The following is a 71,205-nucleotide window of genomic DNA, read 5'->3' as shown; positions in this document are numbered from 1 at the left end:
CTGGCTTAGAGGGACTTGGCACGTCTTTTCTTAGAAAACCAGTTCTTGGACCAGCCCAGTGACATAGTGTTTAAGTGCGCGAGCTCCACTTTGGCGGCCTGGGGTTCTTGGTCTGGGATCCTGAGCATGGACCTACACACCAGCTCATCAAGCCACACTATAGTGGCTTCCCACATATAAAATAGAGGGTGATTGGCACAGATGTTAGCTCAGGGACAATCTTCGTCAAGAAAAAAAGAGGAAGATTGGCAACAGATGTTAGAGCAGGCCAATCTTCCTCACCGAAAAAAAAAAAAAGAATGAACTCTTTCAAGCAACTTACCACTTGAGGAGACATTTCCCTTTGAGAGGAGGAGAGCCAGTCCAAGGGGTCATGACCAGTGACCTACTTGCTATGTTGGGAAAGCCTGGAGTGAGCACACCCCCTCAGGACAGGGAACCCCATAGCCACACTGGCAACCTCATCGCTTCTCCAGTGCTCTCAGTGAACGTTTGATGAGTGACTGTGTGAGTGCAAGACCCACCTCCCTCCTGCTCAGATGAGATCAGCTGGGATGCAGAGCACAAGCCCACCGTCTCTGAGGTCTTCACCGCTGGTCCCAGGCAGCTGTCTGCACCAGGGGACCCACTCTTCCCCGAGGCGAGGAGTGGCCCGGGGTTGCTGTTCATGCCAACTCAGCAGGTGTTTGTCTGGCACTGCGGTGCCTGGGTGGGAAGCGGTTACAACCCGGGGACACTTTCGTCCAAGAATTCCTCGTCTAGGTCACAAGCAAACTCTGTCGTTCACGAAACCATTAGAGCAAAATATGTGACAAGAATAAAACCAAAAGTATCTTCCTGTGGTTTTCATAATTGCATGCATAATTAATAAATTGATATTCATAAAGAGATATACAGTAAATATGCATCCATACGTATTCAGGTTTGATAAGTTTGTAGTTATAAATGTATTCATTTGTTATTAAAAAATTTAAAAATGCAATAAATCGCCTATGTGATCCAACTAGCCCATAATTTTAATGTTTTGGATATTCGTTCCATTTCTGCCTTTTTTCTATATGTTTACATTTTTAATAAAATTTTTATGGTTTGTATGATATCATATCCCGTTCCTTTGACTTAGTCTTATAAAAATTTATATGTTTGGCTTTCTGTCAATTATTTTTGACTTTAAAAAAAGTCTTTGATGTTCCCAATCTTGTGCCATTGGGATTACGTTTAGTTTACTCTGTCTTTTCCAGGATTCTGCAGGATATACGTAGCCTGCCTTCAGTCTTGACATGATTACTTTAAGCTTAGAAATTCGTTAACTCATATTTTTGTTATTAAAGTCAAAAATCAAAATCATTTTAGGGCCAGCCCAGGGGCATAGTGGTTAAGTTCATGCGCTCTGCTTTGGTAGCCCAGGGTTCGTGTGCACGGATCCTGGGTGCGGACTTAGCACCGCTCATCAAGCCATACTGAGGCGGCGACCCACGGGCAGAATGGAGGAAAATTGGCACAGATGTTAGCTCAAGGATAATTTTCCTCACCGAAAAAGTGTTAAAATCACTTTAATCCTTTGACAAAAGAAAAGTTTTTTCATTTTTTTATCATCTCCCAACATCCTAGTTTTTCTTGGTAACACTTGGTTGAGACATCAATTAACCTCCTTTAAATAATGAGTTTCTCCATTTCACTCTGGTTTGTAACCACCTCTCCAACACCTTTATGCATTTACTTAACGCTGACTTTCCCTCTGCCACATCTTGGCCTGTCTGCCCCATTCTGATTTTCTTTAGCTCGCAGTCTTCTTTTTTTATTTTTTAAATAGGCCCTGAGCTAACATCTGTTGCCAGTCTTCTTTTTTTCTTCTTCTTCTTCTCCCAAAGCCCCCCCAGTACATAGTTGTATATTCTACTTGTGGGTCCTTCTGGTCATGCTATGTGGGATGCTGCCTCAGCATGGCCTGATAAGCAGTGCCATGTTCGCGCCCAGGATCCAAACTGGTGAAACCCTGGGTCGCCAAAGCAGAGCATGCACACTTACCCACTTGGCCACAGGGCCAGCCCCCAGGTCCCAGTCTTCCTACGCATCCTCAAGTTGTAGAGTTTTATTTTTCAAAGAAGGCAACTGAGTGGCCAGCTGTCCGTGCATTGTGGAGCTGGGAGGCAGACTGCCTCAATGGGAAGCTTACATCTACAGTGACAAAAGGCTCAGCTCCAACAGGGAATGGACTAGCTGTGTGCAGAGGTAAGGGAGGCCACCCAGGCAATGGATGGAGAAGTTAAAGGGTGGCATTGATGCTGTAGGTGTGTCCTATCTCTTGCTCTGTGACAAGGAGCGTCAGTGTCATCCTAGGCTGGAAGCCCTCATGGTCACAGCATGGCTGCCAGTGCCCAGCGAGATTGCACACTTCCTCCTTGGTCATGCCCTCTGGAGAGAAAGTGGCTTGGTGTCACAATCAGAACATTTCCCCCAGGAGCCTCTGCAAACCTTTCCTGAGGTCTCACTGTCTGAACTGGGTCAATTCTCCTTCCTCCAGGGGTCAGGTACGGCAGAGGATGGGGTCAGTCCCAGACCAGTCAGGCCTCCTGAGAACTGGCTATAACAGCCAGCCCCTCTGAGGCTCATGGCCATACAGGGGAGGCATGAGGAGTCACCTGAAAAAGTCTGGGGAGGGGGAACAGGGAACACACGCACTCCCACGACCACAGTTTTCCGCTGTCTGGCAGTCAATGCTGGAAGCTGGGTGCACTGTCCTCAGTCTCTGCAGAGTCGGGGGAGGCACACCTCTGTTCCCTTTATGCAACAGTAACTTTTTGTTGCATCTCTGCAATTAAAAAGTAATAAAACTGCCAGCACTATTTCTGCCTGGAGTATTCCAAGCCTTTAAAATGTCCTTTTCAAGGTAGGAAGACTATCTCCCATTTTATTTCTGACTATGATTCTCTTTTGATTGCCCTCCTGTTTTCTACTAGGACATCCGTAATTCTCAGTCTAGATTCAGCTGTCCTCTGCCTTCCCTACCCACTTAGAGCATCATCTACAAAGAAAACAACTAGCTTCGTTTGTCCTGCATCTTACAAAAAGGAGTGCTCCTTGTTGAAGTCAGCCAACACCAAACGTTGCACAGATGGACGCAGACACCCATCCCTGGGGAAGAAGCGGTACTAATATTTGCCATGTGTCTTCTGGTCTTTTTTCTGTGTGATATACATCAATTCGTGTGTAAACAGTCATCAGATATTTCTTGGCAACCTGTTATGTGGACCTTAAACTGTCGCCCACTGAGACGTGCGGAGCCCACAGCTTAAAAGTCACTCTGATGGGTTATGTTCTCCTCTCTACTCGTATCAGTGTGATAGACGTTTGTTCCAGTTTGTTTTCAGTTTTAGGGTTGCCTTTTATCTTTTTGAAAACATAACTGGGGGCTGACCTGGTGGTGTCATCATTACCTTCATGTGCTCCACTTCAACAGCCCGGAGTTTGCAGGTTCGGATCCCAGGCTCATCAAGCCATGCTGTGATGGCGTCCCATGTGCAATGGAGAAAGATGGGCACAGGTGTTAGCTCGGTGACAATCTTCCTCAAGCAAAAAGAGTAAGACTGGCAACAGATGTTAACTCAGGGCCAATCTTCCTCTCACACACACACAAAAAAAGTAACTGTATTTTTGACCATGTAGAACATTTTCTTGCAAAAATCAGCACCCACTCCATACAGAGTTGTCACTCCCTCACCCCCACCATCTCTACTCACCTTAAGTGACTGGTCCCATCCTCGGCCCTAGTGTGGGCTTTCTGTGACTCATTTGCCAAAGGAAGGAAAGATGTCCGCACTCTCATGTCTCCTTCTGTTTGACACAACAGGTGCCTGACTGCGTACACCACATTCACAGCCCTGCTTGGTTCATGTCCCTACACATCCCCAGATGCCCCAGATGCCACCAGGGAGGTCCTCCGACGCCCCTTGCCCATGACGAAAAGCCCCTGTGCATGGCTGTGATAGTTTATAATCTCCCTCTCCAGGACAGGCAGCTCACTGTGTTAGTTTCCCAAGACGAGGCCCCACACACAGGGAGCTTAAAACCACAGAAATGCATCCCCTCGAGGCTCTGGGGCCCAGAATCCTGAAATGAAGGTGTCGGCAGGGCTGTGCTCCCTCCCATGGCTCTAGAGAAAGACCTTCCTTGGCTCTTCCAGCTCCTGGGGGCTCCAGGGGTTCCTTGGCTTGTGGCCTCATCACCACTCCAATCTCTGCCTCCATCTTCACGCAGCTTCTTCCCGTGTCCATGTTCTCCTGCGTCTGTCTGTCTAGTTCCCCTCTGCCTCACTCGGAAGGATGCCTGGCAATGGATTTAGGGCCTCTCAGTTAATCTAGGGTGATCTGACCCCAAGATCCTTAATTACGTCTACCGTCTCTTCTTCCAGTGAAGTCCCACTCACAGGTTCTGGGGTAGGGACGTGGACAACATTTTGGAGGCCACTGTTCAACCCACTCCAGTTGGTGATGGTCAGTTTCTTGAAAGCAATGCCAGGTGCGCGTGTTGCTTCCTATTTGTGGAGATAAATACTGAGCGTCATTTCTAGGCGTGTGTTCAGAGCTGCGGGTACCTGCCCGCGTGGTTTTGCTACCCGTTCTCCAACTGTCCTCTACGAGGCTGTATTTCTCTTAATACGAATGACGCTGAACATCTATCTATGTGTTTAAAACCAATTTATATGTGTTTTCCAGTGAAATGCCTTCTCTTACTTTTGCCCATTTTTCCGTTGAGTATTTTGGTCTTGTGATTGTTTGAAGCGTAGATTAAGGTTTTTAGCCCTTAAGCTAAGGTAAAGGCTGTTCATATTTTCCCGGGTTGCCATTGCTTTGGGGTTTTATTGGGGGCGGGTAGCAAACGTTTGCACACTACGTTGAATGTCTGCACTTTCCTTTCTTTAGGTGCGTCTTTATGCGAGTACCAGTTGGAAGATTTTCACCACTCAGGCTAGAAAGGAATCTGCCCATGTGTTCTAGTGCACGTGAGGTCTCATTTTTATTTTTTCTCAGTTTTAGGTTTTTTTCATTGGATCTCTGACCCACTGGGAGTTTGCTCTGTTGTTTGGAGATATGAGACATGAGTTCAATTGTGGCTTTTGCCAAATGGCTATTCAGTTCCCTTGAGGTCGTGTGTTTTGGCCTGGACGCTACGCGAGGCCACCTCCTTCGTGGACGATGGTCCATGTCCCCTGCATCTGCTTCTCTCTTTTCCGCCCCTCTGTCCACTGCCCAGCTTTGCACTGGGACCGTTTAGAGACTTTGTCACACAGAGTTTTCGTATCTGGTAAGGCCTGGTGCTCCCCTTCCTCCTTTTTTTTTTAGGGATTTCCGAGATGTTCTTCCAGGATCGTCTGCCCATATAAGCTTGAGGATCAACTGCATGGTGACAGCAAACACCTGCCGGCCTGTGTGTGGATTTGGGATAAATTCGTGTACTAAGCGGGGAGAATTGAGTCTTCCTATCCAAGATCAGGGGACGCCTTTGCATGGGTTCAAGTCAACCTCAGCGGCTTTGAAAAGTGTTTGAAAGGTTCCCTTCGCAGATTTTGCAATTGCTCATCGAGTTTATTCACAAGCATTTTATGTTCTTGGCTGCATTTTAACTGAGATTTTTCTCTTTCCTATGTCTTCCAAGTGGTTGCTGTGGGTGCATAGGAAGGCAATTGATTTTTGCCTGCTAGTTTTATATCTTCTTAAATGTTCCTAAAGGCAATTTTTAATTATTTAACTAACTTACTTAGATCTCAAGGTCATGTTGAGAAATGGAGTAAGCGTTGAATTTTCTCCTTTCCACTCCAAATACATGGTCCTGGTGGATAAAGATTATTTGAATATTTTAAAATTCACAGCTACCCATGAAAGCAAGCCAGGGGAATCCCTGTGACCCAGAAATGGGGTGGAGGGCATGGTGACAAGCAGGGCTGGGGTCCCTGACCACAGTGGACCCAGAGCAAAGCAGGCCTTTGGGGTCAGGCCCACAGCTGCCCAGGGATGGACATGGTGGGTGTAGACTCCATGCCTTGAGAGGAAGCTGGAGTCTGACTCTGAGCTGCCCACCAGGAAAGGCTGGAAACTACCTGCCCTCCCAGCCACACAGAGCTGCGGTTGGAAATGAGTTTCCTGCCCAGAACTAGCCCGGCCACACATTCGAAATCAAAGCAGACCCACAGCATACCCATACGCTGGCCCAGGCTGACCTGGGCTATCAGTGCAGGGGGTGGGCCTGACCGGGCACCTATGGGGGGAATTATCTCAAAGCAAGTGGGGACAAGTGACCAGTGGCCCCGTGCAAGAGGGCACAAGGACCCGAGGGGACTCCTGCTCAGGACGAGTTCTTAACACAGGTTTTGGAAAACAGTTAACGTAACTCCCATAAAACATAAATGGGAGACTTTAATAAGGAGGATACAGAGATAAAGCAATTTTTTAGAAATATTAAGCTAAGTAAGTATATACTACAATCTGAAGTAAATAAAGTAAAAATCTAATTTGTGAGAAAACAGAAGATTATAAAACAAAAATAGGCAGATTAGAAAAATAGAAATATTGGACATGAAAAACAGTAGTGATGAAACATTTTCAAATCGTCACCCTAAACTTCAGGCCCCAGGCTGGGAAGTGTGGCAGATGTTGGGGGCCTGATGGGAGTGGTGTGTGGGGGGCTGAGCTGGCGGGGGCAAGGTGTGGGGGCTGTGGATGCTGGCTCCCACACTGAGGTCAGCCCAGCAGCCAGTGTGGGGTGGGCTGTGGGGTCAGATCACTACTCTGTCCCCAGAAAGGGGGTGTGGTCTTGAGACTCTGCCCGCTGAGTGGAAAGAGGGGGTACCAGGGGATATACTGGGCCCTCTGGCTCTAGAAATGTGGTCCCCATCTTTGCACGGAGCTACCGCCCAGGTTGGGTCCCCTGGTGGGTCAGGCTGCTCATACTCCCTCTGATGGCCCTGTTCCTTCCTCTGCCCGGCCCCGCCCTGGCCTGCAGAGGTCATGTGGGGTCAGGACACCTCCTCTGCATGCTCATGAGCCCATGGTGTCCCCACGGAATGACGGGGCCACAGGGACAATGGTGAGCCGTGGGTCCTCACAGCTGCTCAACGTGCCCCGAGCCCCCTGATGCTCACAGGTGGGGGCCCACCTCCCCTCCCCCCTCAAACTGCAGCCTGGAATCTTCTGAGCTCCAGAGCAGGAGTGGAGTTTGTGAGAATTTTCTTGGGAAGACACAGTGGGCCCAGGGCCCGGGGAAGGTGTGAAGGGCGCTCTGCGCTCTGGGTGGTCTTCTCCAGGCCTGTGCAGGACCCCCGGCCTCCCTCTGGAGGCGCCTGTCATCCCTTCCCAGCAGCGGAGTGTCTGAGCTGCAGCCCCTCCCTCGTCACCCTGTGACACCAAACGGGGCTTCAGGGGCCAGGAAGGCGGCCTTGCCACACGAGTCTGAGTCATAACAAGGGCACAGATTTCAGATCTGGAATGAAAGGAGGGAGGATGGGATGAGACAGGCGGCCGACACTCTCCTCAAAGCACACTGGGGGGCACCCAGCCCATTCCAGGGTGGTGAGTCTCTCCACCAACTCTTGGATCAGATGCCCTCCTGGGAGAAGCAAAACCACTATAGGATTACCAAGGAGACTGCCGTTCCATTTCCAGTCACATTCTTTTGAAATTGTGTACCGTATACATCCCGTTTCAAATGTCAACACTTGTCTTTTTCCATCTGATAGGCAAATGGAGGTCTTAAGAAAACAGCCTGAAGCCAAATCCAAGAGAAAAACTCAACTATCGTTTCACAGAATTTAGTGTACCCTGATCCTCAAAAATCAAGCTGGTTCACGTGTAGTTTAAGCAAAATACCTACAATTACAGCCCTAAATGCATGTTTAGTTCACAATTCATAGAGGAGTAGTAATACCCCAGTAAAGTGTCTCCTACTTAGTAAACCATCACTGGGAGACGGAGCTCCTTGCTCCTCACGTCCAAGTATTTCAATGTATCTTGTCACTTGTCTTGCTGCTGGAAGCTTCCATCCCATCCGAATGCCCAGAGGAGGGATCATTGCCCGCTCTTTAGGAGTCTTCAACATTTTTCAATATAAGGACCAATGGCACAAAGTTCAACTCATCCCTACTCCTCTCCGGGCTTTGGTCCCGAGGTGTCTAGCCCAGCTCAAGTGCCGAGCATTGACCATGCTGAGTAGTCACCATCCTTGAAATCGTGTCCTCCCGTGGGCGCCCTCCGCTCCCCTCCTGCCCTCCACCATGAACCTCCTCATCCGAGAGCCTGGCCTGGTATCCCCACCCTCCCACATCCCGTTGCCCCCTGACCAGCCACAACTGGCCCTCACTCTAAACCCTTGAGAGAAACAGACCAGGAATTTCCTGTCGGCCTCTGGGAGTCAGGTCTGGACAACCAGCCTCCACTACCTCTAAATCTGCCCCTCTGATCCGCCCTTGTCTAGGGTGCGACAGCACATCTCCTCCTCCTTTCTCTTCCCAGGACTTCGTGTCACCCAGTTGCTGACTCTGCTGCTCCAGCCCCCTTGTTAAGGGCTGGTGACATGTCCTCTTCACTCTTCATGCCTCATTTTGCCCCCTCTTTGTAGGAGAAATCATCCCACTGTGGTTTTACTTACAACACACTTTGATAACTTTCTCAGAGTGACTCCAGGCCAGACAGGCTTCTCTCCTAATCTGAAAACCAGTGTGACAGCTCCTACGAAACAGCACCCAGTTCCAACAGGTCCAAAGTTAGTGTTGTCCCCACTGAAACTGGTGCCAGCCACTCCACACACATGGGGGTCCCCAGCCCTGTCTCAGCGATGGCTCCAGTACACTGGTCATTCTCCGCCAGGGTCATCTTCCCCCCACCTTTCCTTCTATCCTGCAAACCACGCACATCCTCCACATGCCTCTCCTCTGTCACCTCCTCTCTGTCCTCACCACCACCGCTGTCACTCAGTTTGTCATCCTGTCTCATCTGGATCTCCTTGTCCCCAGTTCACGACATCCAAGCTCTCTTCAATACTGCTGCCAGGGGGTCTTTCGACAGTGGAAAACACCAGCACTCTGATTTGACAAGCTTTAAACCTCCTCATCCTCTACAGGCTGAAGCTCAAAATCCACACAAAATGTGACACCGTCAGGGGGACTTCTCTCTTTCCCGTCTGGTCTTGTTCTCTTCCTTCAAGGCGACCTTAAGGGGACATCAGTGTTCTCGCCACCCTCCTCCGTGTGTCTGACTCCAACGCATCCTTCAGGATCCCTCTCCATCACCATCACGCCTTGTTCTCTTGAGAAGCAGGAGACGCGCGCACAGACGCCAAACTCCAAAGCCTCTGCCGCTTCCACGTCAGACGACTAACGCGCCAACTCCCCCGAAAGTCATTCAGACACCTACTTCTGAAAATTGACCGTGTATCTTATTAACGGTTTTTTAAGAACAAAACCAAGGAAAGAAAATACTATGCTGAAAGAAGAGAAGCATTGTTCTCTCCCATTGCGCAAGTATAGAATATTTAGGAAGGACCGTGCAGGAGAGTCAGTGCCATCAGCACATGGAAAATAAGCATCTTTCAGAGGTGGCAGCTCAGCCGGGGGCCTCCTCTCCTCCGCAGGTCCTAAAGATGGACCACGGATGGTGGAATTGCTTGGCAATTGGTTATAGAACCTATTCGGGACATGATATTAAAGTTGGGATTCTACCTCTGGCTTCAGTATTATTCGCAAATTTAAAATAACAAAGTGTTAAAAAATATATTATAACAAGTAACTCTCAACTCTAAATGCATCAAGGCAGCTGGAACTGACTGCATTTAAGGTATTAAAATTGAAGTTGATGGTGACCCCACATTATTCATTACATCAAATGGAGATTCCTTTAAATTTATATTAAATTCAATTTAAATGCCATCAAAACCATGGTTGACAAAGTACTGACAGATGAATATTTTAGTATGATTCAATAGCAGTAAACTTTATTTTCTTACCTTGAGGCAAGGTGATGGGGTTTTATATGCAGTAGGTTGAACCGGGTTTGTAGTAACATGGCTTACGATTTCCATAAAGTAAAATTTTATCTTTAAAAAGTGATTTTAAAGGATTTAAGTCTTGAACTCCGAAAACATTTCTTCAGGGTTCTTTTTGCTTCTCTCATTACTTTATACTCTGAAATCCAATAGCTTCCTTATACCACTCTTCAAAATATCTTCTGGTTTAGAATTGACAATTAGTCATCTTAAAAGTTTTATGTTTGATGTTGATATTCAGTGATATTTCATCTTGATTTCCGACTTACAGCTCTTGATCATAGGGGAAAAGTGCCTTACACACAAATTCACTTGTAGTTGGTGTTGTGCGCATATGTGGCAAATGCATGAAATGATTAATTGATTAAGTAATTAGTTAACTAGTCTCTGTAACTGTTTCTAAAAAGGAACAGGCAGCCTCTGTCTGTCCACTAGACTCGCCCCTGGCTTGAGAGTTTACAGGCCTCATCACAAAAGAACACAAGTAGTCTCCTTAAAGAGATTATCAGTGATGTGTGTATTGATTATGTATCAGTATAGAGAAATAGATCATTGTCTATGCACTGCGCCCTCCACCTCCGGCTCTAGATGTGTCCTTGGAAGCGCTTAGAGTTCAAGGAAGGATTTCTCTCAATGCCTTGCTCCTAGAATGGAGAACCCTGGCTTTCCAGTCTGTTGTCTTCACTGGAGCTCTACAGACCTTCGTGTGGTGGGATCACATTCTGCAAAAGATTTCCAAATACATTGTTATTTTCTTTAGCTCAGTGAGTTTTTAATTCCTGTTCATTCTTCTCTAGCTAATGGCTCATTCCTTCCTAATGGAACCAGCCACAGCTGCAGGGGAGGGACAGGTGAAGCTGAAAGTCAAGATGCCATTACTCAGTTGTAACTTTCAAAGTAGTCTTTTTTTAAAAAGGAGTCCACTGGCTTTGGGAGCCGGAACTTCAACTGCAAGAGCCAAGTCCTTGAGAAAGAAAAGGATTTCTTAAGCTCCAATGGCTTCCCTTGAAATGCCAAGGACCAGAGCCTGATGGCACAGGACGGAGAGGCACACCAGAGAGCTGGACACTGCCAAGTGTCTTTTCCACCCATGGAGGGAAGGAAGGTCTGGAGTTGGGGGCCCGGCACAACCCTGCCGCAGACTCCCAAGATCTCCCTGCACTTGCAGACAGTAAGGACAGGTTGGGAGTTGCTTGGACCCAGAAGGAGCTGGGAGCCCAGGCCAGCTCACCAGGAGCTGGGATGGGCTATCCCAGCCAGGAATCAAGTGTGCTCAGACCTCAGACAAACAGAGGAGCAACCTGACCCAGGAGGGGCTGAGTCTTGGGCTGAGGGCAGGAGATAAGGTGTGGAGCCACACGCACCAGCCACAGATGCTTCCAGGGCAGAAGGAAGGAGAGTGAGGAAGAGGCAGACGCTCCACGCGTCTCTCATGTCCCCAGAGAATCTGGGTCAACCTGGAAATGCTTGAATACAGCCCAAGCCGAGGAGAAGTTACCCTCTTATCCTCCCACTGACATATGGCTGCCGGCAACAAAAGCAGCTTCTTAGGAAGTTGCTGCTTATACAGAGGAATGAAACTCTGTGTGTGCACGACAAAACAGTGACTGCCAATTTTAAACTAAAAAGCTACGATGTACAAAGGAGATGGCCCCTTGCTCTCCCCGTATCACCCCCATTGTGAAGTCAGACAGTTCGGACAGGCTTCTTCGCTGCTGAAATGTCAGGCCAGGTGCACTCAGAGAGAGAGAAGGAACAGACAGCTCATCTCCAAATAGGCCTTACGATGCCCCGAAGCCCATCCCTATACGACACATCGTGTGCGTGCGAGCCATGTGCCCGGGTGCCCTGGTGTCTTCGAGGAAAAGATCTTCTCCTCTATGAGCCTCATCAAAAGCTTCAGATAGAGATACATTCGAGACCATGGGGAAGAAGAGGAGAACTAAGTTCATTTGTTTGCTCAAAAGTGTTTACCAGGCATCTGCCACGTGCAAAGGAATGGCTTCAGGTGAGAAACGCATCCTCAGACCACGTTTCAGTTCATCAGCACTGGATGTCGGAATGTCTCTGCTTGTTCTCCTGATATGCTTTGGATGTTGACACAGGATTCCCAACTCGCTAGTGTGGGTCCCGGTCCCTTTGATCTTTCCTGTCTTCCCCTGTCCTCTGAGACCACTGAGGACCTATTCCAGCTCCCTGTGACAGGATTTCACGCATGAAGACAAGAACTGGTCAAGCTCCCATTGGGGAGTGCCACCCCACGCATGTCCCCAGGACCAGGTATCTGTCCCCTTCCGGCTCTGGCCCGCTCCCTGTAGCCCTGCAGCCTTGGACCTGTCCACATGAGGTTGCAAACCCACTGCCGCCCTTCCAACAGGCACCTCCTCCCACAGCTGCCCGCAGGAAGCAAGGATGAGGCAGAGAACAAGGAGAGTGGGTTTTGTTTTGTTTTGATTATAGTCAGGGAAGAAAAGTTTTCTCAGAATCCCTCTCCTCCCGCCACCGCACACCCACAGAGGTTTTCCATGTTGCCTCACTGAGTTGAGCTGGGTCCTGTGGTCCAGCGCAGACTGCCAGAAGTTCTGGGGAAGTAAATATGTAGCTTTTGCAGACTCTACAGAAGAAGGAAGTGAGAGAGAGAGGGAAGGGGTTTAAGGATGAGGAGGCGGCCGGTGACGTAGGCCACAACCCTCTCGCAAGGTGTTCTGGGCCTGGTAAATGTTCAGGACCAGGTCATGGTCACAGGTGCATGTCTCAGGGTCAGGCCAATGACCCACAGGCCCTGCACTGCATCTCCCCTGCATCCAGGTACAGCCCCTCTGGTAATGACAGGTGGGCTGCTTCACAGAGTGTAGTAGCTTACATTTCACTCCTTGTTCTCCAGAGTACTTAGCATTGCCTTCTGCAAATTATCAAGATCATTTTTACCATTAACATCACCCATTCTTTCATCTCCAGGATGGAAGGGATGATGCTGGTTGTCTCTGAGCGGGTTTCCGTCCTCAAGATTCATGCTCCCTTAGTCACTGTTTCAAGGTCAATCTAAAGGGCTACTCAGTCAAAAGAGCAGCCATTTGTCCAGCATAGTTTTCAGCGGTGATCATTTCAAGTGCTTAATTTTGATTGCCAAATTATTGTTATGAATGTTTAGAAAATTTTTTTCCAAAAATATTTTTTAGTTAATCAAAAATGGATCATTTAAAAAAAATTTTGTAGTACACAGAGAGATTAGTGTGGAAAGATGTTTAATTTCTGCATGAAATCAGTCACTTCAGCCTGAAAAGCAAAGATCTGTGACCTTGACAAATAGAGAATTAGGAAAGTAATCCCAGAATGGGCGTTATCTGTTTCTTGGCTCTCAATACCCAACATAGATTCAGATATGAAAATAACTTCATCACATAATCACACGCCTAAAGTATTGCCTTTTGCTAACCCTTCACGTGATTAATTTAGAAAAAAATGACTCTGTGATTACATACATTTATGTATTATTTTTCAATTCAAAAAAACAAACAAAGATTTTAAAAGGAATATTTATTTTTTCTCTTTATCAGAAACCCAATGGACACATTTATAAAGTTAACTGCAACCTTCACCCTACACTTTTGACTCATCTGTTCTCCAAAGGCTACAGAGCAGTGATGGAACTTTAATAACCCTAGTAGAATACCCTTGCCTGCATATTTAAAAATAGAAGCCATTATATTTTCTAACTTTTGCCAAATTGGAAATAAGTGAGCAGAGTGAAGGATGACAGTGATGGGTCAGTGACGACTTGGCTCCTAGAATATTATCAAGCCCAACAAGTGTCAAGAAATTATCACACAGCCGTCACTCTGAGTCATCCACAGGGCAGAGGAGCGCCCTGCGGGTCCCTGTCTCTGGTTAGGTGCAGGGTGGTCGAACCTCACTCAGGCAGGCAGGCACCTACGTCAGGGCCCTCGATGTACTCAGGTGTCTTTGGGAACAGCCAGCGGATCCCAGCTCCTAAAGATAGATACTTGAAACAAACAAAAACCCAGCTGTATTTCAGCCAGTTGCCCGCCACATCTCCTCAGCCCAGGTCTGGAGAAAACATCCTTTGGGTGACCCAGCACCTATGAAGAATTGCTTTATACAATCATATCCTTACACAGTGACGGGACTCCTCGGTCCCAGGCAGAATCTTAGGGAGCATGGTGAGATGGAAGCCTGCATGCTCCACAGCTGGGAGCTTAGCTCAGTCTAAAATCCCCAGGAAACAAAATTCCATGAATTATTTTGATATTGAAAAACTCCTAAGTTGGATGACCACGTGCTCACAATGGTCTGTGTTATTCAGAAAAAAAGATAAAACATTCTTTAATTACATTATTAATCATTTCTCCCCACACATTCAGATCCATTGGCCACTTAGATTGCTTGCTGTCACAGTAGCAGCAGAACCCCGACTTCGCCATTGGGAACATGACGATGAGTAATTCTGTGCGACTCGGCACCTGTGGCTTTGGAATTATGGGCAGTGGAGATTGGGGACACGTGCAGGAGGAGGCATGTGAGATGGTCCGGCCGTTGGTTGGTTTTGCCTCCCTGGACCCTGAATTGCTGTCCCACCCACATACTTCGGCTCTATCGGTCCTGCAGTTCCAGGGGGCTGCACCTGCTCCAGGGGTGGATGTCTGTAGACAATGAAACCCCAGAGTCCCATCATTCTGGGACAGGTCCTTCCCCTGTGGATGGGCCCCTCTTACGCCCTGGTGGCCTCTGGGTCCACAGCAGTACCAGTGACACGACACTCTGGTGCACTTAAGCCATTCTTTTACTGATTTAGACAAACAGAACCTCCTGCTCAGCCACTCTGAAATTGCAGCCAGAGAATTTGGGCTTCAGGATAATGCCCCATTGCAAAGTGAGCATAATGCACAGAGCACTATTTTTTTTTTTTTTTTTTGAGAAAAAGCGTTCTTCATATTCTAAAAGAGAGTGGCAGAAGAGAATTATACGACATCTTGTAGACGCGGGCACATGAACGACCCATCCATTACACGTGTCTGTGACATGCTGGTTATGGCTTCTCTCTCTGACCTTGGATCCAGTTTAGGAATGAAACGATGACAGAACAATCACGGGGCAGAACTGCGCAGAGCACCACGGAGAGCTCCCACCCTCGTCCTCAGCCTGGTGGCAGGAAACAGCTGGCCGGAATTTCTGAGTGCCTCTAATGAGGAGGATTCTTCCTTGTTGGGATTTGGTGATTAAATGGAATAAGACTAATATTCCTGGGTGGTTTCTGAAAGAGGGTTGCCCTGGAAGTTAATCAGGTCCACGCCTCCATCCCACGCCCCCGGGGGGAAGTCGCTCTTGAAAATTAAGCTCTGGATCACATGCCCTCTCGGTGTCCCTTTTTCTTTCCACATATTTGGAGAATGTTTCCTAGATCCAACCCAGAGGTCAGGGCCATTACATTTTTTGGGATTTCTCTCCTCAGGACACAGGGCCAAGGATTTGTAAAACAGTCTCTGTCGTGGCATCCGTGGGACGCCACGTGGCTCGTGGAATCACAGAGTGAGCCCACAGGGTGTTTGAGGCAGAAACAGGAAGGCTGGAAGCTTCCAGATGCAAGGACTCGCAAAAGGGCCTCATGAGGACTTTTCCGGACCCCCTAGACGCGGTTTGAGCACAGGCCACATTCTCCAGGTGACAAGAAGACACGGCAGCCGCTGGTTGTCATTGGCAGCTCACAGGTGGAGTTTGCACCCATGACCAGCTCACTGAGACCAGGAACCAATCTGCACACTCCCAGGTTTCCACCTGATGAGCTTCTGTTTCACTCACCTTTTAGGGAAATCTACTGTCTTTATTGATAGGCAGGTGCCATCTCTCTCTACTTCCTGTTTATGAAGGCAGACGTGGAGACTTGGGGTGGTGGAGGGGCTGCCCCAGTGGCAGGAAATGGCAGGGAGCAAACTCAGCTCGGGGTCCACTGACAGCGGAGCCAGGCATACCAGCTTCACTGCCCGAGACCCTGCAGAGGTGAAGGGTCCCTCTAAGAATCAAACTAAAATCCAGATCATCTTTCAGAGAAACATGAATCATCTATTCCTTACAGACTCCATCAGTGGCTTTCGAACTGTTTGACCACAATCCTCAGAAAGAAATATAATTTTATATCTACAGACACACACACACAAATTGAAATACAAGTTCACACAACCTCCATATCTACCCATTGATACTTTCTCTTTCATCACATGTTGTTAAAGGAAAACTGCTGATTGATCTTATGACCCACTATGCTTGGGTCACAACCCACAACTGGAAAGTAAACCAACATTACTTAGACTGTCTTGCATATTCATGGGACCATCGCTACAGATCCAAGGTTAGAAACATCTGCTCATTAGTGGTTCCTACATGAGCCGACATACTTCTGCTCCTGTGGCCACTCCACTTTGTCTCAAGAAGCACATATTCAAGAGACATTTAGTTCAATTTTTCATGTTGCTTCTAACTACCACTACTGACCGAGTCGTTACAGAATTGAAGTGATGACTTGGGCTTTTAACCATGGTAATTTAAACAACTTGGTGAAACAAATAGGTATTATCAGTGAACTTCGTTTGTTTAAGGAGCAAATCTTACTAACTCCACAAAGATTGCACATCAACTCAGAGAATCCTAAGATTGCAAGCTCTTAGATCTAGAAGCGTATTGATCCTCCTTCCCAATTCTTGTTCTATGGATTAAAGGGGAATATCTATGGTCTGACTTACTCAGCCCTGCATCTGGAGCACAGGAAGAGTGCAATAATGTGAGCTGAATTAATGAACATGCTGGCGTGGGCCAGGCCAAGTCCACACAGCAGGCACCAGAGTGAGGATGCAGACCTCTGACCCAAGATTGTGTGTGTGGAAAGTTCCGTGTTCAGACTGTGATGTCCATGGTCCCAGCTTCCCCTCACGCCTGGAGAGGAGCTGCCTGCCCACAGTCAGAGGCACTCCCTGCGGAGCTGACAGAATCACAGCTACTCTGAGCTGTCTGCACATCCTTGTATGGTCTCCCAGCCCTCTGGGTTGAGAGATAAGACAGGGTCGTGTCCACCAAAAATTATTTCATCTGTTATAAGCTCATCTAGATGTCAAAGCCACAACCCTAGTCTCATTAGCTCTATGTTTTGATGAGGTCGGATTGGAAACAAACAGGAAACAGGAAGTTTTTAAAATCTAAATTCACACCCATGAAATGGCATCCCCAAGGGAAGTTAAAATAAGACTTTGAAATGAAAATGAACTGAGAGGGGCCGTGCAGATGATGTGAAAGGAGAGAGCCCACTGGCCAGCCCCTGCTTCTCAGCTCTGGATGCGCTTGGGAAAATTTTTCATTTGTAAAATACAAGGTCATTTTAGTCACTAGTGAAGTGCTTGTGAGGAATTATTAATAGAAATTTTGAACAATACTGCTCAAACAGAATAATGATCTATGTGCCTATGACAGTCTGAGTGTTCAGGATTCTGGGAGGTTGGGATAACAATAGCTGGTTTTTCTCATACAAATGGAGCACCTGTCAACTTTCCCAATAAAGAACTCTCACTCCAAGCATACTAAACTCTTCCTTAGCCAGCTGCCGTCGTCCTGCCATCCGGGAAAGGTATTTTTAAACATCTCTCAATATATTTCATTACTTCCAAGTACAGCAGAAATAGTGTGTCCGTGTGTAAAATGCTTTCTCCAGCACGACTCAAAGCGAGCGAGCAACCTAGAGACGGCAAGTCACCACCCTAATCACTTTTGACTTTTTTCTTCAAAACCACATCATGAAAAGGCTGCAATCTGAAAAAAGGGGATTGTTCTCAAGGGAGAAGGGAGCCAGGATTCTGGTTCAGAACGTATGGTGTACCCTGCCACTATCCCTGCTGTGGGGGACTGTGGGCAGGGCAACCCCCTCGCAGCTAAGAGTTCGGGCTTCTCCCAGCTTTGTGATGGCGCACGTCATCTCTGAGAAATCACGTCGTCTCTGGGACATGGTTTCTGGAACACACGGATAGTGTTGCATTTGACTTTCCTGCCTCCCATGACTGTGGGTGCATTAATGAATTAATATTTGTAAAGTACTGTGAGCTATTTGGATAAGGGTCTCAGGAGTCAAGAATCACATTCCTCCTCTCACAGACCAAAAACTCTCATCAAGGAGACAGACCAGATTGGCAAATATCAATCTGGCCAAAGATAACCCGCCTTCGTTATGTCGTAAGCTACAAATCGCCACGGATTTGTGATCTCCCGTGAGCCCACGACTCCTAGGAATTCAGAAGATGTCCTTCCTGAAATAGGAACACAGAAGCTCATGGCCCCCCTTGGATATAAAAGCAAACAATTTGCCACCACAGTTTTACTGTTTTACCCACAAAAGTCCTGAGTCAGTGGAGCTCATGCTGGCTTTCTTCCCCACGTTGTAAAGTCTGTCTTAATGTCTCTCCTCCTCACCATTGGGTGAACGCACCACTATTGGAGGTTCATTTTGCTTTCTCTTTTAAAAATGTCCTTTTGAGTTTGGAATCACATTAATGGACAGTATACACAACATCCATTTGCAGACTAGAAGGTTTATGAACCGTTCTAAGTTATCTCTCTAATAAAAAATTCTGTAAGTAGTGTAATAGAGTTAATAATATTCAATGAATTGAATAATATATTAAATAATTCTTAACAGCATTATAAAACCTTCTGACTCCTGTGTACTTCATGCATGCTCCATTTTGAACATAATTTTTTCTACAGAAAGTAATCTTGATTTTGTTACCACAGTATTCACTTTGCAGCTAGGAAAGTCCACAGTGAAAACAAACGTTTCATCCACATACTAAATTAAGTACTATGTGTTCTGATTATTTTAAGTTTTGAGGAGCTGTGTAGCAGCTCCGTCTGGGAAAGAAACTGAGTCACAGGGTTTCCGTGTGGATGTAGCTTTAGGAACGGTGTTATACCAGCCTCTCCTTGCACACGTGAGGCAGGTAAGAGCAGGGAGGCTAAAGGAAGTGGCGAGTAGAGCTGGCAGGCAGCCAGTCTGACTCCACATGCAGTCTGCTCTTCCCACATCTTCTCTGATTACAAGAAACCAATAAATATACTTTTAAAATGCAGTTTTCAAAATATTCCCTCTAACAAACATTCCTTCAGAACACACGTGTCTGGGGCTGTGCGGAGAGTGGAGCCACACGGCTGGGTAACGGACAGGCCCTCCTGGCACTCACAGTCTAGCAGGGAAGGCAGATCTGCAGCAGAGCTCACTGGCTCGCCCCCGCTGGCCACCTAGGGGGCTGCTGCGAAGGCCGGGTGGTGCCGGGTCCGCTGAGGGTCCAGCTTAGTGAAGACGGCTCCCGCAGAGTCCAGTGAGTGGGTCAATGAGGCCACACAGCAAGAGGTGGACACACAACAAGAGGACGTGCTCAAGAAGAACACTCCCACCATCTCATCATTTTTCCAGAAGCATCATGCTTGTTGGCCTTCAGGTGGAACCTTTACACTTCACACTAAACTTGAAATATTTATTTGTGCTCAAAACCTGGAGGTGGGTATCTACTGAAACTCTTGGCACCTGGACACTTTTTACCCAGCTCTAGACATATTTGATTTATCTTTTGCTGTGAAAGATTCGCCCTGAGATAACATGTGGCCAAACTTCCTCTCTCTTTTTGTTTTTCTCCCCAAAGCCCCAATACGTGGTTGTTGTACATCCTAGTTGTAGGTCGTTCTAGTTCTATGTGAGCCGTGGCCACAGCATGGCTATTGACAGACAAATGGTGTTGTTCCACACCCCGGAACCAAACCTGGGCCGCCGAAGCGGAACGCATCGAACTTTGACCACTAAGCCACCAGGCGTGGTTCTATCTATATTTGAAAGAGACAGCCTAATGGAAAGGAAAGAGTAAACTCCACTTGTGCCTTGCAATTTTCTCCAGGAAGCTGGTGCTAAACAGAATGTGCCAAGGTGCTGATTGGTGATGAATGACAGTCCCAAAGTATTCCTGAAATACATGGTCAACTTGATAAATCTTGCTTAAGGGTTGTTAATCCATGTGAAATAAGGTAGACATAACTCCTGCTCCAAAATTAGATTGTGCAGGCGAAGCATGAATCTGCAGGGTTGAGCCTCGGTAAGCAATTAAGGTGCACCATAGCTTTATCCAGGACCCAAGAGTGTGCGCGTGTGTGTGTGTGTGCGCACAAAACCAACAGTCAAAGATATTGTGCATGATCCTTAAGGTTTAAGCAACTTCAACAACTCTTTGAGCCGAGTCAGCTCCATAGAAAGAGGGAAAGGGGTTTGCTAGAAAGTCAAGAGATGGGACCTGCTTCCACCTGCTGTTCCTTCGGTGCAGAGAGACCTGGCTGACGCCCTGTGGAGTCGAGGCTGCTAGAAGCCAACAGGATACTCGTTAGATGAGTGTTAATTAAAGGAATGTTTGTGAAGCCACGGGTCTCTATTTCATCTCCCTTTCAGATTTTGACTTACTCTCAGAAATTTAAACTTCATACATACAGAGAGAGAGAAAGAGAGAGACACACAGAATGAGAGAGAGACAGAGAGAGAAGGAGAGGTTTGTAAAATCAAAAAGAGGAAGATCTCAGGAAAGAAACCAGGAGCTGAGAATTTAGTTTCAGATTCCGTAAGAACAAAAGCCAGAGGCGCTTCCTTAGCCCATGTTTGCTGAGCCCCGGCACAGGGTAGCGCCCATCCCAGCAGTGGCCCTGCCCCAGCCAGCAGCCCTGAAGGACGGCAGAGGGTGTGGGCCAGCGTGGCCATCCCTCCTACCTTCCTGCCCGGCACGCCTTTGGATTGTACAGTTGGTTTATTGGTTGGTTTGTTTTTGCAAATATTGAGGCTGTGAACTTGCTGGACAATAATTTAAGGAAAGGAACTGAGGCCGGCAGCTACTCTACTTAAATCAGGAAGGACTCTCTGCCATCCCCCTTCGTGGGAGAATCCGTGCTGCATGAGGGACTGAGTGTACATTCACCATACTTTGCTGCGTGTTCACACACATTTACAGGTCCTGGTGGGTGTTTCCTAAGACAATTCCCATTGATGATGATGGAAGTTTGGGAAATCCGCCATCCACATATCCTCTGGCTGGGTCCTGGTCCAGTGTCCTCATTTCATCCAGGGCGTTCATGTGCCCAAAGGTCGGTTAGCAGCAGGGACATGTGGCACAGGGAAGGAGAAATTAGCCTGGAAGACTTGGCTGGGCCACTGTGGAGAACCGTGTCTGCGCCTTGCACGAAGGGGAATCCAGCAAATTCCTCTCTCTGGGTTAATTCGAATCCCTCAGAAGTCTCAGTTTTCTCCCCTGTAAAATGGACATGATAGTCACTACTATTTGTAGCACTGTTGGAAGATCAGACAAGATCATCCATGGTAAGTGCACAGAGTAAATGAAAAATACATGCTGGTCCGTCCTGTCTTCAGGGTTAACCGTGTGATCTTAATTAAGTCACTCAGAGCTTCCACATCCTCCTTGTAACTTGTGAGGAAGTTAACAGCGGCCCTGAAAGACCTCAGGGATTTGCATGATATTTAAATGAGATACCGGATGTGAAGGTGCTGTGCAAACATTCCAGGCTAAATCTTAGCTCATCCCAGGACAGTTTGCATCAACTCCAGCGCCGAACCAAAACTGTTGTAAAGCATCTCAAGCCAAAAGACCCATCCTCAGTGCACGTTACACGAGATACCCCAACTTCTCTTCCAAAATGCTGAACAACACCCAAGCTTCCTAACTTCACCCAGATCACTGAAATTAACTGGAGTTTAGACATTAGCCATAAAAGATGCATGTGTTTTTAAACTAGTGGACCTATGTTGGGTCACAGAAACCATGACATAAAGATGGAATGGCTGTGCCAGCAGGGATGTGAGCGTCAGGACTGGATGAAAACTCTCCCACGTCATTGGCAGCTGTCAATCAATCCAGTCTCAGTCCTGGGAGACACCTGCTAAGTCAAAGCAGCCCGGGGCCGGCCCTTTAGCGGAAGCACAACTCAGTGTCCTAATAATTATGCCAATTAATCTCCACCTTCCTTCTCACATTCCCATGCCATACATTCTCACATGACCATGCCACCACCACCCCAGAACAAAATTTCCTCAGAAACCAAAGAGTAAACACGTGTGTAATCTATTCTTTTTCCCAGCTCAATGTTGGCTGAGTTATGATGCAAATGATGTCAGTAGCCACTAATTAAACAAACAAAATATTAAATTGAGAGGAAATATTTCAAATGCACTTACCTATTTAACTTCTCTTTCAAGGCCATTCATTAAAATTAATAGCAGTTTGTGTTAATAAAAATGGTTTTGAATTTCACGAATTTCTTTTTCATCTTGAGTCTCCTACTCCATCAAAATGTCTGTGTGCTGAGTCTTATGGGCTGGGAAGAGGGCCCGGAAAATGGTACAGTCCTTCAGGGAAGCTTACTAGTTCCTGCACAGATGGACTTACGTGCATGCTTGTCCACAAATAAGCACACACAGACACACATGCACACACAGACACATACTGCTCCTCGCAGTTATAGATTTTTGCCTACAACATATACATAATGTATTTATAAGCATAATTGTCAAGTTAATTGATGCTATTGCTAAAACGCCCTCCTTATTGTGTGACAGTGAAAAGCCTGTAGGTTCAGTGAAGCAGTAATTAAACTTGTTGTACCAACTGAAGTTCCCTTTGCAATGTACCTACCAAGGATTCAGCCTTCTCACAGGATTTTACTACATGACTCTCAGTTAAGAAAACACGTTTTTTGCTCACTTCCTGCAAAACCGAGAGCTGGAGGCGGCGCCCCCAACGGCACATTAGTGAGCTGTGAGGAGCTGTCAGCAGGTGGCTGACCAGGCCCTGACTCCGACTCCCGGCTGCCGTTTCCCCTCTCCTACTGCCCCCGACGATGTCTTCTTCCTCTTCCCGCCCACAAATACTTTAATTAGCTTAGGGCATTTCGAGACGTCATGGTCGTTTAACAAGTATTTAATAAGGACACATACTTCAAATAGAGTCCAAGCTTCCGCATCTGATGAATTGCACCAGAGGGCAGTTAAGGAAGTTTCACGGGAACAGTGTCCCCAGAAGTTCACGAGGTCCCAGCGTTCCTTACAAAGGAGAAGGGACAAAGGATGCCATCTGAGAGCACGACTTCGAGGTTCCAGCCTCCGTCATCTGACTGTCTACACTGCCTCCGTCATCTGACTGTCTACACTGCCTCCTTCATCTGACTGTCTACAGTGCCTCCTGCACCTGACTGTCTACCCTGAGTCCTGCACTTGTCTACACTGCTTCCTGCACCCGACTGTCCACACAATCTTCTGCACCTGTCTACACAGTCTCCTGCACTGATTGTCTACACTGCCCCGTGCACGTGTCTATACAGCCTCCTGCACCTGTCTACACAAAGCCCCTGTAGGTTACTGTCCACACAAATCTCTTGAAATGGTCTATACAAGCCTCCTGCAGTTGACACTCTACACAAGGCCCCACAAGATGGCTGTCTACACAGGCAGTCTGCACAGTGTCCCAGCACAAAGATGCATTTTCAAACAAGAGCAAACAAGGAAGTGAAGGGAATTACACGGGAGGCTGGTAAGACCCGGGTCCTGTCGGTGAGGGGCCGGTCTCAGGATTGATTCTGCAGGCAGGTGGCCCCACTGCGGCCCCTTGATCAGGCGAGTGTTAGGTCTGCGATCTGCTTGAGGAAGATGCTTTGGAGGCTGGGTGCGGAATGGCGTGGCGAGCGGAAGGCTTTGAGGCAGGAGGCCAGCGGTTGGCTGCTGCGATGAGCAGACAGAAGGATGAGAGTCAGAGGGAAGGACACAGCCGGCGAACGGAAAGGCAGGAAAGAGGACAGAGGAGGCAAACATGTCGGCATTGCTTTTTCAATCATCAGGTGTCTTCCCATCAAAACAGTTGAAATTTGAAAATGTTCAATTTCCTATATGACCGTGACTTAGTCCCCTCTCGTTTCTCCTTCTCAATATGAGTTCTCTCTGGTTATTGCATAAATTACCGCTTGAAAGTCATGTTCTCTTCCAACAAACTGGTGTCTTTCCACAGACTCACAAAGCGGCCACAGTGAAGGAGGAGCGGGTGGTGCTGTGCTGGATGGAGGTGCTGCTCTGTGCTGTGCTGATGGACAACAGGCTATGGACCAGAGACCAAGGTCAGGTCCTGTTCGAAAAACACACTTGAAGGGTGCACAGTGTTTGAAGTCCTCTGCAGCCAACAGGAAACTCCTAAGAAATCCATGTCCCCTATAGGTGTATAGGGGGTTAAATGGGCTCATTGATAAAACATCTACATTCCTTAGTGGGATCATACAGCAGCACAATGACACTCAGCAAGAAATAATTGAAAACTCTGGCTCCCATCTCCTGCTCTCACTTACTGTTGCACTGAAAAGTGGGGACATCAAAGGAACTCCAACTCATTATCAACATCCCAGCAATCCAGCGTGACCCGATCTGAATGTGGCTTGTGCAGGTGACCACACACGCCAGGATGTCCAGTCTCAAGGAGAAGCCTCATGACCAAAGCTATCTCCTTGATCACATCATATTTCTCGTCTTCTCTGTCTGCAAGCCCTGAGTCCACAGATACACACTGTGTTAATTTCAGGTCAGTGGAAACCTAGCAAGTCCCCCCGCCGCCCATTGGATTCCCAAATCTCGGTGCTGGCGGAAGTTGGGATACGCAGCCTTGTAAATCAGATGGTCGGCAGAAAAGAGGCCAGGGCCCAAGATGGACGCTGTCACCCCTCCGTGATCTGTGGGCCCACAGCTGAGCCAGGCTGGTTTCCAGTACTGGGAATCGTCACTCATAGCATGAACACATTTCCCCCACTTTTGATGGAAACCAAACAGCTTTCCAACCACCCAGTGATGGCCAACCTAAGCCCCCAGCCCCCCGTCTCCCGACAGCTCCATTTGCAGGATGTCAGATGTCTCTGGAAACTTCTGGCCCTTTCAAGAGTGTGCAGGTCATCACCTCCCACATACACCCCAGAGGTGACATCACCGATGCTGCCCAGCCCCCAGCTCTACCCATCTGGCTCCATCACCCCATTACTGCCTGAATTCACAACATCTGCGTTTTAGTTTAGTTCTTATTTTCTCAGCCTCAGTTCATCTCCTTTTTAAAAAATACCGATGTCTGAATGCAGGCCAAACCAACTGACCCCGAATCTCTCTCCAGGTGACTCCAGTCCCATCCCTGCTTCAGGACCATTGGATTAAGATGTGGAAGGCCACACCGTGAACTTGGGTGACCGTGGATAGATCCACACTGAACTCAGGCAACCACTTTTAAACGGCAGCATTGACTTATGAGCAGAGTGTGTGATTAGAGAGCAGGTTTTCACGGGAGAAAGAACAGATGGAAGGTTTGAAGAACGGGCCAAAGCAAGAGAGAAAGGTCGAAAGGATTGCTGAGGTCTCTGTGTTTAAAGACGAAGGTCGCTTCCTTCTCACCGTGGGCCATTCCGTCTGAACAAGCTCCACCCTCACCTTGGCCTCCATCGGTGGACACTCACTAAATCCGGTTCTGGGAATTCTTCCTCAGTTTCTCCCCCCCACACTCTTCTGTTCTGAGCCAAGTATGCACAAAAGCCTCCCTTTCTGTGTCTCATCAATAGTAAGGTTGCCAGATTTAGCAAATAAAAATAAAGAATGCCTGGTTACATTTGAGTTTCAGATACCCAACAAAACTTTTTAGATTACGTGTGCCCTAAACCCTGTAGGGGATATTGTTTACAAAAAGATATCCATTGTCTACAAAAAAATTCCAATGTAACAGGATGTCTTGTATTTTATTTGGCAACTCTATTATTTATATATATTTACATATTCATGTTTGAATATTTACATATACTCATGTGTTTATTGTATTCTATTTTTATTGTGCTCATTTATTGATTGTATCTATTATTTCTCACAGAAGTCTGCGAGATACCTCTGAGGTCAAGAAAGGGTCTATTTTTGTATAGAATCAAACCTCACGACACTGTGTGTTTGTCAGAACCCATGGAACATGCAGCACAAAGCGTAAACCCTAATGTCAACATGGACTTTAGTTATTAAGGATGTATCGATCTCGGATCATCTGTTGTAACACATGCACCTCTCTGATAGGAGAAACTGCATGGGGGGGGAGTGGTATATGGAAACTTTGTACTTGCTATGCAATTTTTCTGTAACCCTAAAACTGCTTGAAAAAATCAAGTTTATTTAAAAAATCAAACAGACAAGATGTGCATGTGCTAATATTTAATTTTCTCTATATGTGAGCAGTAAAATGAATGACCACGGTCCAGCTTCTCGTGTGGGACCTTAGCAGGAGAGTGAGAATTCAGCTAACCGGAGGCTGCCTTGTGCATCATAGGCTCTGTGAACTGGTGAGGAGATGCTCGTGGGCAGCCGGCGGGGCCTGGTCATCATGGGAGACGTGGCCTCAGAACTCAGAAGCCTTGACTGAATGTAGCACTTCCCTCCCCAGCGTGGCTGTGCTGCTCCTAGGGCAGAGCTGTTGACCTCTGGATAAAGCCCACTGTGGGGCCTTCGCCACCCAATGCACTCCCCAACAGGGCATATTGGGGTCTCCCTCTGCTCCTTGGCCTCGTGCCATCTGAAATTATCTTGCTTCCCACAAGCCACACCCACCCCTGGGTCACTGAAACCACCTTCCCAGTCTTGCTTGCAGTGTTGCCACCGCACCTGGGCATTAAATCTTCCCAACCCTTTGGGAGTGACATGGCTTCCCACTGGAAGAAAGGCGGAGGAGGCTCGGCAAGGCGGGGTAAACTCGCTCTCTGCCGGGCCTGGGGAAGCGCCTTCGAGCTGAGCGTCAGAATCAGGGTCTCACACCTCACCTCCCTCTGCCAGGCTTCCTCAGACCCTCCCTCTGTTGGGAATTAAGTTTTAAAAATCAAAACAGTGCAGCTTTATTTTAAAGGTTTGTATTTAAAATTTTGATATTTATAAATTATAAGTGTATTTTGTCTCTACATCTTTATAGATAACTGAATATTTTAGAAGAAAAACTGTTTTTTGGAAAACAAACGAGTTGGTTATTTTTAGTTCTTACGTCTGGTTTACCGTACAGTCTGTATGTACACTTCCAACACAGTTACTTCTTAGTTTTTGAATCATTATTGTCAGTGGAACACCAATTATATGAAAATCTTGATTAACACAAGGTAAGAAGTGATTCTGTTGAAAAGAAGACAAGAAAAAAATCAATGGAATATTTAATTCATAAATTACGCTGTCTTTATTGTATTCCACATCCAAACATTGCCATCCCCTCAGAACAGAACAGACAGGCAGAGTAACCATTAAATTCAGTCCTCTTTGATATGTTGATGACTTCCATGTAAATCATGCTTTGCACATATTTTGTGCTTTTGCCATTTGAAGATGTATTTTCCAAGGTAGGAAGATAGAGCACATTGTATGGAGCAGATTAGAAGCCTGATTTACAAATGTTCAGTATTCAGACACACAGTATGTGGGCCTCATTTGTCCTCTTGACCTGGCCTCACCTGGGACCCCACTGCGGACATCACTGGGCCTCAGGCCAAGGTGAGGTGTAAGAGTGGACAGACTGGACAGGTGGGGGGCGATGCCAGGGCCAGCCTAACCCAGCAAGGAGCCTGCTTGCAGAGCCTCCTGGGTGTGAGGAGCTGGGCTTTTCAGGGATGGCCACTTGGGCCACCCAGAGAGCCAGACTAGGACAGCCTTGAGTGCTATTCCCTCCCCTCCCAAGGCTGTGCAGCTCACTGTCAGACATCACCTTGCCTGGGGCTCCTCTGTCCAGCAGAACCCGCCTCCAGATTGCACCCACTGCCCCTTCTGCAGGACCGCCGTTGGGAGCCAGGGATGGGGGCACACCAAGGAGGCCACTTGCTCAGGACAGAGCTTCCTCTCTGATTCATGTGGGACACACTCCGGGTGATGACCTCACCGGAGTAGCCAGCACCTGCTCCCAAGCACCCTGCCTAAGGTCGCCAGTGCTCATGTGAAGGGGCCCAGTACCAAAAAGTGTGCTTCTCCCATCCTCCTAACCGATGTGATTTAGCACCATCATTGGTCCCTTTCCCACGTGAGAAGTTTGCTACCAGTGGCTTTTGCTGACCTCAAAGTAACAATCAGGCCAGGAGAGCTCCCAGCCTGCAAGGCCTTCTTGCTCGCACCTGCCTCGTTTGCACTGAGAAGGCAGCGCAAGGAGGGGTGTGCACATGAACACATTATTTGCTTCTACTGAAAGATCATCAAGTCCTAGGAGGTTGTTTACAATGTCATTCGTCTGTGGTTCTGTCTCCTGGCAGATCTCTTCTTTAAAGCACAAGCTTAACTCAGCCTCTTTCTCTGTAGAAAGTCCAGCCAGGGGAGGGGGGCATGTTACACAGACTGTCCCTCTGACCAGGCCTGGGGGCCCCACTGCTCTCCCCAGACAGCTCCCTCCTCCAGGAAGCAGGTCCATCATCCATGGAGGTGGGGCCCCTCAGTAAGTTCTGTTTCTATCTGGGCTCATTACCACCAAGGACACTTTTTTATCTGAGGGCTGAGTATCACAGAATCACGATAAAACAAATTCTTTTTCCAACGCTTGAGACCCAGGGAGAAGAGACGTAGCCCCAGCCTAGGCCTCGTGTGAATAAACTCAGTCATCCCTGGGTACAGAGGAACCGTATCTGCCTCTCACATGGGGGCGCAGTCCTTGAGGCCCTCCTGGTGCCCCCCGGCCTCCAGGCCTTGTCACAGGCCACCAGTCCACCCCTCACCCTCCCATCTGGGCTGCAAGGACCTCCAAGGTCGAGTTAGCCCTGTGTCAGATGGGGGGAGCATGGGGCTGAGGTCGTGTGGGGGCCACAACTTCCCCCAGATCAACAACAGGGGTGGGCCCCCAAAGCTTACAAAGCACACCCCCTGACCTGATCCAACCCTCCCCTGCCCCCAGTCCCACCCCAGGGCCTTCTCAGCAGCCTCTGGTGCCTCCTGCAGGTCCTGCGCTGTTGGGACCCTCTTCCCACAGGCCTGGCGATGCTCCTAAGGCCCAGGCCCTGAGCTACCAGCTCTGAGCTCCCAAATCAAGGCTGCCAGTGGCCGCCTGAGAATGAGGGTCAAGATCCCCCCTTGACTCTGAGGCCTGCCCTGAGGGACTGTCACAGGACGGAACCCAGGCGACCTGGCGTGCTGGCAGGCGCCCCCATGCAGGCCATGGACGTATAGGGGGCGTACGTCCACTGTCCACATCCACATGGGCGCGTCACCACCTCCAGACAGCCCTCCAGTTGGTTCATAAGGACTAAGCGGGGTGGGGGAGGTACAGGGAGATGACTAAATTTGCTCTGTCGGGCCTGTAAAACGCTGACTTCGTCTGGTAAATTTCCCAAAAAAAGAGAAAAACTCCGCAGACCAGTCGCCTGCGGGGCGTCGTGTCCAGACGCCAGCGGCTCCCTCGAGCGCCCTCCAGACCCTGGATGTGTTCGTCCATGGTCGTCCCCGAAGGTGCTGCCCCCGGGGGGCCGGCCGCGCACGTCGGACTCCGCGGGGTCGTGGGGGCGACGGCCGGGGTCCCCGCCATGGTGACTGGGCGCCCCGCGACTCCGCGGGGCCATCCCGGCGTGCCCAACGAAGGCTGCGGCCAGTACCCGGCAGATGCAGTCTGCAGCTGTGCGAGTGTGGAGTTCTGCTACCGAGAAGGACAGAACCGCGGTGTCCGCGCAGGAAAGAACCCGAAAAGGAGAGGGAGGGGCAGGCGGGCAGGCTCCTGCGGCTCCGAGCTCGGCGGCGGCCGGGCTCCTAGAGGCAAGACGCGGGCTGCGGGGGAGAACCGCCCCTCCGACGGCCAGCCGACCTCGATCTGCTAAACTTGGAGACAGCGCTTTCAGTTTGCCGGTGGCTCCGCGGGGTTCGGCCGGCCCCGCCTGCGCCCGGTTCCCCGCGCGCGCCCGCCGCGCCCGCCCGGCCGGTGTCCCTGCCAGTGCTCAGGGGAAGAGAGTGCGGGCACCCAGAGCCTGCCACCGATTGCAGAGTCCCGACCAGGGTGGAGGGCCAGGGAAGAGGCCAGGGAGGGAGCCGGAGTAGGGCGTGGGTCGGGGTCTCCAGAGTGGGGCTCAAGGGAAAGGAAGCCTGAGTGGCTTTTTCCTGGGGAGCCAAGAGTGGAACCTGGGGTGAGAGAGCACCGGAGTGCCCGCGAGGGCCCGAGGTGGGGAGCCCTGAGTGAGGCCTGCTCTGGGAGCCGGCGGTCCTCGTGCCTTCCTGCAGGCCGTCGGTGCACCCGGGCGCGGGCTCCGGTCTTCCCTAAGGAGGCTGCGAAGGGCCAGCCCCGCTCCTCGTGAGGGGAGGGGGACCCGAGACGCCGTCTCCCTTCGAAGGGATGAGGGCCCCGAAAGTGGCAGGGGAACATCAGCAGGGGCTGGAGCTGGGCCTCCCAGGCCATCGTGCCTGGCGGCGCGTGGCGCCCGGGGGAAGATTCCGGGGCTCCGGCTCTGCCCTCTCCTCCGCGCTCCTGATGCCGCCCACCACTTCCCAGCGGCCCCCCCTCCCCATCAAGGGCTCCCAGCTATGACCTTGCAGCGACGCGAGCAGGGCGGCCCACGCCCCCTTTACCTGCTACTGCTCTGGTCACCCGCCTAAGTCGGGGTCGCTGCCTTTGGGGACCTCTATGTGACCCATGAAGCGCACACGTGGCTGCGCTGCGCGGGAGGACGGCAGGACAGAAACAGGTCGGGGGTTATCCGCTGAAGGACGTCCCCAGCTCAGAAGGCCCAGGGGGCTGGAAAGCTTGGGAAAAACAGTTCCCTGAAGAAATGATTGTAGTTGTGCCTGAGCAAACCACATGTGCTGGGGACCGACCCTGGGTGGGGCTTTACGGACATTAAGGAACTTCGGGACCCCCAGGGCTCCCTGGGGAGAACGCAGGCCTGGGAGCAGGTCTGCCGCCTTTGGAAGGCGGAGGGCGACAGCAGGGACAACCACGGTCCGGCTTCCGCGCGGTGCAGCAGATTCCCTGTGCTAACACTGCCTGCTGCCTCTGAGCTCCTGGGGCACCTATCGCCCATCCCCGCCTCCTGGGCCCCCTACTTGCCCCCGCCTAACCTGCTAACTCACCTCCTAACCTGCCAGGGCCGAGCACCGCCCCCTCCTCCTCCGAAGGTGGGGGGTAGGTTCCGGAGCCGGGTGCACGCGGGACCTGCACCCGCGCTGGGCGAACGCGCAGTGCCTTTCCCATCCGCAGGCCAGGCTGGCCTCGCTCCGCTAGGATTAGCACGGCCTAAAAACAGGGGTCTTCCCCCAGCCCTCCTTCCGGTCAGAAGAAGTCAGGGGTTGAAATGTTCGCTTGCCCTTTCTCTTGATCTTGGAGGGAAAAGGCAAGGCTGCCGGCACCTTTATGGGCCTCAGACCTGCGGCTGCCTCGAGCAGCCCCACCCCCACTAACTTTGATCAGCCTTATTAATTCCAGCTGCGCTCTATTTGTTTGTCATTTTCACCTTTTCCTCTGGAATCATTATTTATAGCAGGAGAAAAAAAGGTGCCCACTGGTGGAATGGAGGCAGGGAGGAAAATTTTGAGAACCAGGAGGGTGAATGTGAGTATTTTGCCAAAAGGTCTCCAAAAAGGGGAGACACAGAGGGCCTGGTCTGACCAGTTCCTCCGAATCATGACTCAAGAGCATTAACTAATTACCCGATCGGAGAAATGAAAAAAATAAATATTCCTTAAAATAACCATAGGTAATTATAACCCTGTTGTTGACACTAACGATTAATAATTGATCAGGAGTTAACACACAATAAATTGTCAATTTATCTCCCCACAAAAATGCGTGCTTGTGTAGCCTTGTTTTCTTTCTTCCCTCAGGGCCTTTCCTGTGAAGATCCACTCTCTTCCCACTTGGAGGCAGCCCCAAACCTCACAGTTGCTTCTTTAAGAATATTAGGTTTAATTTGTTTTCAGTTCCATATAGAACAAAGTAACATTGGGGCACCTCTAAAAAAGCCTTTTCTGTATTTTCTTGGGGCCAGACTTAAACAAACAAAAAGCGTTCTTCCTCTTTCCTTTTACCTGGGATTGCAAAAGAACAGAGGACACAGGTTTCATAACTCGTTCCATTTTTGCTCTATTACCAGGACAGTGCTCCTTCATAACATCTTCAGTTTGTATATTTCTTAGAAAGAGGGGGCACGCTCTGCCCTCACTAGAGGGAACACAAGCCCATTCTTTGTGTGGAGGACGGAGGGTGGAGGTGCCGGCTGTGAATACATCCCTCTGTTTGCAGCAGATGCAGGTGTAAGCCTGGAGCGAAGCATGTAAATGGGGGTGTTTGCACCCTAAAACTGGAGTTAGAAGTGTTTTCTCTCTCTCCTCTGAACGGCTGAGGTCCGAGTGCACGTGGTGGGACACCAGTTTCACAGCGTTCCAGCCACAGCAGAGGGGAGGGCTGGCAAGTGCTTTCATTATGGCCAGTAGAAAGTAATTTTCAGTAACTGGAAAATTATATTGTCATAGATTACTTCTCCTTATAATAAGCCTCTAAAATATCTGCAGGGATTTGTCACTTACATAAAGGTTTGAAAATACATCAAAGGGACATGTCCCCTTTGCGATTTGTAGAAATTCAAATGATGTTAATCATAATATCCACGTATCGCAGACTGTTGTGTTGTTCCCAAGATCGTCTCTTGGGTTAACACATTTGTTTAAATGTTTAAAATGTTATTTTTGTAAATGTGTAAAAACACATTTAGGAGATCTATTTATATCCTTAATTTGGGGTTAAAATAAATGTATTCCTAGGGACTTTCAATGCCCTGGGTAACTAAAGAAAAGTTATATGGAGATAATCATTGTCTATTGCTATTTGGAGGAAAGTTTCCAATAATTCAGCACAGTTTTTGAATTTGACAATAGTTGCCTCTGACTGAACAAATTGGTTTGAAATGATTTTTTTCAAACTGATGTCTTTTTACCTCCACTTTAGCAGGGGAAGTTTAGGGCACATTTATTCTGTAACGTTAAAAAAACAAAAGGTCCACTTTACTCTCAGCCTCTTATTTTAATAAGTATTTAAATGCAATTTTAATTGACCCAAAAACCTACGCGGGCTTGGGCGGACGGCGCTTCATCCCCGGGTTTTTTCGCGGCGCTTCACACCACCGAGAGCCTGCAGATAGCTGATAAACACTTACATGGGGACAGCCTCGCGGAGACCCCGGCCACGCTCCCAGCTCCAGAACGAGGGCTGGCGGCGGCCGGCGAGGGGGTGCAGGCAGGCGCGCCCCGAGATCCCGGGCTGCGCGGGGCCCCCACCCAGCCCCCTTCCTCTGCCTCCGCTCCCCGCCCCTCCAGCCACGCAGCAGACAAAGGTGGATGAAGTTCTTTGCAAGTTTCAAAGGCAGTTGCTGGGCAGCTTTGCAGAAACAATAACTCTTTTATTGGGAACAAATGTTGACATTTGACGGGAGGCAGTGGCCGCCGGGCAAGCGCTCCCGGTGCACTCGGCAGCGCCCGGCCCCCGGGGCCCACCTGAGATTAAAGCGCGAATTCCGATAAATCGGCTCTGAGGAACCCGGGGCCGCGGAGGGAGAGGGGCCGTCCGGCTGGCCACGCGGCCGCCGGGCCAGGAGCAGGCAGCGCGCCCAGGCCACTGTCCCCAACGCGCCCTGCGCCGCGCTCGCCGCGGCTGTGCCTCCGTCTCCCTCACCTCCGTTCACAACCGCAAACGTCTATCTTGGCCGCCTGCTTAATTTTTGATTAACTAGATTTTAAAGCCAAAATAAAAATCAGACCCCGTTAACTGCCTTCCCCCATGAACGTTCCCTTTCTCTCTCCCTCTCGCTCCCTTTTTCTCTATCTCTACCCTTCTCTCTACCTCTCTTCCTCTTTCTCGCTCTCATTTCTTCCTCCTTCATCTTTCCGCGTGATCCGCATGGAGAAGAGCTCTTAAATCACGCTGCATTTCTTTAAAAAGATCCCTCTAAACACCTGCAGGTTTTATGTTCTTAGCGTACATTTAAAAATCAAGTTCTCTAGAAAGAAATTCAGGTCAGGAGGTAGGGTGGGTGAGTTATGGAAATCTTTGATAATTTGTTGGGCATATAAACATCAAAGCAGCTTCGTTAGCCTGGGCTAATCTCCTGAGCCGCTTTGACTTTTCACCAATTGAAACGTGCACGTTGCCCCGAGAACGGGAGCCTGGGTGTGTGTGCGTGTGCGCGTGTGTGTGCAGAGATGTCTCATATGTTCCAGTAAGGCAATCTCCTCTGTTCCAAAGGGAAGCGGCTTTTAGCCAGGCTTCCATTTCTGAACATATGCACAGAGATCGATTTTTGCTTCGGTTTCCGTCTCCCACGCTCGGAACTTCTTTAAGAGGCAAAGTGCCTTCAAGGTTCTCAGATTGTGTGGTCTTTCAGTGTTTAATTTGTCAAATATTGTTCACTTTCATACGTCTCACTGAAGTCTTCAAAATACCCAAATTATAATATTACATAAAACAGAGACATCGCTGTCATGCATTGTATTCCCTGCTGGTTTAGGAAATACGGCTAATACTAATAAAAGCAAACTACTTAACACCTTTATAGGGCAATCTAAAATGCTATCTGGAGGGGAAAAGTTATTATCTTCACGGAAATTCTATGCAGGTTTTATGTCTAAAACAAAAACAAGCAAAGGAGCTCCCAGCTCACTTTTCCTTCCGCAGATTTGCTTTTGTTTTCTTCCAGACGTGCTGCCACGGGGTGGCAAGGCTTCCCATGTGAAAAATCTTCCCTGTCGCCAAGAGAGAGCTCAGCTCCAGACATTTCCAAGTCTCTTACTAGAGGAGGCAGAAAGGGGAGAAAAAAAGAGTTCTCTACCCCAAAGATGCCTAACCTCCAAAAGCTTCTATGTTTAGAACCCACACAATGCCCAGCAGTAACAGAAAATGGAACCCTTGATCCGCTCCTCTTCTCCACAAACCACAATTGCTCCTCCCCACTGGCGTGACTCTGTGTCCAGTTAAGCGACCCCTGGCTTTCCCTCAAGTATCCAAGATTACTTTCAAATACCCTTTCTAACAAGACCCCAGCAAGAGGCCACTAATTTCTACGGCACAAAAAGCCACTGGAGAGAGATTCGTTTGTCAATATCAACTGGTCCAGCAATTTCCCATCCTCAGACACATCGGCCTATCGAAGCTGGCAGATGTTTAGACAAGATTTTATAAATTGTTCAATATCAGCCCATAATGAACCCCAACTGACCATTCCAAAGCAGCTAAAAGCATCCGGGATGCCCCCCGCTGGGATCCAATAATGTGCTCATGCTGCAACATTATTAATCACGGACTAAAACAGATGAACCTCTTGAAAAATAAGTGTATGATTGATTAAAGGGCAATCTAAGAAGCTATTATTCTTGTTTTATAACCGTAAGTTATATTCACTCAATTTATCTTTGGAGAGGAAATAAATGATTGTTCATTTCTTTTCTGAAATTATATTATATGGATATCCATATAATTTTGCTGAAAATTAAAGTGACAGGTTTGCTGCTTTTATGATACTAATCAAAGGGAATATGCTACTTGACTACAAATTCTAGAGGTGTCCTATAATTAGATAGTGAGTAACACCGTAACGAGGCAATAGTCTAAGGTTGTTTAAACTTTTCTTTCCCCCCAGGGTAAGGGTAAGAGGCACTGAAAGGAAAATCAATCTCTCCTCCCAGATTTTCACCTTGTGTTTAATGCGAGTTTTATGAAAAGGAGTTGAGAAACCGTTCAATAAATCAGAATAATCTATGCCAATTTGGGTCATTCAGGCTTTAAAATAAATAATCATTTTCATCAGTAATCGATGGTGGGTGTGCGACTCTGCATTGTCCATGTTATCACAATGCTCCAGTGTACTTTACTAAGGAGCTTCAATAAGCCAGCATCAGAAATAAACGTAAAAGGGATGCTGATGCACAGGGATGTCAGATCATTTTATTTTGCCAAGTGTTTAAAATTTACACTAACAAGTAATTTGCATATTCAGAGCACAAAAATCTTAATTTTCTCGAAATCCATGTGTATACAAATAATGTAAAACCATATGTATCTCCCTACTGTGTATTTCTCTTCCATCTGCCTTTTTTTATGAGCAGGACAAGGGAGAGATTATTTCACACATTTTCGTCAAAAAGCCCCAGGTCAGATCACCTAAGGGAGGAGCTCCCATCAATGGGGCTCCCTACCCAAACCTCTCTTCCAAGAAAAATGAGCCCCAAACACCATATTGTTGTAGACTAGTCTGTTTTTATTTACAATTTAAGATATAAATTAGTAAAGAATTCTCGTTAAACAACCAACAAAGATTGTATAACCAGCAATGTTCAAATAAAAACCAGGCAGAATTTATTTACAAAAAGTTTAGATTCCATTGCAATACAACTTGCATAAATTACTAGAAGCTTTATATCATTATAAAAATAAATATCAAATTTGTTTCCACTTCTTAAGTACTCAAGTTCTTCAATCACGTTTTATTTCTACTGTGTACATCTTTTACAAATAAATTTTACAGTAAATCCTATCACACCTATAGAATATATACCGTGGCAATGAAGTGATCAATTCAAGATATCCTGAGAAAAAAGATTGTTTTCAAAAGTCACACATACATTGGGGAGCTATACTATGCCAACAAATTCACGTATGTCCAACAAAAGTCTGTTCCGTGAGGGTCTGTGGGTTGACAGCGCTCTGCGGCTCCTTCTCTTTTATAGTGGCACACGATGTGGTCCGGGTTGAGAGATCTGGTTTTTATATCTGTATATTTATGAACTTGGGAAGAGAGAAGGGCCTGCTGACTTTTTTTTCCAAAGCAATTGTGACACCTACCTGTGGACCAAGGAAAAAACCAAATCATCCCAAATCCTTCAGTTCCACACCAACACCATCACATTACCAAAATGAGTCGCTCTGAAATGGGTCCGCCTCCTTCCCATCTTCAAGATGTGGGGTTAGTCATTTTGCCTAGTAGTAAAGTAGGTATTTTTTTGAGATACTGCTGTGAGCCGATGGACACAGGGGGTTAAGGCTAGTGCTTCTTGTGTCTCTTCTGTCCCACTCTGCAAACACCATCTATAAGGGGCTTTGATACCCCAAGTTTGGCTCATCAGAGCAAGCGTCTATTATGTGTCTAGCGAAGTAAACATGGTTCCAAATTGCATACAAATACCCAGATCTTAATAATCTATTTTTCCAAAGAGAAAACAACAGCTGTGGTGCAATATTATCCCAGTTAAAGGAGTGATTCTTCCAAGCAGAACTTGAGTGGAAAAGAGGGACTCTACAAAAGAGAACAAACATTCTCCCACTTGAAGGAAAAAAGACCAGAGAAGATTGCAATGCTCTGTCCTCAGATCCCATGACAAGAAGTAAGAAATACACATTAAGCAAGTTTACAGAGCAATTGTGCAGGGAGGCGCCCTGAGGTGGGAAGAAACACCAGGGGCCACTTACTTGCATTGCTGAGCTGGCCCTTCTATAGGTAGGGCTGGACGCCCCCACCAACCACGGTGCAGCCCTCACTGGCATCTGTCAGGGGAGGGGGCAGTTAGTCAGAACAGACCCCACAGCCATCTGTCTCCCAGAGGTTGAGCACCCACCAGCCCGCACACCCAGGCATGCTTGCCCTGTACCCTGCAAACAGTTTGGGGGACCTGACTGCCTCCACCACCGAGGTCTGAGTGGGTCCTGTTTCCTAGTTCTCATTTTCTTTCCCCCTTGAGCTCCATGACAAGTCTTATCAGCTCAAGGCTGAATTATGAGCAACAGAGGCAATATAGAGAAGGGGAGCGAGGGGGAAAAGACTCTGGCTTTCTATTTTGAAGAACTAAAACCTCTGGGAGTAACTGGAAGGTTTTGTTTCCTTCCAGCCAAAGGCAGAAGCAGAGATTCAGCAGGGCCTCCATTAACCAACAAATCACACCCACACCGGGAGCCTAGACTCTACCGGCAGGGAGCCAGCTGTGACTCGCATTTTACGGCAATTTGTGTTTGCTAAAACTCAAACGGTCATGATAATTACAAGAATAGCGGTAACAATAATAAATAAAATGAAACGTAAACAATAATGGGGTAGGTCTTATTGCAAGACGAGGATCGCCTTGGCCCTCCACCCCTTGTTTTGGCTTCACCACCCCGTTCACTTCCTCTAACTTTTAATCCGAGAGTGGCACATTCTGTCTTTTTCCTTTTCTCCTTTTCGTGACCAAGGTCCCCCTACCGTGTTCTCGGGTCTCCTGACCCCTTCCCCGAGCTCCCGGGGGAGTGCTGGCTAAACCAGATGCCCGGCTCCCCTTCCCCGGAGTCCCGCGAGCCGAAAGCAGCCTACCTTTCTTGGGCTCGTAGCCGCCGCCCGGGGGTCGGTAGTGGGGCTCCAAGGGGTGCGCACCCGCCTTGCCCGCGTCGCTGGCCGCCTTGGGCGCCCCGTGCAGCGCGTCTCCGGGGGCCGCGGCCGCCGAGTTGTACCGCAGGAGGCCCTGGCCCTGCAGCGCGGCGTTCAAGTTCCCGTAGTTTGTGTAGTTGCCGTAGAAGGGCGACGTGTAGTAGAGATGGCGGCCGAGCAGCGGTGACGCCGAGTAGGGCGAGCCGCCCGGCGGCGCCCCGGACGAGGCGGGCGCGGCGGCCGCGGGAAGGCCCGGCGGCGCGCAGCCCGGGCCCAGGCTCGGCTGCTTGAGGTCCGACGTGGCGATCTCGGCCAGAGACCATAGCTTGGGCTTGCTGGCGGGCTGCGGCGCGCCCGGCGACGTCCGGCTGCCCAGGGGCGTCTTGCCGCCGCCACCACCGCGGGGCGCGGCCTCGGGCGGGGGGCTCAGCAGCGGCGCCTCCACGCCGGTGAGCGGCGACGAGGTCACGGGTTTCGGCGGCGCCAGGTCCCGCTCGCCCTCCTCCTCATCGCCCTCGTCGTCCTCCAGATCATCGTACTTATCCTTGCACTCCGACCCCGATTCGCACAGGGGGTCCCCAGCACGGCACGGCAGCCTCTCCGCATCCGACTCGGCTGAGCACGAGTGATCCGTGAGCGAGTCCACGTGCAGGCTGATCCCTGAGGGGCGCGGGCACGGTCTGTGGCATGCGGGGCCGGCGAGGGCACCCGGGCCCCCCTCCGCCCCGATGATCCCTCACCTCTACCTAAGCCTGCTAAGGCCTAGGGGGAACACTGCCTCCCCTAGGAGTCCCTGGGCCCCGCGCGAACCTGGGATGTTAGGCGGGCAGCGCCCTCCCCGACTCAGCTCTGCGCCCCGCCTGGGAAGAACGCTCCCCAGACCTCGCGCCAGCCAGCCGCGGCCCCGCTCACCTTCGTCCTCTGCCGACGTCTCGGTGCCCTCCTGCGCCTTGTCCGGACTCTCTTCCTTGCCCCTTGCCGCGTCGCCCTCATCCTCGTCCTCGTCTTCGCTTTTGTTTCTCGGGGCCCACGTCATCTTGTTCTCCTTCTTGAGGCGCCGGCGCGCGTTGGCGAACCAGGTGGAGACCTGCGTGAGGGTCATCTTGGTGATGATGGCCAGCATGATCTTCTCGCCCTTGGTGGGGTAGGGGTTCTTGCGGTGCTCGTTGAGCCAGGCCTTGAGCGTGGCCGTGGCGTCCCGCGTGGCATTCTTGCGGTACGCCGGGTCGTTGAGCTGGTACGGGTAGGCCGCGCTGCCGTAAGGGTGGTAGCTGATGGCGCCCGTCATCCCGGTCGTGTGCGCGTCGTAGGGCGCGCCCTGGAACCGACAAGAGCCTGGTGAGTGGGTGCGCGGGGGCCCGACAGGCATCAGCCCGAAGGCGACCCTTCCGCCCGTGGCCGCCTTTCCCACGGTGAGTCTCCCGCGCTCCGGCCGCGCTTCCCGCAGCAACAGAGCAGAAAAAACGCAGCGGGTAGTTTAAGGCCAGCTGTTGATCACGAAAACCGCCGCAGTTTTATCTCCAATTTTTGAACTACTTGACTTTCTGAAAATGGCATATCTTCCCCCCTTCACCCGAACGTCCCAGAGCCGCGGGTACAGACGTACACAAACACGCACGCACACGCAGGCCCACAGGTATGTTTTGATCTCTAAATCTCTGGATGCTCCCAGCGCTGCCGCCTCCCGCTGCTCCCCCTTCTCCGTCCTTATATGGTTAGAAAACCACCCCGGAGCCCCCGCTCCGCGCGGCACCGCTCTAAAGCTCGGCAAATCCAATTTGCAACTCAGAAGCCAGTCACCGTTTCGAATTCTTCAAATACGCGGTAATTAGCATTTTAATTCAGCCTTTAACGTTTAAATTCGAGACATTTGCAGCCTTCGCCAAGGCCCCAGCCACTCAGTCGCTGCCCTGGAATTCCACCGAGGGAGGGCAGCGGTGGCAATCTCCCGTAATGGCCTCAATCGCCCCAAGCCCGCTTCGCCACCCCCGGGGCCGGGCCCAGCTGCGGAAACTGAGGCGCGCGTGCAGATCCCGGGTCGGGGGAGCAGGAGCTGCTCTCGCAGGATAGGGGACCGAGGCGGCAGTTAGCAGGCCAAACGCCCGCCGCCACGGTTTTCGAAAGCCTGCCCAGCGGGACAGATTAAGGCCGAGAGGGTGGCGGGCGGGCCGGCCCTGGAGCTCACGCCCCACGCTCCGCTCCCTCCCCAAACCCGATGACCTCGGGCCCCGCCAGGAAATGATAAGCGCCTGGCAGTCGCCCCAGAGGCCCCAGTGGTGCCGACCCTCGCGCTCCGCTCCGACATAAGCGAGCTCCCGGGCCGCTCTGGACCCCTCGCCAGGCTTCGGCGTCTGAACGAAGGAGAACACAGGACAGACACCGGCGGCAGCGGAGCCGCACTTTCCAGGCTCTTTGGGAAAATAACTCAGGGAGCCCAGGCGCAGCGACGCCGAGCGCAGGTCCTGCCCGGGCTCAGGGACGTCGCCGATCGGTCGCGCTGCCTCTCACCCCAGCCTCTTGTCCCGCCAGCGGCGCGGTGGCTCGAGTTGGCCACTCGGGAACCACCGCCCACGGCACTTTCCCCGCGCCCACGCCCGCCGATCCCCGGTCCCGGGTCCGCGCGCGCGCCCGCCCCCCCGCCCGCGCGGTTACCATGTAGGACGGGAAGCCGGCGGCGGCGGCGGCCGCGTCCGCCGAGTATTGCAGCGGGCTGCCGAAGCCGGTGGCCGCCTGCGCCGTGAAGGCCGCCGAGCCCGGGTAAGGGCTGAACGCCGAGCCCGACGCCGAGCGCGCCAGCTCCTCGCTGCGCGGCGCCGCCAGTGCCGACGCGCCGTACGCCGGGCACGAGTAGAGCGCCAGCGAGCCGGGCGCCTGGTACAGGTAGCCCTGCGGGTAGGACATGGTGGGCGCGGGGCGAGGGGCCCGCGTCACGCCGAGCAGCGGGCACGGCGCGCGGCGCCCCCCATCCACGCCCGGCCGGGGCGCGGCGCGGCGGCGGGTGCGGGGGCCGCGGGCCGAGGCAGGCCGACCCGCGCACTAGCCCGGGCGGCCCGCGGGCCGGGGGAGCGGCGGAGCGGTGGCGGCGGCGGCGGCAGGGGCGGCGGCGGCGCGGAGCCGGTGGGCGCAGCCGCGCGCCAGGCCGGCGGTCGGGGTTTGGGGGAGTCTGGAGTCGGGAGTGAGGAGTTGAGGAAGGAGCGCTCGAGTTTCCGAGGGACATTGGAACGCGGAGCTGTCCGTCACGCGCTCATCTGCATATTTGGGCGCCCGCCCCCTCCTCTGCTCCGCCCGCTGCAGCCGCCAGGCCGCGGTCGGGGGAGGGGCAGGGAACCCGGAGGGGAGGGGAGGCGAGGCGCGGGGAGGGGACAGGAGGGCGGAGGAGAGAGAGGCGAGAGGGAGGCTGGAGGAGGAAGGAGGGACGCGCAGGCTTTTGTGGCGCAGTCGCCTCTCCTGCAGCCCCAGCCGCCGCCCGCGGCCCCGCAGCCTGGCCAGGCCGAGGAGCGCGCACTCCCTCCCTCTCGCCTTTACTCCCAGCCACCTCGCACCCGCCCCAGCAGTTCCCCCACCTCTCCCCAGGAGCTCCCCCAGTGCCCCCACCGCCCTGGCCACCTTCTTCGTCTCCCGCACCCACTCAACACAGCCACTGCCCCGCCCCCCAGCTCGGCCCGCCAGGACTAGGCAGAGGCCGCCCGCAATCGGGCCGGGCTACTCCACTTGGGGGACCAACGGCCTGGGTCCCTCTCTCCACCGCGAAGAGGCCGGCCCAGGTGACTGCGCGCAGGACCCCGGTGTCCAGCCCTGGAGCCGCTGGCTGATGGGGAGCGAGATGGTGACACCCGGGGCCGAGTCCTCCATGGGTGGGGGGGCGAGGGGTGCGTGCGCGGCTCTCCCTCCACCATCCTCGGTCTACTGTGCCGCCCGGTGCGAGGCTTCCTCGTGGCTTCGCATCTGGTTGCCTGCCCCGCTCCGCCCAGCGTGTCCCCGTGGGACCAGGATCCGGGGCGCCTTCTCTGCGACCTGCCAGGAGGGCCCTGAGGTGAGCCTTGTACCCCGCCGAGGTCCATAGTGGAGAGCCGGGTCCCTAGGCGTTAGGACTTCCCGCTGTTGGGAACATTTTAACGCACACAGCCCGCGCTTCATCGGGAAGACGCCAGTCCCAGGAGGGTTTTACTTTATTTTGTTTTAATAAGTTCACTCCTCTTTCGGATTTGTGCTAAAGCACTCGGGGGAATGACCGTCACCGGACAGACCGCCTCTGACACATGAAGCCTCACTGTCACTCGGAAAGGGACGAGAAAGCCACAGGCTGGTGATGCGGGCGCAGTCGGCGGCACAGGTAACTCAGGTAACTTGTGGTGGGAGAGGTGTCTCGCGGGGCCCAGAGGCGGAATGCTTAGCAGGGTCCCTGGGACCCCAGCCTTGAGCCCCCCTCCTCGTCTCTCCTCCATGCCTCCCCACCCGGGGGCCGGCTGGGGGGGGGGCATCCCCAATGGGGCACGCTCAGGGTGTCCACAGGGCGTCGGGTCGAGTGTGCGCGGACCCAGGCGGGGGCGGCCACCCAACAGGTGCCTCTTTCTGGCAGGCGGTCTTGGCTGGGAGAGCTGCAGCGGGAGAACGCCGTGGGAGGGATTCCGGCCTGCAGCTCCCCCTGCCCCCTCAGCGCCCCAGCCCCCAGCCCTGCTGGCTCTGCACCTTACCGAGTGGGCTCAGTGATCGCGTTCCGGTCGGGGTCGCGCCGGCGGTAGGAGGCTCCAGCCGCCGGCCTGCTCGCCCGTGGAGCCTTCAAGGCATGCTTAGGCTGCGTTTGTCTTTCCCCAGGTCCGGGGGAACCAGTGCAAACTGCAGGGTTGGGCTTGAGAAGAGCTCATCCTCCTTGGCCTGCAGGCCTGTCGCCCCTGGTGGGTGTGATCCAGGCCCCTTATGCCTCCTCCACTAGCTCCCAAATCACTGGCACCACCAGTCCCCCACCTTCCATTGCTCTCCCCCCACCACTCTTCCTGCAAACCACAGCCCGGTACCCTCCACACATCACCCTAAACACACTGCTCCCTCCAAACACACACGCTTCCCACACCCTCTGGGCCACTTCGAGGACCCAGCAGAGGCGTTTTAACAGTGCTGCGACCCCCTAGTGGGACGTCCTAATTCAGTGCAGGGCAGATATTTTACATCGATTATTGTAACGTTAAAAAGGAAAGAGAGAGAGGGGGGGGACAGACCCCAGCAGCCCTGTGGAGCATGCCATTGACAGATTCTATGACATCTTTGGTCTTCCTGGGAGGGAATCTGGCCCTAAGAGGCTATAAATGAGCCGCCCACGCGTTGGATGACAAACACAAGGACAACAGATCAGATTGCAGTCTATCGGGTTCGCTTCCAATTAGATACTTTAACTGTAAAAATCAAGTCTAATTTCTATCTCCAAGGACCGGCCTGGAGTATTTCCATTTCTAAAGACCAGTTCCTGCTGTGGTTTCATTAGCATTTGGGGCTGGCTCCCTCACCAGTCCTCCCTCTCTCCCCCTCTCCCCATCTCTGCCAGGGGCAGAAAAGAAAACAGCAAATTATTACAAAAACATCCCCAGTTTGGAGCAGGAGCGTATGCTCCTGATACACTCGATTTTGACATCAATTAAGTATATAACCATACAAGTGCACGTGGCTTCGGAGGGCCTCCCATAGCCCAGGGTGCATCTCCAGAAACGTTGCCTGCGCTTCCTTTCCCTTTAGCTCTGTGCTGCTGATCCTGAAGACAGCTCTTCTTTGAGAGCAGTTTCGCCCGCAATTACCCTCCTCCACTCGTCTAAATTTTCCATACTGCTGCCTGCTACTAGTAAAAACCGTCTACCTTGCACTATTACACAGTCGAATCGCGCTACATGCCGTTTTTATTGGTAGTGACTGTAGCAAATTAAAATGCCTACGCAGAGACATTAAAACTTACGCTCTGCATTGTTATTGCAATATATAAGCTCCGCTTCGCTTTAAAGCTCCCTGATTTTTAAAAATCACTTTTCCTTTTCTTAGATTAAAGTTGGCTTGGTCTTCTTTTTAAAAATCAATCGGAAAAACAAACAAACAAACAAACACGCTCCAAGTGTGGAGTGTCGACGCGGTGGCTCCGCGCGCGGCCGCCTGCGAGGGTGGCCTGGATCGGCTCGCACTGCGTCTCCAGGCACCGCGCAGGGAGCAGGCCGCGCGGGGAGCGCTCGGCTGCGCCCCGGGCCCCGCGGCCTCCTCTCGCGGAGAGCAGGGACCTGGATGCTTCGCTCGCCGCTGCAGAGGGGTGTTCGGGCATGTGGGGCACTGGGGATGGCCAGGCGCTTTGCCACTGGTGCTTTTCGGTTGCCGTCCGAGCTGGAATGGAAGAGAATGGGCTGGCGCGCAGGGAAACTCGGATAACTGCCTGGAAGCACGATCACTTGTAACAATTACCCGGGCATTGTGCAGTTTCAGGTTGATCCTTCCCCCAGGTGTGCATTAAAAGAAAAAAAAAGAGTTAACGCTGTCACACTTTTGTTTCTTGTCCCAACAGTGGCCTCTGCATTTGGAACTAGTGGCGTGGACACGCACGTTTCAAGGAGCCGGGGTTTCCTGCGAGGCTAAGCGCCGAGAAACGTCAGGAACGCGGCCTTGGGCCCGAGGACCGGTCCCCGGAAAGCGGCCGCTGCGCAGGCCGAGGGCTCCCCGGACGCGGTCGGTGCTGGGGCTCCCGGGCGCCGGGGAGGCGGAGCAGCGCGCGGGCGGCGAGGGGGCGCTGTGGCCCGCGGCTGCGGCCTTGTCCCTGCAGCGGTGGCCCGGTCGCTGTCCCTGGCCACCGACGGGCGGCAGGCGCCCCTGCCCCGGTGCGACCTACCTCTTCCCAGATCGCTTTAATTCGAGGAAGAAGGAAAATTATACTGGGGCATTTCAATAAAACCTGCGCCACACACCATCTCTTTTTCATTCTGTCATTACCCTGGCCTTCGGTGGAGTTTCTATGAGTTTGGTGGGAAAATAGCTACCATTTTGGAGTGTGCAATTTTTTTTGTCAGTTAAGATTAAATATACACGTATTACCTGGGTTCCCCTTCACGACGGAGCCTTGACAATGGAAGTCGTTTCTCTGTGTGGGAGCGTTTGCCTATTGTCTTCCTAATCCAGGGTGCCGCCCTTCTCGGGACTTCCTGGCGCGATTGCGGAGGGACTGACAGCGAGAAAGAGAAAAAAGGGACCAGAAATTCGGTTCTGCAATTTCCTTTGTCTTTTCTTTTTTTGAATACTGAAATATGTCGCTATAAATCGTAAAAAAAAAAAAAAAAAAAAAAGAAGAGTCAAAAGCAAACGTAAATATTTTTGGAGTGTGGTTTCCGCCCTTGCAGTATTCTGGGAACACGTTGGGTTAGATTTCAGTTGCAAGTGCTCCGAGCTCGGTTCTCAAACTGCTTCTGACGCTGCAGGGTGTCGCTGGAAACCAAGCGCGGAGGGAGGGCAATGGGCACGGCGCAGGGTGCCCCGTGCTGGCGCCCTGAGAGGGGACCCATCTGGGTTTTCAAACGCACCGGAAGGCCTCGGCCACCCTGGGCAGCGCCACAGGCCGCGCGGGAGGGGACCTAAGGTGACAACCCTGCAGGCTGGGGACGAGCCCCTGGGCGTCAGAGCGCCAACATTCCAGGTCCCAGGGCCCTCTCTTCTTTTACGTTCTAAGAACCGCGTTTTCACTTATCCAGCTCTTCCCTGCTTAACTGTCTGACTCTTTAGCTCCTAATTACTGCGAGGTCTCTTCATTGCTAACTGGTCCCTCCCGGGTCCCTTTAGTGACCAGCAAAACTCCCGTCGTCTTCACAGATGCCCCGCTTCCTATGGGCCTCCTGGAGTTTCTCTCGCCACAGCGTGGCAAGAAACCTCATCTATCCATTTCTCAGCGTCTTGCAGACTCGGTCTCTGTCCTCCCCTGTCTGCCAGCTCTCCCCGGGCCGAGGACCCCCTCGCCGAGCTGGCCCCGTGAGCCTGGGCCGGGTGCGTCCCGTCCGCTCGCGTCCTGCCGGTGGAAGCGCCCAGAGAGGGAGGAAGGGGGACGGGCCGTGGACTGGACAGACCTGAGTTCCTTTAAGGGATCCGGGTTACAGGAGACCCGTTTCCAGAGCAGCGAAGAAGACCTGAGAGATTTAGTTCATGAGCGGTTGTTTGAAAGGAGAAATGTTTGAAAATCCTCAGCCTTTTCACCTTGACACGCGCGCACCCAGGCAGGTCCCGGAACACCCCCCTCCCCCCCCACACACAGCGACACAGACACACATGCACACGCACATTCACGCTTCCCAGAGAGGTCCGCGCCGCGCCGCTGCAGCTATTCGGGGCAAGTGGAAACAGATGAAGAGAGTTGTCAGGGTTTTTTAGAAGTGTTTCTGCCAGGCAGTCTTTGGAAGAACTTAGCTCACCCCTCCCCACCCCTCCGGCAGCTGCTCCATCGCTTTGTATCCACCGTTTTAAATACCAGAGCGCACCTACACGGTGGCCGCGAGTGTGCGGGTGTGAGCGGGCCCAGGAGGCTGCGGAGACGGCGGGAGTCCACTCCGACCCGCGCAGCAGGTAGGACTCGTCGCTCGCAAGAAAACGTGGGAGAAGGACGATTTACTCCAAGTCTTTTCAGGATTCTCTTAGCAAACAAGCGAGGCTCTGCAGAGCATCTGTCTGGGGCCTTGCTTCATATCCCTTTGCTAACCCTTAATTCGCTTTGTGTACCCCGAAACTGTTGGCCCAGACCACCAATCCGGCAGCATGTAGTCAAGTACGCACCCACCCCTCCCTCCCCGAACTCTCCCGCACACTCTGACACACCTAGGATAGTGTGGGTAGAGGAAGGGAGGATTTTTTTTCCTTTTTAAAAACTGGAGGGAATGGAGGAAGAAAAATTTGACAAATTTGACTGCATTAAAAGTAAACACTTAAGTTGGAAAGAAAATAAATCACTGACATCAACCAGGGAAGAAGATATTTGCAGCACATATAAATGGCAAAGACTGCTCTGCAGAATCACCAAGAATTCTGACAGTCAAGGGCTGAAGACAGGCCACCTAATGGAAAAAGGGGTCAGGGATAGGAACAGACCCTCTGCACAGAGGAGAGCCGAAAAAGCTGTGTACACAAAAATGTCCACGTCCACTAGTGATGGGGAAATCTCCAGACGGTGTACAAGATGCCACTTTACGCCATTGGGTGACACCACACAAGGCCCGGGGTTTGCAGAGATAGGGAGCTCTCTCCCTCACTGCCCTGCTAGTTTAAATTACTACAAAGAAGTTACGGGGACATTTGGCAACATCTGAAAGAGCAGGAGATGCCCACTCCATGTCCCCCTGCCACTCCTTGCCTCCTTGTGCATTGCAGAGAAAATGCCAGGCAGGGGCTCAGGAGGCCAGGAACCAGTCCTTACAGTATTGTTTGCAAAGTGCAAGACTGGAAACCTCCTAAATGGCAATCCGCAGAGGCCTGGATAAAGAATCTGTGTCATATTTCACGGAATAGCGTGTTCCCCAGGGCTGAAAGTGAATGAAGCAGCTTTACTTGTATCAACATGACTAAGTCCTGACAGTGTAAAGTTGGGTGGGAAAAACAATAATTGAAAAAAAGGATACAGCCAAGATGATGCTGCTGATGGAATTTTACAAACAAACAGAATATTTTGTGCTGTTTACAGGCACGGGGTGGGGGGCGGGGTGCATCAATAACCTGGGAAGGAAGGTATCCACTCCACTGCAGGGACTCCGAGTGCTGCCGAAGAGGGGGCGTGCGAATGGGGGGCTTCAGCTCTGAAACTAATATTTTATTTCTGAAAAATAAATGCTAAAAAATGTTAATGATTATTCACTTTGAATGATGCTTACCTGGGATTATATTACTCTGCATATTTTCCTCGTGTGAAATATTTTATGTTTTGAAAATGAAAATAAGAAATAAGTATTAGCATTTAAAAGAAGTGTCAGAGCATAGCAGTATAATGTGCTAGTTTAGGAGTTCTTTCTTTTAAAAAGAAAGTTGTCTTAATTTACATTCTTCATCTCTTTCTTCCTTTCTCCATTTTCCCATCCTTTGAAACAAAATAAAAACGTCTTGGATTTGCGATTTAAACCTTTAAACTCACTGTCACTGTGTTTACCTCTTTGTGCTGTTATCCAAAGTATGGCAGGAGGGCCCGGCTTCCAGGCAGGATGCTCCCCGAGCACCCTGTGCCTTTCTCTGCGGACCTGCAGATCCACTGCCTCGCCTCGTGGGAAGCTGTGGCCTGGCCTCCCGCTCTGTTCCTGGCGGTATACACCGAGGCCTCTCTGAGGGCAAGGACAGCAGCCCCACTGGCCACCTGCCAGCCTCTATGGGGACAGATGCCCATCCACTGTGTGGAATTCTGCGTCTTCTCTGTCTATGACAGTAAACATATTTCAGAAATTCAAATCAAGATTAGAGAGAGGGACTGTAGGGAGACAGAAAGTTCCGGGGGCGAAGGGTGAGCGCAAGGGCAGAGTGCAGCCTGGGAGGGAAAGAAGAGGAGAGGCAGGGAGGGAGGAGGCCCCCAAGCTTCCTTCCCACAGGCCCTCAACCCTCACAGGCCTCCTCACTCCCAGAGCGGAACTCCCTGCCTTTCAGGCCCCTAAGCTCTTTCTAGATACGACTAGTTCTGCTTGCATCCTCTCCGCTGCAGCCAGGGGATCTGGATCTTCAAGCACAAATCTACTTAACGCCCTTGCACGGCAGTGGGAGAGGCCTTGAGGCCGGCAGTCTGGCCTCCTCAGTGAGGACAGTGGTCTCCATATGGCACTCTGCTCCTCAACCCGTTTGCAGCCAGGCCGGGAGCAGGGCACCACACTCCCAAAGGCCTCCCTGTGCCTCCTGCTTCTGCCTGCAGCTGTGCGCTGGCTGCCCCCTTGCTCCCCTCTCAGGCACCCTGGCCGACTTGCCCTTCCGCCTGCACCCACGCTCCCTGCCACTAAGCCCCTTCCCCGTGGTCTCATTCACCCTTCTTCCTTGGATCCCAGAGCAGCTGCTGTCAGGGTGTGATGGCTCTCTGACCTCAGTCTCACCTGTCACTCCAAGTCTGACAAGTCATGGGCACTAGACAAATATTTACTAAATGGACAAATGAGTGAATGGGTTCTTCCTGGTTATTCACCTTTACTTGCTAAAGGCCAGCAGGGTGTTGGAGAGACAGAAAAACGATGGAGACACTTGCTTACATTTCAGCCCTGCTTCCTCCTTGGAGAGCCCTCCACACCTGAGCTGGTGGACTGTGTAAGTGCTCCAGGGAGGTTGGATCACTCCTCAGGAGCCCTGGCTCTCCTGTGCAAAGCAGGATCAGTTTTGGATGTTAAATTTTATGGCTCAATAGATATGCATATTTAAAATAACTATTTATTTATATTTTATTTTTTTAATTTTGGTTGAGGAACGTCAGCCCTGAGCTAACACCTGTCATCAATCTTCCTCTTTCTTTTGCTTGAAGAAGATTAGCCCTGAGCTAACATCTGTGCCAATCTTCCTCCACTTTAATGTGGGACCCCCCCACAGCATGGCTGATGAGTGGTGTAGGTCTGCACCCCAGATCCCAACCTGCGAACTGGGCCACCAAAGCAGCACATGCCAATCTTAACCACTCGGCCACGGGGCCAGCCCCCCAACAATTTGTTTTTTAAAATGAGTTCCTGAATAGCAATCAGTCCAAAATCTTGCATTCCATGAGGAAAGTGAGTGCACATCTTTATTTTTGCATCCCAAATGACGTGCGCAGTTCCCAGCACACAGCAGACACTCAGTGCAAGCATTTGTATAAATGAGTGCATGCATGTTGACACTTGGGAAGCAGGAAACTTGAACAAAAGCAAACTGAACTTTGATGGTATTTTCAGTCAAAAATTCAGAATGGGAAAGAGTTATAGTATTTAAAATTTTTATTAGATCCCAGCAAGGTGTTTTGTAGATATAGACAAGCTAATTCTGAAATTTATTTTTAAAGGCATGGGGTTCAGAATAGCTAAAACAATTTTTACAAAGAAGAATAAAGGGGAGAAATCAGTCTACTCGATTTCAAGACATTACATGATGACAGGAGTCAAGAGGATGTGGCGCAGGTGGAGCGATAGACAGGTAGATTGTCGGAACAGAACAGAGAGCCCGGAAGCCAACCCATCCAAATGCTCCTGACTTATTTTGACAAAGGTGCAAAACAATTCAATGGAGGAAACGTGGCATTTTCAACAAATGGTGCTGGAGTAACTGGACATCCAGAAGCAAAAAAAAAAAAAAAAGAAAGACCTTCATCCCAAGTCTTGCATCTTATACTGAAATTAACTAAAAATAGATCACAGACTTATATTTAAAATTATAAAAGTTTTAGGAAGCGATAAGAGAAAATCTTCAAGATCTCGGGCTAGGCAAAGAATTCTTAGACTAGACACCAGAAGCACAATCCATATAAGGAAAATTTGATAAATTGGACCTCATCCAAATTTAAAACGTTTGTGTTCTGTGAAAGATCCTATTATGGGAATGAAAAGATGAGTGGAGACTGAGAGAAAATATTTGTAAGCTATACATCCACCAAAGGGCTAGTATCTAGAATATATAAAGAATATTCAAACCTCAACAGTAAAAACAACCACCAAAAACCAACCAACTAGAATTTGAAAAAAAGACATTTCACCAAAGAGGATCTACAGATGGCAAATAAGAGTGTGAAAAGATGTTCAACACCATTAGCCATCAGAGAAATGCAAATTAAAACCACAATGAAATATGCATCATCAGAATGGCTAAAACAACAAAAAAATAGTGATAATATCAAATTCTGGGGTGAATGCAGAGAAACCAGATCATTCTTGCATTGCTTGTGGGAATATAAAATGGTACATTCACTCTGGAAAACAGTTGGCAGTTTCTTGTAAAACTAAACTTGCAACTACCATGTAATCTAGCAATTGCATTCTTGGGCACTGGTCCCAGAGAAACAGAAACTTAGGTTCACACAAACCCTGTACTGGGATGCTCACAGTAGCTTTGTTTGTCATAGACAGAAACTGGAATCAGCCCAGATGCCCTTCAGTGGGCGAGCGGTTGAATTCCTGCTCAGTGAAACACAGGAGTGAGCTATCTGTCCACACAGCAACTGCATGAATCTCCAGAGAACTAGGCTGAGGGAGAAAACCCAGTCCCAAAGGTTACATACTGCATGAGTCTACTTATTGCACATTTTTTTCTGTACAAATTACCAAATTTTAGAAAAGGGGAAGAGTTTGGTGGTGGACAAGGCTTAGGGAAAAGGCTGAGAGTGGCAAGAAGGAGGTGTGAGCTTTATAAAAGGGAACAGCAGGTGTCCTTGTGGTGACAGGAGGAGCTGTCCCCTGACCGTGTTTTCAGAGACCTTTAAGGGATAAATAGGGCACGCGGGCTGAAGAAAATGTGAGGTCGGTCATACAGGATGCCCCCTTCTGAACACACAAAGAGAGGATGGGTGACAAGGTGCCAGTAGAGAAGGCATCCTTCTGAAAATGCAAAGCCAGGCTATGTCAGGGTCCTCTCTGAGGGGGCTTCTGTGCAAACGGGAAGAAGCTGAAAAAGTGCAAGTCAGGCACGGTGAGTTATGAGTAACGCTCAGAGGGAGCATGTCTCATCGTTCTTTTATATTAAGAGAAGCCTCACAAAGAAGACCTATAACATTACCCATGGACAAAAGTCAGTTCCACATCCAGTTAGAAAAATTTGGCAGAATTTTTGTACATTTGTTTCTAAAAATGCTACTATTGCATACAGACAGATCTGGAAACATACAAATAGAATTCCAGATAGTGATGTATGAGGAGTGGAACCCGCAGCATGAAAGGGGAAATGTTCATATTTTGTGGCTTCTATATTTTTTGTCTGTTTTCTATATATTTGGTAATTTTTAAAAGTTATGTACAAAAATAATGAATTGTGTGTATATGATAACGGAATGAGAAGAAGAGCATGCTTTTCCATTATTATCTTTGAAACCTCTGACTTTTCCAGATTTTTATATGACTCCTTGAGAAAAATATTTAGGGTCAACTTTTATATAGAGATTCTGAATTAAGGTAGATTATCAATTATATCTGACATAAGCACACACATATTTCTAATTTATATTTAACATTAAAATATTTTTATTTATATCTCTCCCCACATATTGAAAGTCTTGTTTCCTTCAACACTGTATATTTATATATTTGATTTGTCTTAAAATATGCATAAAAGTTTCAAAACTATAATACCAATGTTACTACTAACAAATTCACAGAGCACAGTTTTTTAAATTTCTTTGCAAATCTTTTTGTATCTAGAAAAATGACACTCAGGATGTACAAAGCACTGTGTTCAAAATTATTTGAAAGTATTTTATCTGTTATCAATTTTATACACTGATAATTTATTTTTTTCTATCTCTATTAATTGTAGGACTTTTCCCTTTATGACTGAATTCTATTTTTGCAAAGCACCTTTCATGGTTTAAAAGTTATGAAAAGTGTAATCAGAAAAGTCTTGCCCCTTCGTCTGTCTCCCGTTATCCATCTCTCCCATTTTCACTAAGTCCCACCAAGCCTTCCTTCATCTCTTTTTGCAAACATTAGCAAAAATATGCATGCCTTCATGAGAACAAGTAAATCCTTTCTCTTTCTTTCTTAGATGAAAGATAGTCCATCACGTACACTCTCCTACACGTTACTATTTTTCTTAACAATAAATCCAGAGCACTGTAAATTAGTTTGTCAAGATTCTCCTTGTATTTGCAGAAGTGTCTGAATAGCATTCCTTTTTGGACGGGTCGCACTTCTTCAAGCCGATCCCTGGAGAAGGACGGTTGTGCTCTTCCCCGTAAACAGTGCCGCCTTGGCGTGCTGCCTTTGCCACAGGTCGTGGCACATTTGTGACAGTGTAGCTTCAGGACAGAGCCTCAGAAGTGGGACGACTGGGTCAGAGGACAAACGGATGTGCAATTGCACCAGGAATTGCCAAATTTCTGTACTGTTCTGTCCTGTTCCCCACACAGCAGTGTAAGAGACAGCATGCGTCTTCACAGCCCAACCAGTAGAGGCTGCTTAAGGCAACTTGGAATTTTTGCTAGTCTGATACATCAGAAACACTTTCTCACTGTAGTATTTTCAATACTCATTGTAGTATTTTTTTAGGAATTATTTACATACAATGAAATGTATTGATTTTAAGTGTGCGGTTTAATGAGTGTTAGCAACCACCCCAACATCAAGCTTTAGAACACGCCCATCACCCATGAAGTGCTGTCTCGCACCTTGGCCATCATTCCTGTCCTAGCCCAGCCCGCGTCCGATGGGCCTTCTGTCACACATGCTGCATCTTCTAGATTCCATGTGAATGGGATCATATGTATATTGTCTTTGGTGTTTCACTTTTTTCAACAAGCTTGGTGTTCGTGAAATTCGTAAATGGCGTTCTCTGATCCAGTAGCTCATTCCTGGTTATTAGGTAGTATTCCATTGTGTGGATGGCCCACATTTTACGTATCCATTCTCTGGTTTGTGGAAATTTGTGTCGTTTCTACTTTTCAGGCTATTTTGACACATGCTGCTGGGAACATCAGTGCCCATGTCTTTGTGGGGACCTGCTTCCATTCTTCTGGGGGAGCCCTGGGAATGGAATTGCCGGGTCATAGGGCAGGTGTATATTTAACTTTTAAAGAAGTTGTCAAACTGTTTCCCAAAGTGAGTATCCCATTTAGCCTCTCTTCCAGGAATGTGTGAGAGTTCCGGTGGCTTCAAATTCTTGCAACTTGGCGTGATCAGTCTTTCCCATTTAGCCACTCTGGTGGCATGAAGTGTATTTTAAACTGTGTTTTCTGAGATTCTGTATTTGTCTATTTAGCATCCGTTCATCACAGTGCCAATTATATTAACTAGATTTTCTTATTTTCTGTATTATTTGTGCTCTGGCATGTGGGGGCCTTGCAGATCTAGGGAGAGACTGCCCCTCCCAGGGCTGGCCAGTTCTTCGAGGAAGCAAAGGGCTGGCCAGCAGCAAACCAACCAATCCTGAGTCTATAGCCCCCCACCTCCCTATCTGACTCTCACACACCCACACAGTGTTGGCCTGCCCTAAATCACCCCAGTGCCTGCTACCAGGCAACTGGAGACCACTCCTAGGCCCCAAAGCCCACCAGAACCATTTAAACTGACCAGTCCTAAGCTGTTTACTCTGCCCAGCCTTGATCTCCCAGGGAAACCCCTGGAAAGGCTCTGGCCTAGGGCCTCTCTTCACTCTTGCCCCTGCTTCCTCACCATCCTGGTGCTTGCCCTGTGGTCCTGACCGGCATCACTTGTCCTCAGTTCTCAGGAAACAGGAGTAATTATTTTTTCTTTTAATGACATTAACCTCTTGGTGTCAACACTTAGTTATCTCCATAAATTAAAATCTCACAGGTATGTTTCAGAACAAAGTGGTATTTCATTGTGGTTTAATTTGAATTTTCCAAATGACTAATGACAATGTTGATCATCATTTCATATGCTTGTTGGTCATCCATATATCTTCTTTTTAAAATGTTTGTTCAATTCCTTCGGTCATTTAAAAAATTGTGTTTTTTCCTAATTATTGCATTATAAGAGCTCGTGTATTCTGATCGCAAGGCCTTTTTCAGATATATGTTTTGTAAATATTTTCTCCCAATCTGTGGCTTGCCTTTTCAATCTTTTCACTGTTCAATGGAGTTTTTCAACAAGCAAAACTCTCAACTTTGATTAAAAAAGTCCAGTTTTGAAAAATTCTTCTTTTTGCTTTGTGGGGGGTGTGTATGTGTGTCTCGTCTAAGAAATATTTGCGTAATCCAAGGCCATGAAGATTTTGCTTTATGTAATTTTTTTCTTTGTATGATTTTAGCTCCTCCATTTTGGTCTATTACGATCCATTTTGTAACAATTTTTTTATGGTATGTGATAAGGGTCAACATTCATTTTTCCCTATAAAGTTTCTAGTTATTTCGACGCCAATTAATGAAGACTGTAATTTTCCCAGTGAATTATCTTGGCATCTTTGTGAAACCCAATTAACCATTTGAGTATGAGTCTATTTCTGGCTTCCCAACTCCATTCCATTGAGATCTATGGCTGCTCTGGCATCAATATCATATGTTTTGTTTACGGTCTCTTTACCGTAAGTCCTAAATGATGTAGTATAAGTCTTCCAACTTTATTTTTCTTTCATAAAATTCTTTTGGAAATTCTAGGTCTTTTGCATTTCCATGTAAGTTTTGAATTAGCGTCTCAATTTCTACGAAAAGACCTGCTGGATTTAATTGGAATTGAATTGATAACATAGAGCAATTTGTGTAGAATTGCACTTGTAAAAATTTCATTATTAAATTCATAAATATAGTACGCCTTTACTTTTATTTAGGCCTGTTGAATTTTTTCTCTGGAATATTTTATAGTTTTTAGTGTAGAAATTTTGAAGAACAATTATTAAAGTTGCTCCTAAGCATTTTATTTATTTACTTGTTGTTTATGTAATTGAGAAAGCAGTTTTAGGACATATTTTCAAATTGTTTATTGTGAGTATATAGAAGTACATGTGGTTTTTGTATATTGACCAAGCATTCTACAATCTGGCTAACTTGAATTATTAATTATATTAACTTTTCTGTAGCTTTTTAAAAACTTCTACATAAATGATTATGTCGTTTGTAAATGAAGCGTTGCATTTCTTCCTTGCCCTTCATTTCATGTTCTGTCTTTACTGCACTAGGTGGGGCCTCCGGTATCATGCAGTAGAAAAAAGTGTGAAAGGTATCTTTGCCTTTTCTTGAGCCACGTTAGAAAGTTCAGTCTTTCCTTGCTAAGTATGATGGTGCTGTAAGCTTTGAAGATGTCCTTAATCAAGGTGAGGAAGTTTCCCTCTATTCTTAGGTTGCTAGGAGTTTTTATCATCACTTTTTTTGGAAATTATTTTTCTGTATCTATTGAGTAAACATTATTGTTATTATCATTATTTTGCTGAGGAAGATTACCCCTGAGCTAACATCTGTTGCCAATCTTCCTCTATTTTGTATGTCACAGCATGGCCACTGACAGACGAGTGGCGTAGGTCCCTGCCTGGGAACTGAACCTGGGCTGCCAAAGCAGAGCATGCTGAACTTAACCACTAGGCCCCTGGGGCTGGCCCCTGAGTAAACATATTTTTTAAATTTAATTCTATAGTATGATGTATTACATTAATTGATTTTCACATATCAAACCAACCTTGAATTACTGTGATTAACTCAGTTGGTCATGGTTAAACGATCATTTTACAGGCCTATATGTCTCATGAACATAGAAACAAACATCTTCAACTATAGTAGTGTCTCAAGTTGAGCAACTTATCAAGCGATAACATGCCCTGCACAAATGGGGTTTATTCCAGGAATTTAAGATTGACTCATCTTGGGAAAATCAACCAATGCAATTCATCGTATTGACAGGATAAGTGAAAAGGCATAAGTTCATTTCAATAAATGCAGAAAAAAACTTTTGACAAAATTCTCAAAACCTTTTATTAAGAACACTCAGAAGACTATGGATAGAATGGAACTTCTCAACCTGACAAACGACGTCAACCTAAATCTAAAGCTGACACCGTTGTTAATGATGTAAAATTGGATACTTTTCAAGATTGGGAGCAAGATAAGGATGTCCGCTTCTAGTCAATATCACACTGGAGGTCTCAGCCAGTGTAATAAGGGAATAAGTAAATAAACAAACAAATGAATAAATAAGACACAATATGGAAAGGTTTCCTGGACACTATGATTGTCGATGAAAAACAAAATATCTACTAGAATTAATATATGAATTTAGCAAGGTCACAGGATACAAAGTCCATATTAGGAGCAATCAATTGTATTTCTACAAAGTGGCAACAAATAATACAGAATTTAATTTTTAAGATTACATTTATAATATTGTTGAAAACAATAAATAAATAGGGATGAATTAAATTAAATGTAATGCCCAAAAACTCTATGTAGAAAACTACAAAATAGTGCTGAGAGTATTTAAGGAGATAGAAATAAAATGAGAGAAATAACAGCCGTGGATTGGAAAACTCCATATTCTTAAGATATCCACTCTCCCCGAAGTGATCTGTAGATTCAATACAACGCCAATCAAAATCGCAGTAACATGTTTTTGTAGAAAGTGATAAATTGATTTTCAAGTTTACATGGAATTACAAAGGACAAGAATAGTTCAAGGCCAGGCCATGTGGCCAAGTGGTTAAGCTCGTGCGTTCCGCTTCGGCGGCCCAGGGTTTCGCTGGTTTGGATCTTGGGCAAGGACATGGCACTGCTCTACAGGCCACACTGAGGCGGCATCTACATGCCACAGCTAGAAGGAAACCTAAAATGTACAACTATGTACTGGGAGGATTTGAGGAGAAAAAGCAGAAAAAAAAAAGAAGATTGGCAACAGTTGTTAGCTCAGGTGCCAATCTCTAAAAAAAAAGAAAAAAGAATAGTTCAGACAATTTTGAAGAAGAAAAACCAACCTGGAAAGGTTATGCTACTTGACTTCAAACCTTACTCTAAAGTTACAGTAATTAAGACAGTTTGAGATTGGAGAAAAATAGGCATATAGATCAATGGCACAGAATAGAGAACCCAGAAACGGATCCACACACACGATCACTTAGTTTTAACATAAATACCTTGGAGCTAGAACAATTCAATATCCTTATGAAAAAAATTAATTGTATCTCCTACCTCACATCATATACGAAATTATTTTGAAATGGAGCGTAAATCTAAATGCAAAAGCTTAAACATCTAGAAAGAACATAGGAACGAATCTTTACAATTTGGGGATACGCAAATATTCCTTAGACAGGATTCACACAAAGATATCCTCCAAAGAAAAAAGGGATAAATCGGACTTCAAAACATTCTCTTTAAGTGAAAAAGGCAATAAAATGAAAAGGTAAGCCATGGTATATAATTTGTGTATATATGGCGTATTGTATAGAGAGTATGATTTGACAAAAGATTTGCATTTATAAATACATCTTACATTTCAATAAGAAGACAAGGAGTCTAACAAAAAATGGGTAAAAGTCTTAAATAGGCACTTGTCAAAGAAGACATATAAATAGCTGATAATGGGGCCAGCCCCGTGGCCTAGTGGTTAAGTTCATGCACTCCCCTTCAGCAGACCAGGGTCTCACCTGTGTGGAGCCATGCCCAGGCAGCATCCCACATAGCAGAACTAGGAGGACGTACAGCTAGAATATGCGACTGTGTAGTGGGGGGCTTTGGGGAGGAAAAAGAAGAGGAAGGTTGGCAACAGATGTTAGCTCAGAGCCAATCTTTCTAAAAATATACAAATAAAAATAAAATAAAATAAACAGCTAGTAAGCATTTAATAAATGGTCAACATCATCAGTTATAAGAGAACTGCAAACATAAACCATGAGATACCGCTACACACCCATCAGAATTAGGCCAAAATTTAAAAGACTGACAATATCATCTGTTGGCAATGATGAGGAGCACCTGAGATCTCAAACATTCCTGGTGGAAGTATAAGATCGGACTAGCACCTCGGAAAACTGGTAATTTAATAAAAGGTTAAACATACACTTACCACTCTCTTGTCCAAAAACTTCTACTCTTAAGTATTTACTCAAGAGAAAAGAAAACAGGTATCCCACAAACAGTTTGACCCAAATGTTTACCGTGGCATTATTTAGAAGAGCTCCAACGGGAAACAACTCAAATATTCATCAACAGATGAGTGGAGAGTTGGATTGTGGTCTATTCAGTCAACATAACAATAAGATAAGCAGCAAGAAGAAGAAGGAATGAACTACCCCACATGACACAGATGAATCTCAAACACGTTACGTTGAACCAGGAAAACAGAGACAAAAGAAGGTGTAGTGTACAATTGCCTATATGTGGCATTCTAGAACAGTACTGGTCAATACTAATCCATAGCAATAGAAGTTGCCGGGGACATAGGATGGTGGAGAACCACAAAGAGATTGGAGGGAACTTTAAGGGGTGACGGAAATATTTTATATGCTGATATCATTGTGATTACATGGATACACATATTTGTGAAAGCTACCAAATTTTACACTTAATATCTGGGGTTTTTATTGTATTTAAGTTATACCTCAATTAAGAAAACAATTAGATAAATATATGTTTCACCGAAATTATAAATTAATGTTTAAAATACTCTTGAAGAGGTTATGTTTCCACCCACGGCCTGGAGCAAGCCTTCCTGAGTCAGGATGGACACATTCTGTTAGGAAAAAGTTCACAGGCCTTGCTCCCCTCCTTCAGCAGGGCGGGCTGCATGGGTTTGCTGCATTTGGAAGCAAGTTTTCAGTTGAACCGACTGAGTTATTAAGACTGAAGCACTTACCCTCTATACACTGCTACTCAGAATTCATAGCCAACTCAACACGGCTTCTTCAAAGAGCCAGGAGGATGCTGACTTTTAAGCAACCCTGACAGAAAGCTGTGGTCATAGCGTGGTTTCTGGTTGACGATGACAGTGGACTTGGGGACCAGTAGGAAATACAAGAGGTGAGAATGAGAGCTTGGTGACAGTCTCAGGAAAAATCTTTTCTCCCAAAGAAAGGAAGATTGAGACCATTTGGCAGTGGGGAGGAAAAGCCCACAGCTCACTTAAGAGCAGTCTGGGGTGGGAGGGCAGAAGGCAAAAACGATGCAAAATGGTTGGCAGGGATAGCAGACGTACAATGAACACAATTTTTTTCTTTTCTCCAGTAAAGGAATGAGTTTTTGAGATTGTTGGACTTACCTGGAAAAGTTTCAATTCAGAGTTGGCACCCTGGTGTGGGGAATTCAGGGCAGGTAAATACGCAGGAAAAATAAACACATAGACTTTGATGTGAGGGTTTCAGAGGAAATCAAATATTGTGAAGTGACATATCTTTGCAATGATGCTGCAGGTCATGAAATTCTAGGAAAGGGACAGTGAAATCGTGTGGACTGAAACTCCAGTGCAGTGACCGACCGTGTGAAGCTGTGGACACGTGCCTACAGCCCCCCAGACAGTGTCTGCAGGGCACGGGCGTCTTCTCCAACCATGGTCAACCCTGGGACCCTCTGCAGCACTTCTCTCTGGAGTGTCTGTGCTCCACTTCTTCTGCTTTGTCCTCACCACCCCATCAGATCACCGTACCTACCAGGCACCTTCTGTCTTCATGACTGAACACGTGAGAGAACCTGACACCATTTTTGACTCATCTTCATTTTGCTCTCTTTTAATTCATTAGCTAGTCAAACAGGCCAACAAATACTTTTTGAGGCTCGTTATGAGGTGAACTCTGTCCTCCTATATTCATATGTCGACGCCCCAAGCCCCAGCACCTCAGAATGTGACTGTATTTGGAGAGACAATATTTGAAGAGGTGAGTAAGGTTAAATGAGGTCACACGGGTGATCCTTCATCCAACAGGACTGGGGGCCTTATAAGCAGAGGAGATCAGGACACAGAAATGCACAGAAGCATGATCACATGAGGACACAGGGAGACGACGGCCATCTACATGCCACGAGGAGAGGTCCCAGAAGGCACTTTCCCTGCTGACACCCTGATCTTGGTCTTTGGCCTCCGGAACTATGAGACAACACATTTCTGCTGTTTAGGCTGCCCAGTCTTGGCTCTTTGCTATGGTAGCCCCAGCAAACTAACATAGGAACCTGCAACGTGAGAGCCACTAGGCCACAACTATAAATTCCATTACGAGTGGCAAAAAGAGAGGGGTTTCATCTGATGGGGTTTATTCTCAAGTGGGGGTGAGGATGGGCATTCGGTAGTTAAATCACGCAGGCCATCATAAGCCTCCCACAAGCTTACCTGATGGTGGCTGCTGTCTTCCTCCTGGTTTGCGACAGTCCCTGCCCGCTACCCTCGACCTCATAATCAGATTAAGGGAGAATGTGATACGCCACTTCACTTCCCAGCTGATTTGTCTCTGGAGACAGTACTCAAAATACAGGCCAGGATTTTAAATTGGCAGAGATTATTGGCAGACTCCTGGGGGGCGGGCGGTGACGGCAAGCTCTCCCTGCTAACCTACACTCTAGTCATCTCTGCAATGCTGCGTGCGTGCGCTGGCCTATGCAGACACCAAGGCCACACCCACAGCAATGTTGTGCAAATTGGATAAGCAGGGGCTGTCAGGGAGACCTAATTTTATTTCCTTTGAGAATTTGTTCTTGTGTTCACAAAAGAGGGCACTGAAGCTAGAATGAGGGCTGGCACTGGAATAGTTTAGTTATTTATTTGTACGTTGCTTGCATATTTACTTTGTTCAAAAGAACTTAGCATTGTGGAGCAGAGAGAGATCGTAAACCACAGAATTTCTTCCTCTGCCCGTGAGACGGTATGGAGGGATGCGCACCCGGCCTTTACCGGGTGACAATCTATAAAATTATGCAGCACAGAGAGCGCTGGAATTTCAAAACAGGACTTCCAAATCTATTGCCACCGTCCAAAGTGACCACAGCCACTTGATACGGAATCACTTCTCATCACCATCTTCCTCTGGATGCATGTCTGTGTGTTCAAGCAAATGCTTGTGTCTATACCCATACTCATCCCACGTAGTCTCTCTCAAGTCTACTGGATGATATGCTAATCTTTCTAGGGCTTAGCTTGTGCTTTGATTTTGATTTTGATTTTTAAAAGTATGACGGTGTCCTCTCCGATGAGCCTCTCCCTCACTTGTACCCACTTCCGACGTGGTTTTTGATCAACTCTCACGTAAGTGTGGTTTCGCACCTGTACCTCGATCACTGCTGCTGTTGGACGCAATAACATTTTAACGGGTGTGTCTCTCGGTGGGCAGGTCTTCTTAACCAGCTTGGATTTTCAGCCTTGTGCTCTAGTAGAATGAGCACCTGAGTCTCCATCTAAGGCTCTCCTATTGGTCTTTGCCGGCAGACGTAGAGACATTTGCATGGGAGTCCCTGAATCCAGTGAGTGCAAAGCTGAGGCTTGTCTCTGTGGCCAGGTTCTGCATGTCCCATGGCCCGGCAGGTGCAGATCAGGTAAGCAACAGTTAGAGAAGGGCCAGGAATGTAGAGGGTCAGCGATGGCCAGGCTGGACCGAGGCCTCGAGAGGCGTCTGCTGTAAGGAAGACCCGTGTCTGCGATGCCTTTGGCAGGAGAATCTGCCAAATGCATCATGTTTTCTCAGGTAGTGAGAAGAGCTGGGAAGAACAGGAAATCAGAGCCAGCAGATGGATGGCTGTTGTGTCACAGTGGTGAGAGAAGGTCACGTGAAAAGGTGACATTTGAACAGAAACCCTAACGAAGTGAGAGCGAGTTTCCAGAAGGCATGAGGAGGTGGGGGGTTTATCCGGGGAATGTGGGCTCAGACGTCCAAAGCTTAGAAGGAGCAGAACATGGATCCATGTTGTATTCGCTTCCTGGGGCTGATGCAAAAAATGACCACAAAGGAGGAGGCTTGGAATGCAGGAATTTATCGTCTGGTAACTCTGGAGGCCAGAGGTCCAGAGTCAGGCTGTGGGCGGGGCCGCACGCCTCCCAAAGCTGTAGGCCAGGTGCCCCAGGAGTCCTGTCCCCGGACTGCGGCCACACTGCTCCGGTCTCCACGTCTGCCTTCCCGTGCCTTCCCCTCGTGTCCCTTCTTAGGAGGACGCTCATGTTTAGAATGAGGCCCACCTAAGCCAGGCCCATCCTTACCTTAGTCACATCTGCAAACTCCCTCCTTCTGAATAACCTCCAGTTCACAGGTTTCTGGAGGAAGCATCTTTTTTGCGGGGGAGGGGCTCTGTTCAACCAACCATATAGAAAGAAAAATACAGATTTGAGGAGGAATTCAGGATCAGCACAGCACCCTACAAGAGAACGTTTATTGACCGCTTTCGCAAAGCGAGGGCGAGAGCTGCCGCCCCCAGGCAGGTAGACTCAGGTGGAATCCAAGGGGACAAGACAGTGACTGAGAACAAAGCAGCATTCATCCACTCAAAGGACAGGGCAAAGGGAGGTGGGGGCTGGAGGTGGGGGCTGGGCAGGTCAGGCAGCTGGTCTCTGGCCCTCTCCCTCCCCCTCTCTGGTGATCCTATCCTCCCACTTACGGTTTCCAGGGTCCCCATGTTGCCCCGTGGCTGCCCAAACTAAACTCTCAGCTCTCCGGGACCCCCTGCGCCCCGGGCTGAGGAATGGCTTCCTATCTCTCCCCGTCTTCCCAGCCCCTGACCCCAGGCTGTGGCCCAGCTGACAGTGGGCAGACACACCCCTTCACTCATTTCTGGAGCCCTGTGCTGACGGCGTCCATCTAAGTCAGGAGCATGCCCTTCTTTGTGCTTTAAGTTGCCTTCTACCTGTTGTGACCTGGGCCCTGTGGCCCAATCCTTGGGCTTTTCCCCCCATCCCCACCCCTCTGCCTCCAACATTGCTGGAATGTGCCCTCCGGTCCCACACACCTCAATTGCAGGTGAGAGGTGCTCCTGAGCACAACTGGTTTGGCCTGTTCCCACACCAGACTTCACTGGGGATGGATCCTCAGCCGTTCCAGAGACAAGCCTGTTCCTGAAGGCTGGTTCCAGCCCCTGCATCTCGAGCTGCCGTCCTGTGCAGAGGCAAGCCTGCGGCCCAGGCTCAGCTTGGGGGCAGCAGGTGCAGGTGCCTAGGAGCAGTGGCTCAACACCTGCTCTCCCGGGATACTCACTCTTACTGTCCATCTATCTGCGGGCTAACTCCGCTCCATCTGGACAGAACAAAGCAGAGGATGGCTCCTTCTTCTGCTTGGAGTCTCCTGGCCTTTACCAAAGTTGAGAGGAGATGGAAGACAGACGTCGGGATGGGTGTGTTTCAAGACGAAGACAGCTTTGGATTTAATGTTGGGCATTGCATTTCCCTGACTGGGCTGCCGGTCCTGCCAGAGCTGGCCACCTACCTCACCCCTACTGCTCATCTTTCCCAGGTCTGCTTCTCTGCTCTGCCTTCCCCCTCAGGAGAACACACGGACAGCTCCCTCTTACTTATGAAGAGCAGCGGAAGCCCTATCTTTATGCCTGGGCTTCTGCCAACAGCTGAAATGTCAATCCTAAATTTTGTAAGAAAGGTTTGTGCTGACAAAGATAGTTTTCTCTCTAAGAAAAATTCTTGTACTAGCTGTTAACTAGTACATTTTATGTGACCAAATATATACAATTTTGAAAACTTGTAAATGTATACGTATGTATATTTACAAATTTTCAGCAAAGAAAAATAAATATATTTATAAACTATATAGAAAATCTATGAAAAGATGCATGTTTTAGGTTGCATAATTATTTCATAATTCTCAAAATAAAAAGTACCAAGTCAACATTATAATTATAAACAAAAAAACTCATAAAGATCTTTGTTAGAAATTAAACGACATTAGCAACAACAACAAAAAAGAGCTCGAGCTGTTTGATGAATGACTGTGAGAACAAGTCATATTCATCAAGGTGGTGGGGAAACAGAAATCACGTATTTTTGGAGTGAATATAAATTAAGTTTTTTGGAGGCTATTTTTAAATGTTTATCAAAGTTTAAATTTTTCATGATTTCTGAATAGAAATTATCTTTCTAGAAATTTAAGCTATGGAAAGACTCCAAAATATGTGTGTGAGAGCATTTAGTGCTGAATATATGTAATAGCCTGAAATTGGAAACGACGTCAACATTTGGCAGGGTGAGTCTGATAAGTAATGGTGGGAATGGAAGTAACACTGATGAATGGAATATTTAACAGCTTGTAAAGTCACCTTTTCAACAGGTTACGTACCCACTGAAATATTGGTTAAGACTCACACTATTTGGTTAAAAGTATCCAACTTCTGAGGACAAGAATAATGGGAGCTAGGATAAGTGTGTGTACTTAGTAATTTTTTGTACCACAACAATGTAGCCTTTTATAATTCAAAAAAAAAGAGAAGAGAGAAAATCGTTTCTCGGTCAGGTATACTATACCACAGCCTCATAGTGGCATATTAAACAGACACTAAAAAAGAACGAAGCAGAGATATGAAAGGAAACAGAAAGATGGCCGCAATGTTACATCGTATGTATGACAGAGCAAGTGTGATCTGCACAGCTATGTCTTAATAGGACCGTGGAAAGCTAAATGATTACTGCTTCTTTGACTTAACAAGTGGTCATGGGGAACCACCTTCTGGAATATTTATGCATTATTTGAATGATTTCAGTGATGGATTGTTCTTGACTGATGTAGCAGAAACTTCTGTTTATCCCTCACTAGCAGTTTTCTGCTTCTTACAGAGCAGTGATGTCCACAGGAGGTGATTTTGGAATTGTCATAATGACTGGGAAACTGCATAGCTTGGTACCCTACCACGCAACAAACCATTCTCACCCCAGAAATGCTGTTTTGTAATGGAACCCTGGTTTTTAGCTGAGTACATGGTCACCTGGAAGGAAGACTGCATTTCCCAGAACGCCTTGCAGCTAGGTATGGTCATGTGACTGGATACTGGCCAATGGGATGTAAGCAGAAAGGATGCTGCAACTTCCAGCAGCCCCTAGAGATGGGAGCACACACGCAGACCTTTGTCTGCTTCTCCTGTCTGGAGCACAAGCCAGACACTCAGTGCTGGAGCTGAGGGGACACTGTGCCCACAGGGTGAAAGTGCATGGGAAGGATTCCCGAGACCCCACACTTGCTGGGCTGGACTGAGCCCCATCCCCACTTCCCTTCAGCCTCTGTTGCTTGGTGTTCTATCTTTCACAGATGACCCAAGTCCAAACAGAACAAGTGGAGCTGCCTATTTTATTTACGCACATTATACACGAATACATTGTTCCTATTAATCTTAAGATTGTTGATAAAGTGAAGATGCCTGTGGCTGCTGCAATTACCACACACTGGGCAGCTGAACACAACAGGAATTTATTTTCTCACAGTTCTGGAGGCCAGAAGTCCGGATCGAGGTGTTGGTGCTAGGGGAGAGTCTGATTTGTCCCTCTCTCTCCCAGGTTCTGGATCCTGGGTGCTCCTTGGCTTGGGGCCACCTTGCTCCAATCTCTGCCTCCATCTTCACATGGCCTTCTCCCCATGTGTCTTCTTCTCTTCTGTCTTGATGAGGAGTTTTGTCATTGGATTTAGGGCCCATGTGGATAATCCAGGATGACTTCATCTCAAGATCTTTAATGTGATTATATCTGCAAACTCTCTTTCTGAATGAGGTCCCATTCACAGGTTGTGGGGTTAGGACATGGGCATATCTCTTTGAGGGCCACCATTCAACCCTCTACAGACCACTGCCTCAAATGTCATTTCCCCTCCCCAGAGTCAGTGCCTACGTCCAGAGCTCTCTCTAAGCATATACCTGTATATGCACCTACAGACATATAAGTTGTGTGTGAGTGTGTGTGTGTGCACATCTATAGACGTGTAAGGCAAGAGTGTGGATTCACTAATTTGCCTCTAATGAACAGAATATGGCATACATGATGGAATCTTAATTCCGAGACCAGGTTTACAAGATTGTAGCTTCCATGTTGGGTGTACTTTCCCTGTGCTCTGTGGATCATGTATTCAAGGGAAAAGCAGCTCCCTGTCCTGAGGCAGCCTTGTGACCAGACTCATGTGGGGAGGTGCCGAGGCCTGCCAAGGTCAGGGGTTTGAGCAGGTGCCCCACCCTAGTCGAGCCCTGAGTTGAAGCAGCCCAGCCACACCTGAACTACAACCTCACCAGACTTTGAGTCACTCTCAGATTTCTAAAGCACAACACTGTGAGATAATCAATGTACACACAATAGATGACCTACCAGGTTCTACAGAACGTACCATATGTATTATTCTATGATTTTCTTCTTTCACTAACAGGATCTTGAAGAACTTATCACCAAATTCCTTGCTTTTTATTGACTGTATAGTATTCCATTGTTTTCGGTTTTCTGCTACTGCTTCAGACGATGTTGGCTATTTATATTTCTGAGATAATTCTGTCTAGCTTCAAAATGTATTTCTACAAAGTTTTCATTATTTACCTCCTTCCACCTTGCATTTACTTATTTGAGCCTTCACACTATTTTTTCCTAATCAGTTTTACGCAGAGTTTGGATCCTGTTTCTTTCCAGAGCCTCACTTTTTGTATTGCTTGAGAGGTAGTCTACTCTAGGATTTTTTAGTTTATTTAAATACGTTGAGATTTCTATGTGAAATAAGAAACACCCAATTTTTGTGACAGTTTCATGAACATTTAAAAAGAATGTGTATCCTTTAATTATTCAATTTTGATATTGAAAGGCAAACTAGACCAAACTTATTAGGTATGGTATCCAACTTTTCTACGTTTTTCCTACTTAATCTGATAGATTCTGAGATTTAAGTTAATATCTCTTACTATCACTGAGAATCTTCTGTTTGTCTGTATTTACTTTGGGTGTTTTTAAGCTATATTGTTGGATGTAGAAAAGTTTCTGACTGGCATGTTTTCTGAGTGCATCATTCCTTTTGTTATGTGAATATCCAACTTTATCCATTTTGTTGTTTTCATGCTGAATTCTAATTTATTCCCTTTGGTCTTGCTCCAGTTCCTTGCTCTTTATTAGCATTTCATTGGCATGCCTTTTTTCATCTGCCTCCCTTTTTTTTTTTTTAAGGAAGATTAGCCCTGAGCTAACATCTGCTGCCAATCGTCCTCTTTTTCCTGAGGAAGCCTGGCCCTGAGCTAACATCCATGCCCATCTTCCTCTACTTTATATGTGGGATGGCTACCACAGCATGGCTTGCCAAGTAGCACGTAGATCCGTGCCCGGGATCTGAAAAGGTGTAGCTCAGGCCCCTGAAGCAGAATGTGCGAAACTTGACCCCTGCACCACTGGGCCAGCCCCCATCCCATTCTTTTTCACTTTTATATTTTGGTGTGTCTCTTTAATTGACATATAATTGGATTTTTTTTGCCAAAATTGTAAGATTCTCTTGTTTATGTCATGAATGTAGCTCTCTTACATTTATTACAAGTACCAATCTTCTTACTTTTTCTTTGCTGCCAAATTTTTGGGTTTTGTCTTCCTGGACACCATATTTCTCCATTTGACCCTTGCCCCATAAACTTCATTTTGTTGAATTGATCATGTTGTCTTAGTTACGTCTTGGCTTCTCTCTAAATGTATTTTTAATCATCATTATGAGGTCATAATTTTAAATGTACTCATTTAGTAGGCTGTTTAGGATAAGACTTCTAAGAACATTCCTGCACAAATCTTTGCATGGAATATGTTTTCATCCCATTTGGGTCAATACCCAGGAGTGGAAGTGTCGGGCCACACAGTATGTGAGCGTTCAACTTTACGAGCTCTTCCCCGCCTTGCCCAGCGAGCGGCATCACTCACATTCCCAGCAGTGATGTTCAACTTTACGAGCTCTTCCCCGCCTTGCCCAGCGAGCGGCATCACTCACATTCCCAGCAGTGATGTTCAACTTTACGAGCTCTTCCCCGCCTTGCCCAGCGAGCGGCATCACTCGCATTCCCAGCAGTGATGTTTGAAAGCCACAGTTCTTCAACATCCACACCAGCAGTTGCTATTTTCAAGCTTTTTTATTTTAACTATTCTAGTGGGTTTGTACTGATATCTTCTTGTGATTTTAATTTGCATTTCTCTGATAACTTAAGATGGTAAACATCTTTTCATGTGCTTATTGATCATTTAAATATCTCTTGCTAATAAATGGCATATTGAAATATTTGCCAACTTTTTTTTTTAAATTGGATGTTTGTATTCTTATTATTCAGTTATATTTTGGATACAAGCCCTCGGTCTGACATACGTATTGTGAATATTTTCCCCAGTCTATGGCATGCTTTTTCATTTTTTGATATGTTTCCACAAGCAGAAGGTTTTAATTCATTGAAGTTCAATTTATCAGTTTCTCTTTTAGGAGGTTGGTGCTTTTTGCAACTTATCTAAGAGATCTTTGCCTGCCTCCATGTTACAAAGATTTTTTTATTATTTCTTGAAGAAGTTTCATGGTTTCATTTTTAGACCTACGAGCCATTTCAAGTTAGCTTTTGTGTTTGGCATTTTGTATTTCTAAAATGAATATCCAGTTGTCCTAGTACCATTTATTAAAAAGACTATCTTTTCTCCTTTAACTGGCCTTACCACCTTTGTAGAAAAGCAGTTGCCCCTTAAGTGTGCATCTGTTTCTAGGTTATTTGTTCTGTTCCATTGATCCACACGTCTGTTTCAATGTTAATACCACATGGACTTTATTACTGTAGCAAACTTTGAAATCAGACTGTATAAGTCCTCCATCTCTGCTCTATTTTAAAGAAGTCTTGGCTATTCCAGGACCTTTACATTTTCATAAGTTTTAGAATCAGCCTGTCATTTTCTACTGAAAAGCCTTTTGGAGTTTTGATTTGTATTGCAATGAATCTATCAATTAATGGTAAGACAATTGATATCATAACAGATTGAGTATTCTAATCAACGTACATGATATAGCTTGGCATTTATTTAGATTTCTTTAATTTTTCTCAGCAATATTCTGTAGTTTTCAGTATATAAATATGGCACATTTTTTGATATTTTGGTTAACACATAATATTTTTGATGCTGTTGATAATGTATATTTAAAAAAATATTTTCCAATTGCTCATGGCTAGTATAAATGTATTTAATTATTGCATATTGGCCTTTTAACATATGACCTTGCCAAATTCATTTTTTAATCCTAGAAACTTTTGATGATTCCTTAGAATCTACTACATGCAAAATTATGCCATCCATAAATAAAGACAATTTTATTTCTTCTTTGGCTATCTGTATGACTTTTGCTTCTTTTTCTTGCCCTGTTGGACTAGACATAAGGTCTGCTGCAATGTTGACTAGAGGGGGTGGGAGCAGACATCCTTGCCTGGCTCCTGATCGTGGAGGAAAGCAGGCAATCTTTCATCATTAAACATGATGTTAATTGTAGATTAATTGCAGATGCTCCTTGTTAGTTTGAGGATGTTCTCTGCTGCCTTAGTTTGCTGAGAGTCTTCTATCATGAATGGGTGTCAAATGCTTTTTTTCCATCTACTGAGATGGTTGTGATTTCTTCTTTATTTTGTTAATATGGTAAATCACATTGATTGATTTTTGAATGTTGTTAATTTTGAATTTTCGAGATCAACTCTATTTGGTCATTACATATTCTCTTTTTATTGCGGTTTTAATTTGTTAAAATTTTATAAAGGAATTTGCATCTTTTTTCATGATGGATGTTGGTATTTTTCTTTTCTTATCTTTTGCCTGGTTTTGGCATCTTGGTATCAAACTAGTCTGCCTCACAAAATAAGTTTGGAAGTATTTCCCTCCTCCTTTATGTTCTGAAAGATTTTCTGTATTATTATTATTTTTTACTTCTCAAAATGTTGATAGAATTGATCACTGAAGTCATATGGGCCTAGAATTCTCTTTGTGGGAAGGTTTTTAAAAATAAATTTAACTTTTAGATACAGACAGAACTATTCAGATTTTGTGTTCTTTCTCATGCTTGATATATTTCAAGAAATGTCTCCATTTTATGTAAGTGGTTGACCGTATTGGCATAAAGCTCTTTATCATCTTTCCTTATTATCTTTTTAATGTCTGTGGCATCTGTAGTGATGTGCTTTCTTTAATTCTTGATATTGGTGATTTATATCCTTTCTTTTTTTTCTTGTTCAGTCAACCAGAGATT

The 71,205-nt window shown here is 47.9% G+C and overlaps 1 protein-coding gene and 1 long non-coding RNA gene across 6 annotated transcripts; one reads left to right on the top strand and one right to left on the bottom strand.

Annotated features, from left to right (window-relative positions):
* Nucleotides 1–36,330: 36,330 nt before the first annotated feature.
* On the bottom strand, nucleotides 36,331–43,309 carry IRX2 (iroquois homeobox 2). Of its 2 annotated transcripts, none has more exons than XM_070587244.1 (5): nucleotides 43,182–43,309; nucleotides 39,400–39,805; nucleotides 38,434–39,147; nucleotides 37,560–37,634; nucleotides 36,331–36,935 (listed from the first exon to the last, which is right to left on the bottom strand). In XM_070587244.1, the coding sequence occupies exons 2-4, from the start codon at nucleotides 39,773–39,775 to the stop codon at nucleotides 37,582–37,584; spliced, it is 1,143 nt and encodes a 380-aa protein (XP_070443345.1). In that variant the 5' UTR covers nucleotides 39,776–39,805; nucleotides 43,182–43,309; the 3' UTR covers nucleotides 36,331–36,935; nucleotides 37,560–37,581. The 2 variants fall into 2 exon arrangements, with proteins under 2 accessions (XP_070443345.1, XP_070443344.1); XM_070587243.1 differs by lacking the exon at nucleotides 43,182–43,309 and adding an exon at nucleotides 41,140–41,649.
* On the top strand, nucleotides 41,847–45,415 carry LOC103558794 (uncharacterized). Of its 4 annotated transcripts, none has more exons than XR_011530488.1 (4): nucleotides 41,847–42,520; nucleotides 42,704–42,829; nucleotides 43,303–43,382; nucleotides 45,020–45,415. It is a non-coding gene; the product is annotated as an uncharacterized lncRNA (long non-coding RNA). The 4 variants fall into 4 exon arrangements; XR_546839.2 differs by having other exon boundaries at nucleotides 41,849–42,520; nucleotides 42,704–42,820; XR_546840.2 differs by lacking the exon at nucleotides 43,303–43,382 and having other exon boundaries at nucleotides 41,854–42,520.
* Nucleotides 45,416–71,205: the final 25,790 nt, after the last annotated feature.

The sequence above is a fragment of the Equus przewalskii genome, chromosome 20 (genome assembly GCF_037783145.1).
Source record: "Equus przewalskii isolate Varuska chromosome 20, EquPr2, whole genome shotgun sequence".
NCBI classification, from domain to species: Eukaryota; Metazoa; Chordata; class Mammalia; order Perissodactyla; family Equidae; genus Equus; species Equus przewalskii.
This window is presented reverse-complemented; position numbering and strand designations above follow the sequence as displayed.

Excerpts from the sequence above, each read along its gene's own strand:
- IRX2 (XM_070587243.1), bottom strand. The coding sequence starts at position 41,388 with ATGTCCTACCCGCAGGGCTACCTGTACCAGGCGCCCGGCTCGCTGGCG. Across the intron at positions 39,806-41,139 it reads CCGGCTTCCCGTCCTACATG|GGCGCGCCCTACGACGCGCA; the intron begins GTAACCGCGCGG and ends TGTCGGTTCCAG. Across the intron at positions 37,635-38,433 it reads CGGCTACGAGCCCAAGAAAG|ATGCCAGTGAGGGCTGCACC; the intron begins GTAGGCTGCTTT and ends CTCCCCTGACAG.